The sequence below is a fragment of the Urocitellus parryii genome, chromosome 5, assembly GCF_045843805.1.
Source record: "Urocitellus parryii isolate mUroPar1 chromosome 5, mUroPar1.hap1, whole genome shotgun sequence".
NCBI classification, from domain to species: Eukaryota; Metazoa; Chordata; class Mammalia; order Rodentia; family Sciuridae; genus Urocitellus; species Urocitellus parryii.
Window position 1 is genome coordinate 98,201,025 of NC_135535.1, and position 72,089 is coordinate 98,273,113.

Here is a 72,089-nt window from a genome sequence, read left to right on the forward strand (position 1 = left end):
TTACTACCTATTTTCATATGCACAGATGAAACAGTTCAAGTTTACTAAATATTCACTCTTAATGCTCTGTAAAATATACTAAAAAGCATTTTAAACATTCAGGAATGTAAACACTTTTAGAGATTTTAAGCACTGTTATAGTACTAAGCAAGAGAGAGATTCATAGTAATGTTGATTGAGTAATCTAAGTTACTGAAGTGAAATTGTGATAGTCAAGCCAAAGTGTTAGGATGGCCTTAGTCCTGAGCCTAAGCAACTCCATTTTAAAAACTCCAGTTTGAAACCTGCAGTTTCACCAGGCACAACCACACAGCTCTCCAGTACAACCTCAAACAAGTTACTTCCCCTCACTCAAATAGAGTGAAGCCCCTGGCAGGCTGTCCTCCCCTGATAAGAGGGAAAGGTGAGAAGATCAGGGTGGAGACCATCAGACCAGATGTTTCTGACCCCAGGGTAAATGATATCACTGAGATATCTGGTGGTAGCTGATAAGGATTGAAAGGGGAGTCAAAAAGCCCCCAAATTTAGTATAAATAATAGAGCAAATGAACAGGGATTCAGCCAGCCGAAACAAGGATGCACTCTAGCTGGAGAGCCTGATGAGGACCTGACATCCCGTCACTTGTCATCATTTCCTGAGCCTCTGCATGATCCTCAACGCTCTCAAACTCTACCACCTCATCTGGGCCTTGGTGAGAGCCGCAACTTCTCCCTACGACCCTCAATGGTCATCCACTCCACACCAGGAAAAGCTGCCTTGGTTCTGGACCTGGTCACCAAGGTCTGAGTGAGGGTGCATCTGCTGGACATAAAGCCTAAGGCTTAAGACTTTGGAACTTAGCCTGCAGAGGGAATGTCTGTCATTAGACTGTCATGATTAAGTGTGTTTTTCAGTGTTTAGAATTCATCTAGAATTGTTTGCTGTGAATTAATTATGTCTATTGCAGTGCCTAGCATTAAGGATTGTCATTTTTTTTTTGATTAAGAACCTGTAGAGTGAAACTGTATTGAGTAATTGAGTAATTTGAGTGAATAAAACACTGAAAGGGGCAGAAGCACTGGACATCCTTTATTTCTCCCCTCGACTGCATACATCACAATTTTGCCCCCCCCCCCCCCGTGACACAAAGTGATTCCATTTTGTTTAGTAACTCCATTTTGTAAAAATAAACCATGCCAAGTAGAAAGGTCATGGTCAGGGCAAGATGTCCCTTTCCTTTTGCTATAGAAACCTTTAAGAATATGGAACTACCTAATGGGGCACTGTTTCTGTAACTAGCGTTACAGGACTCTGTTTCTGGAACTGGGGTGACTTGGTTAATTGTGATTGGCTAAGTGTCCCTCCGCCTGACTGCACTCTCCTGCTTTTGTAACTTGGCTTAGTTGCATTGGCTGGACCCCCAAACATCCCTTTTGAATTTTTCAGGCTTATAAGAAGCACCCTTGCAATTGTTTGGGGCTGATCAGGGGAACAACTTTATGTTCTGGTCAGTCACCACTGGTGTGTTTCAATAAAGGCTTGATTCGATTTTACATGAGTGGTCTGGAAGTCAATTTATGAAACCCCGGGATGAAGTTTTAATGATAACAAAATAAAGGAGATTTAGGTCTAAATAAATGTGTGTTTATGCAAGAGTATGTGTGTCTGTGAGTGCACACCTGCCTTGGTAAAAATTAAAATGATAAATATTATTGTCCATACTGAATTTTGGAGAAATAATGTGAGATTAGTAGGTAGTAGAGTTTGTAGGAAGAGTTTTGGACAAGTGTAAATAGCTCACGGTACAGACCTCATTTTAGCATTTAAAGAACTTCAGGGCTTAGTAAGCACCTTATAGAATTTCAGATGCTTGATGCCTTCCATATACAGAGATTAGAATTTTGCAATGTTACTTGTTCAGAACTCAAATAGCCAAATTAAAATATGTAGACAAGGAAAAAAATCAAAACAATGCAAATAATTATCTGTTAGCATACAGGAGTTCAGAGTTTCCTTCATCATGAAACAGAAAAGCCTCTGGGCCACTCTATGTGAAGCACAGTATCTGGATACACTCAGTTGGATTGTAAGAGAAAATGCAAGATTTTCATGAAGAAAATCATGAAAACAGTCATTTCCTGATTTGACATTATCTAGGTGAGTTCTTAACAGGGAGAATATTACTGAGTTTTTGAGAATCAAGTGTACATGACATTTCAGAAGAATTCAATAAGTATTCTTCAGCAGTGATATTAGACATTGGGGGCATTTCAGACAATGAGTAGTGTCACCCAGAACACATTGTCAGTCATCTTAAGTGTGGAATTCATAATTGGGAATTTAGGAAATGGATTCATAGTACTGGTGAACTGTGTGGACTGGGTCAAGAGAAGAAAGATCTCTTTAGCTGATCAAATCCTCACTGCTTTGGCACTCTCCAGAATTGGTGTACTCTGTTTAGCATTCTTAAATTGGTGGGTATCTGTGCTTTACCCAGTTCAATCAAGGACTGGAGAAAGTTTAAAAAGTATTTATTTTACCTGGACAACAATGAATCATTTCAGCATCTGGCTTGCTACAAGCCTTTGCATTTTTTATTTTCTTAAGATAGCCAATTTTTCTAACTCAATTTTTCTCTATCTGAAGTGGAGAATTGAAAAGGTGGTTTCAGTGACACTGCTGATATCTTTGTTCCTCTTGTTTTTAAATATTGTGCTGTTGAACACATACCTTGATGTCTGGATTGACAGATATAAAGGAAATAGGACTTTTCATTATAGTTCACGGAATCCTTCAGTATTTTCCCCACTTTTTTTATTCACCAACACTATGTTCACATTCATACCATTTACTGTGTCTGTGACAACCTTTCTCCTGCTAATTTTCTCTCTCTGGAAACATCTGAAGAAGATGCAGCACAATGCCAGGGAGCTCAGGGACACCAGCACCACGATCCACGTGAAAGCCTTAAAAAATGTGATCGCCTTCTTGCTACTTTATACCACATATTTCCTGTCATTTCTTGTAAAAGTTTGGAGCTCTGAGTTGCTGGACAAAAGTCTGATCATTTCATTTTGCCAAACTGCTGGAATTGCTTTTCCTTCAGGCCACTCATATGTCCTGATTGTGGGAAACAGGAAATTGAAAAAGGCCTGTCTTTCGGTGCTGTGGTGGCTGAGGTGCCGGTTCAAAGATGTGGAGCCACGGGGTCCCTAGACCACGTCAAGGATCATCTTGTATATTCCAGAGAAAAATCAGAGCACAAGAAATTCCTGTATTTATGAACTTATACTTTCAAATATCTTCTGTAATATGTAACCTTGTGAATTTTATGAAAGTATGTTTGGAATAAGTACTGTTCTAACACATTTTAATCTTTGCCATATACATTATATATAGGCATATATTCATACACGTATCTAAATAGACATGTACACAGATATCTATCAATGCAGACAACTTAAAACATGAGATATTTATAGTAACAAAATATGAATATTGTATACTACTAACCTTTTTCTGAGTATAAAAAAGGAAAATAAAAAGATATGTATGTATACATGTGAGACAACACTACTAAAAATTGAACTTTATAATTTGTACACATAGAAATATTTCTAGTGTAAGAGTATGTCTAAAATATCAGAAAAAATATAAAATATGGCCTTTTGTAAATCAGATGCACTAGATCTATCATTTTAAATGTAAGACCCAATTGACAAATTTAAAAAACAATTCCTGAGACATATTAGGCTTCTCTCTTCCTATTTTCTATCTACATTATCAAGTTTGAGAATTTTTGGGATATATTTATCATTATTAGGAATGTACAATTCACATTTGGAAATGTGTTGTATTCTCCAACGTTGGCTATTTAAATTTTAATGCACAAAGATTCTATATCATGGCTCCTGGTAATTGTTTAACCAAATATCACATTGGAAAGTTGATGTTTTTATTATACTTCATGTCATTATGTAGCTGTTTATTTTTTTGGGGGGGGGGTAGAAAACAACCATATTGTCATAGGAATAGAAATTTAGAGTTACTTTAGGGTGGCCAACACAATTATAATTACCATAATTTTTTTGTTATATTTACATGCTATTAGTACTTATTATATGCCAGAAATGAAAGATAAACAAGAAAACTGAAGAAATTTATAAAATATACGAAAAATTTGGGATAAATTAGTTACAAGAGTGGAGATAAAAAGAGGGAAAGGTGGTCATATACACTGTTTCAAGTGTTGTTTAATCTTTAGTAGGATATAATCTTGGTTACAGTTAGGAATGAAGAATTCCTTACTCTGGTTTATTCTCATAAAGAAATCTTTTAACACTCCTGGTTTTGTGTGTGGGATTGTTTTAAATCTTTCTAATATAGTTAATTCATTTATTTATTTGTGGAAAAATTATACCGTGAATATCCTTTTGATGTATCTTTTGGAAACATTCTAATGAGAAACATGCTATGAAATAAAAAGTGGGCTTCTGTAATAGCTAGTAAAAAGAGGATATTGTAATATTTATATAGCCGGTAACATGAATATCTTTTATCTATTAGGACGAACACATATGTAATATTATTTTTCATTTGAGATAACTGAGGTTCCAAGATGTTAAAAGACTAGTCCAGTAGTGTGTGAAGATGGTAGCAGAGTGTTTATAACTCCAGCAGAGGGAGCTCACCCCAAATTTAGATGAAGCATCAATAGCAAGAGATGTTCATAGTCACATATGGAATTTGGTGGAAAAAAAATCTTGTAAAATAATGTGAAATTTTGTGCCCATATTAAATGTTCTTAATTTTTTCTATGATATTTGTTCCCTGTTAACATGTACACCAAATGTAGAGTACTAGTTTTTGTATGTCTGCTAATTAGAACCCAGCTGCCTTTCTGAACTGTCAGATGTGCTTTGTGTTTTAATATCATTCTCCTGGTGTCTGCAAATAGACTATCATATCATCTGCATATAATTACTTATAATGACTATTTTACTTCTTCTCTCCAATATTTTATAATTTTTTTCCTTTGGTGCTGTCTGCATCATGAAATGGCTCAAACATTCAGAATATTAAATAGTTGTGGTGATAACTGACATTTCTATAAATAGAGTTTCCTATTGTTTTACTTAAAAGTGAAAAACTGACTTAAACTTTGAGATAAATGCCTTTTAAAATCATCTTCAGAGAGAAGCTTTCTCTTCTTATATTTTCTGATAAAACCTGTGCTAAAAGCATCAAATGTGTTTTATTTTATTAAGATCATCATTCGTTTCCCTTTCCTCTGACCAAAAAAAGTGGCTTGACTTCTAGTATGTTAATTCTGTATGCAATGGAATCTCATGTAAATAGTTACATTTCTAGGTATCATTAATAAATTTGCAAAGTGAAATTCAGAATATTAGAGACAAAATGAAATTCAGAATATTTACATAGTAATGACAGGTAATGCATAAAGCAGAACATAACTAATGTGAATCACATGATAAATCTTTTTAAAAAAATCACATGCTAGAAGACAAGTGATTCACATTTTCAAAGTGGATAGGAATGTAATTAAAATTATAAATTCTTGGCTTAATGTATGTCCTCAGGCATTATTAACATAATTTCATATTAAAAAGCACCTCCTCAGTGAAAATGCTCTCCTAATGGATGTACATCAGAAGGAGTGTGATGAACTGGTTTGTTAGGTCCCAAATCCACTGTTGAAGCCCTGTTTTTAGACAGGGCATTTATGGGCATCATTAAGGGAAAGGGGGTTATAAAGGTAACCCAAATTCACTAAGTCTGGTGACTTTCTGGGAAAAGAAGAGATATGAGGAACAGAGGGCAATGAACTTACAGAGAACAAGACATGTGAGAAGGTGGCCTGCCAACCAGCCAGCAAGAGAGGCTTCACCAGAACCACTGCTGGCTTGTAAATATTGGAAACCCAGCCTCCAGACTGTGAAGAAATACATTTCTGTTGTTTAAGCCACCCAGTCTTTGGTATTTTGTTGTGGTATTTTGTTTAATTTTATCATTTAAATAATTTTAATTACAAAAATTTAAAAAAGGAGGGAAAAATGAGTCATGTTGTACAAATGCAATGCTAAATATACAGAGAAAACAATTGTTGGATCTTTTAATTTAAAGCAAATATTAAATTATTAAGATTCTATAGGAAATGATTTGCATATGCAATTATATTCAGTTATTTCCTTCATAACTTATTTTTTAGTAAAGTTGTTTTAAAAACAAAGATATCTACATGACATGTCTTGGAAGAGGGGACTAGTGCATGGGAATTTTAATACAAGGAGAGGCCTTTGCCAAGATCGAAAAGGGATAATTATCTAATTCAGACATGATTAGAAAGAAAAGTGTTGTGTATATTAACAAGTATATACTAATTAAAAATATTAAAAATTCTAAGTAAATTGCTAAATAGATAACTATAAAAAAAAGCTTGCCATCAATATAAGACAAAGCAGACAAGGAGAGTTAGAAAAGAAAAGAAAAAGCAAGACAAACAATGATTATTAGATTAGAAATGAGTCCTATATTATCAGAAATCCCTAAATGAATTATGTTAATCATTAAAAAGAAGAAATACTACAATTATTTTGACACATATATTTTATCATAACTATGTGCTCATCATTACATACTTTATATAATACAATTATATTTTATATAATACAATATCTTATTTTTCTACATTTATAAATTTTATGTTTCTATTTCATTAGTGGATCTTGTATGCAAGACTTATACCTAAAATATATAAATAAAAAGTGGTTGAAATTATTTTCTAAACATATAGAAAAATAAATGGTCAGAGTATTATTAGATGCTTTCCAATATCTATTTTTCAATTTTTGGTTATTGACTGAGACCCAGTGTTATGCTGTGAATGTTCGTGTCCAAAACCTAATTTCTGAACAACTTTGTTAATGGAAGATAAACTTTTATCTAATTAAAACACAAAGTTTTTACAATTTATTTAGCTTCATAATATGAGGCTGATTTGTGTACTAACACCCCAAACAAATAAAAGTTGTTGGAGCAATACTTTATCAAATGAAATAGTTATTTTGGTGGAATGTATCAATATTTAAGGAGAGCTCTTTACATAATAAAGGGAAGAATAATTAATAAGATAATAATTAGGGTCATGGGTGCTTTAAATATATACCACCAAGAAAAGTGTATCAAAATTTTAAAAATAGAGAAAACTGAATCTATGTAAACATTTCATAAGCTGATGGGTCAAGCAGAATTAGTAATTATAAAGAGAATGCAGGGTTGTGGCTGTAGCTCAGTGGTAAAGCTCTTGCTTAGCATGTGTGAGGCACTGGTTTGAATCTCAGCATTGCATATAAACAAATAAGTAAATAAATAAATATCCATTGATAACAAAAAGTAAAATAAAAAGAGGATGCAAATAATTCAACTATGATTAATCTAATAAATAAATGCAGAATTCCTTACCTACAAAGAATACACAACATGCCAAAAAATCTTTAACTTTTGCCAACATAGATCTTAATAGAACCAAAAAGAAAAAAAAAAAAACCTCAAAATATTTCAGAGTGACGCTTACACAGAATATATTTTCTTAGTACTACTTTCAATAATAAACAATATTATTATGAACAGTAACACTTATAATAATATTTTAATAAGCAATATTATTATATAAATTGGAAAGGACATTATACTCTAATTCTGTGAACTCAAAAAACAACTCATTAGTATCATTCACAAATTTACATGTGAATGATAAGGACAGCAACACCTAGACTGAAGTTTGAAAGTTTCAGATAAATCTGGAAAATTCATAAATATAAATTTATTTAGTAGAAACAATGTTGAAAAGATGAATGGGTAGAATGATGTAGAAATGTAGAAAGAAATGAGGAGGAAGTAGACTAATATTTACTTAGCTTTATTTTGAACAGACAACTACGCTCAGTGCTCCACACACACGTATTATGGTGTTGAATGCTGAGAATACTGATTGCTCTTTGAAGTATAAGGAAATTTAAGGACAAAGTACGTGGAGGTGTCTGGTGCCTCAACAGGGTGTTCTTCTTCCTGCCAAGCAAGAAGCCATCTAAGAAATAAGTCTAGAATAATTAGTGAAGAACAAAAGACAAAGAGTCAGAAAGAATAGTTTTAAAGAGAACTTGGAGCGCCTGATAGGTCCAGTCCACATAGAAGCTGAAGCTAGACAATTAGAATATGGTTCCCTGGTTTATTTAAGGGGATAAATCAAAGGCAGGGATAAGGTTTCAGGGGTGAGTCTTGCTTCCTGATGTCTTGCAGTCAGCAGGTTGATTGGCATGTTAGCAGGTTATGCCCATCTCAGAGGGGCTGAGCGGCTTCAGCAGGTTACCCCATCTCCCATGCTGTGTGGGACCTTTGTTAGAGCTGAGGGCCATGTTCACCTGCATCAGGTGGTCAATCCCTGTGGGGGTGCCACACGAAGTTTCCAATGCCAAACCTATCCCCTCACTGACTTTGGTGCTAATGTGGTCCACATACAGCCCATGGATGGCTCTCCATAATGAAGAGATTAAAGACTTATCCTAAGGTTGCACAAGTAGTAAATAAAAAATGAAGTGTTGGCACAAGCAATATGATTCCTCAGGCTGCATTTTTAAATATGTCACAATCTACATATACAGGCACCTTTTAGCATCTGCAGGGGATTGGTTCTAGCATGCCTCATGGCCACTGAGATAAGTGGATGCTCACTCCTTTATGAAAGTTGGAATAGTATTTGCATTTAAACTCCACAATCCTCCTACACATAGCCGATTATCTCTAAATTGTTCATAATCCCTAAAACAATGTAAATGCTATGTAAATAGTTGTTATACTGACTCATTTAGGAAATAATGATAAGAAAAATATCTGTACATAATCAGTAGTGATAAGATTGTTTTTAATGATTATTAACAATCCCCAGTTGTTTGAATACACAGATCTGATACAGAAGACTGTAATAGCTAAAGAAGAAATCAATGACACAGAAAACTAAAATAAAATGTACATGTATTATATACCAAAGGACTCTTTTGAAAAACCAATTAATGGACAATAAGTATATACAGTATTAGAAACCCAATTTTAGCCCAGAGAAAAACAAAAATTAGGGATACTTACTTGCCAAAAGTATAATATTCAGAAAAAATGTAAATATTTCTTTCTTGGATTCAAAGCATGGACAGCTTCACCACACTTGTCCCGGGGTGGATGGTGGACCATAGAACCCAACTGTCAGCAGCTTTTCCTAGTAGCCCCTCAAATGTTTTCACAGACAGTAACACTGGCAAGACATCTATCTAAGAGCAGCTTTTCTAGCACCCACAAGGTAGAATGCTGGAAAGGTCTAGAAAGCACATTTCCAACCATTTATGGTGGCTCTGCTGGGTGGACCATGGCTGCGTTGTCCTGATTGGAGTCTTGCTCTTAACCTTGGGATGGTGTGTGTGTGTGCGCGCACGTGTGCACACACACACACCCACACACACATAGGAACACTGTAGGCTCCTTGTGGGTTGCCACATGTTTGCCCTAGGGGTGCTTATTCTTTCAGTCAGAAGTTTTTATATTCTGTGGAGTCATCTTCTTTCTTGTCAATCTCTTGTTACTCTCCATCATGCTGTTGTAGTTAATCATTCTTTATGTTAAACTTTCCTGCTCAAATTTGAATGTGATCTGGCTTCTATTTGCACCTGACCCCTAATAGATTTTGAAATGTTATATAAGCAAAATTTCAATTGAGCCATAAGTGGAAGGAAGTCATAACACAATAAATGAATCATACTACATCTTTACACAAACATTATGCTTAATAGTGAAATGTATAATCTTTTACTGATTCCAGAATTAAGAGTTGTTTTATGCTACAATTATTAGAGAATAAAATGAGAAAATATATAAAAAACCTCATGACAATTTGAATGCAAATGACAAAGCAGATTTATTTCCCAAACAAATACATTGTGTTTTCCTATGAATAATCCAACATAATCCACAAAGAAATAATCAGTAACTTTATTGAGCATAATAAGTAAGCATAGGAAAATGACCAATCATAATATTAAGGTATAACCATGCACCAGTACTACATAAGTAGAATATGATATTTGAAACTGGACTTTTTCATGATAACAACAACAACAACAACAACAACAACAACAAGCAAAAGAAAGAAAGAAAAAGAAAGGTGCCTATAAATAAGTCTCATCCACCATATTTTATTGAGACATTTATTAACTTGAACTAAAAAAAACAACTAAAATAACTGAATAAAAGTAGATAGATAGCATGTACTTGGGGGGATAGAATCAGTTTCCCCAAGGTAGCTATTGTGTCCCAATATTTGTGTGCAAGATAATTCCAAGGAAAGTCAAAGTGGGTATCAGGAATGTCTATAATATACCTTAATATTTTAGTTATGGAACATTAAAATATTAAATAGTGTCAGGAGTAAGCACTTGTATAAAAGGCATAAGTGTGAGAGGCATGCTTGATAAAGATTATGGTCTAAGAAGCCTGACAGTGAGGGAAGAGGATTTAAATCTCTGAGACCTATTTTGAAAATTACAGGATAATGATCCATGTGTTTTATTTTCTTAGAACTTGTTTAGAAACCAAATGAAAGGTGTGGGTGGTGGTGGTCAATGTATGTGGCTATGTTTACGACTTGTGAACACTAATGCTATGTGTCAGTACTAGTTCTTAGTACTTAGTTGGAGGGAGGACTCGCTTTCATTGGGGCTCTGAGTAAAAGCTAGGGAAGTTTTAAACTTTCCTATGTAGATCCAATGTTTTAAAATAAACCCTTAGTGATAATGAACTATTCAAATTATCTCACATGGCTAAGGTTTACTTATCAATTTAGGCATTTCTGGCATATTCTATGTGTTAGGTTTTAAAATTAAAATTCAAAATTTTACTAGCTGACATTCAAATTGGATGAACCCGAATTATGTAAAGATAGACAAGGGAGAAAGCTGCAAAATCATGAAAGAGAATAAGTCTTCATTTGCAAGCTAGCAAATGAGAACTCAGCTTTTCCTCAATGCATGCTATGAAAGATTCCAGCCTGTGTCAAGGAAATAAATTAAATAGATAGGAGTTATTTTGAACTGTTATGGGTCTAACAACATTTTCCATGAAAACACCACTGACTCATCCTTTAGCATCCCATCCTGCTTCAAAACAATAAGTGTATTAGTTGTGACTTTCAGCCACCGCACTTAATACATTTTCTACTGAGCATCATTTCCATCCAATTAATGGAAGAAGTTGTTGGAACTTTTGTCTATATTTTCATAGTACAATTAACTTCAGTTACTGGGTTGGATGACTAAATTTTTCTCAAGGAGCTGAGCTAATTCTCTCTGCTCTTGCCATATTGATATACTCAACCATAAAGAAGATTGAAATTATGTCATTTGCTAGTAAATGTATAAAAACGGAGAACATAATGTTAAGTGACATAAGCCAGACTCAGAAAATCAAGGGTCAAATATTTTCTATAATGTGTAGAGGCTAGAGTGAAATACAGGAAAAAAAGACGTAAGAATCTCATGAAAATAGAAGGGAGATAAGTGGAGTAGAGGACAGGGATTGAGGGGAGAGAGAACGTATGGGTAAAGGGAGTAACTATGGAATGGAATTGACCAAATTATGCTATGTATATATGTCAGTATACCACAGTCAATTCTGCCTTTATGTCTATGTATAAAGGGCCAATTAAAAAAGTAAATAAATAGAAGGAACCAGTGTAGTAGAAGAAATGGAATAGGGGGAGGGAGGAAAGGGGGGAAACAGGAAGTACAAGAGACTGAAAAGGAAAAAAAATATATTCCATGCATTTTTGATTATGTCAAAATTATACATATTATTATGTATAACTATAATGCATTCATAAGAACATTAAAAATAAATAAAATAAAATAAACCTATGACATCAAAAAGCAAAACTTGTGATCAACCTAGGAACATACGATGGACAAGTAAGAATTATTGTTGTGGTTGTCAGTGTGATAATCAGCCATTTTGGCAACTGGCTTACTAATAGCCTCAGCGTATTTCATATTTTATTTAGTTGATATGGCCAGTTTCTCCAACATAATTTTTCTTAACCTAAAAAGAAGAAATAAGAGAGTCATTCCAGAGATTATTTTGAGAATGTTGGCTTAAAAAAAATCTTACATTTGTAAGCATTGAAGAGACCATGTAGATGAATGACTATAAAAGAAATGAGGAACAATGCAACCCTTTCAAATATGACCATATTCACCCTAGAAACTTTACACCCCTTATTACTTAACTGATTTTTTTTTGCTATTAATCTAAACACTGCAAACATCTCAGGAAGATGTAGTTCCAAGCCATATGATACCAAGATCCCAGCACCTAGGTCCACATGGAGGCCTTGCAAACTGTGGTGTTCTTCCTCTTGGCATTTGACATGTGACTTTCTGTAAACATATCATTTTGGAATTCCAACATTGTGGACTAAATCCATTCTCTTGCTCATCCAGGTTACTAGCATCATCTATCCTTCAAACTTTTCTTTCTTCTTCTTTTTTTTTTTCCTTCAAACTTTTCATTCGTTGTTAGTGGTAGAAACAAGAAGTTGAAACAGGGCTTTCTCTTGGTTCTGTGGCAGGCAAGGGGCTTGTTGAAAGCACAGAAACTTTCCAATCCACAGATCAACAATAAGTACATGTGGTGAAATCTAGCAAAAAACAAATTGATGGAGTCTGTAACATTATGCTTGCTACCCTCTTTTACAGCATGTGGGTCTGTAATGGTTTGGATCTGAAATGTCTTCCAAAGTCTCATACATTTAAAGCTTGGTCCCCAGTACAAACATATTCAGAGATGGGGATTTGGGGAGTAATTAGATTTTGAGGGGTTAATTAATTCACTGAGAGCTAGATGGACTACTGGGAGGTGGGACCCAGTTGAACAAAGTAGGGCACTGGGGACTTGCTTTGGAAGGGGTTATCTTCTCTCCAGCCTCTTCCTCTCCCTCTTTTTTTGCTTCCCAGCTGCCCTGATCTAACAGCTTACTTCTGTCAATCCCTTGCACTCTGGTGTGTCCGCCTTGGAGCCAGCTGACTGAAACCTGTGAAACCATGAGACAACAATAACCTTTCTTTCTTTGAGTTGTTTCTGTCAGATATTTTGATCATAATGATGACAAACTAACACAAATAGTTGGTGGCAGGAGTGGGGTCATTTCTGTGGCTATACCTGACCATGTGGTTCAAAATCCTTTGGTATTGGTTTGTGGGAGAAGTTTGGAAATATTTGGTGATGGAGGTAGGAAAGCCCTAGCATGCTATAAGCAGAGGTTAATGGGCAATTCTGGTGTGAACTCAGAAGACTTGAATGCTGACAGGTCTGCAGACCAAAAGGCTGTGCATCTGAGGTTTCAGGTGGGAATGAGGACTGTACTGGGAATTGGATTAGAGGTAAAATGTTACCTTCTGGCTAACAACTTGTTGACATTTTGCCCGTGCCCTTAGATTTGGGGTAACACTGATTAATCTGGTGGAGAAAATTTCAAGGTCATGACATTCAGGCGTTGGCGTGGTGATACTGGTTGATTGTGTGGGCTGTCTCTCATCCAGAGAGGAGGTTTACAGAACAGGGTAGAGGAGTGTGGCTGCGGAGTCACTAATCAAGACCTCTGGAGACCAAGCAAGAAGCAGGTCTGATTTTATTGCGCAGTTACCATGTATATATACTGAGGCAGTAGCTAAGCAGATTACAGGCAGCCACCAATGCAGTTTCTGCTAATTGTCCTTGCAGTGACCAATTGAGGAGTGGGCCATGGTACTGCAACACATGGTCTCATGCCCAGGGCTGTGCCTATGGGGTAAGCAACCTGCTGCTCGGGCACCTAGCATGAGGGGAGTGGCCTGCCACTCAGATGCCCTTAACGTGTGCCATGTATGCATTACTCCATGCACTTGTTCCCCCAGTTCATTTAACCAGATTTACTGTAAGAACTGGAAGTAAAGACAGGGCAGAAAGATTTGAAAATCTTTGGTTAGAAAAGCATATGCAAAATTGGGGCCAAGGAAGATAGGGTTGCTGCAGAGATGAACTCTATTAAAGAGAAGCCAAATACTTTGCATGGAAACAATACAAAAGTTGTCTTGAGGGCCTCTCAGACATCACCAAGACCCTGCCCACCACAGGTTCAATGAGTAAAAATGAAAAACTCCTTTGAAAGACAATCCTTTGCGAAGGAAGGCCTAAGGAGCACTGGTCCTACCGGGCTGTCCAGGATGTTGTTTCTCAGGATTCATTTGACCATGTTCAGCCAAAAAGGCAATCAGAGCCACTGCAGCCATGGTCAAATGGGGACTGAAAACTACAGTCTCAGCAGAACTTGGCACCCTTCACACAGTGCTGGTTTTGCAGGAATAAAGAATACAAGAGTTATGGGGATATGGAAAATTCCACCAGAAGGCCTTGGGGAAAAGGCAATGTATGGCAGGGTCTGTGTTCCTGCAGGCCGCACTCTGTGGAGAGGACAATGTGTACAGTTTTGATGATGAAGCTGAAGCTACAATGGAGATGCCAAGAAGTTAGAGATACTTCCAAGAAGTTAGAGATGCCAAGGAAAGCTACAAGCAGTAAGCAGAACTAGCTCAGGACAGAGGCCATGTGGGCTGAAACCAACAAGATCACAGGGGACAAAACTGACCACTCTTTGGGATGCACATCTTGCTACCATGTGCCCCAGATGCTAGATGTGGAGCCACAGAATTTAATGTTTTTCCTGCTGTGTTTTCATGCTATCTCTTCTTTCTAGACGTCTACTCCTGTTTTTTTGGAATGGGAATGTTTGCTCTGTACCACTACATGTTGTAAGTATCTGACTTTATTTTTTTATTTTTATAGGGACTCAAGCTAAGAGTCTCCTTTGAGTCTCTTGGAAACATTGGGCTCAAACTTTTGAACAATACTGGAAATGATAAGACTCTGGGAACACTTGGAGATGGACTGAAAGCGTTTTGTTTTGTGAGATGTGTATGAGCCTTTGGGTAAAAGGATAGAGTATTATGGTTTGGACCTAGAAAGTTCCCAATGTATCCTGTATTGAAGCTTGGTCCCCAATTAAGTAATGTTCAGAGGCAGGGATTTGGGGAAGTGATTAGATCATGAAAGCTCTGACCTCATCAGTGGATTAATCTGTTGATAATGAAATGGACTACTGGGAGGTGGGACCTTGTGGGAAGAGATCTGTCACTGGGGATGTGCCCTGGAAGAGTTCATCTCCTTGGCTGTTCCTCTTTCTCTGTTTCCCTGCTGCCATGAAATGAGCATCTTTTCTTCAGCACATCCTTCCACAGGATGTTTCTGACTTGGAGCTAGCTGACCATGAACTGAAACTTCTGAAACTATTGACCAAAATATAGCGTTCCTCTTTTAAGTTGTTAATGTCAAGTATTTTGATCATAGCAATAAAAAATTGAACAATACAATGTTTTTGAATAATTTATAAAAACATATGCCCAAAATTTTATCTAAGATTATTAAATAAAAGGATACATGAATGTGTATGTTCTCTGTGTCTATGGCATACAGGAAAGATTCACAATAACATACCTTTAAAATTTTTTAGAAGGTAACATAGTTAGGCAAAAAATGATAGGAGAATTTTTTAGAATCATGAGATTATGTCTGTTTAACATACATGCATTGGGTTATCCTCCACTGGAAGAATTTATGATTTATTTTCTGCATTATGTAATGTCATCACTTGTAGGGCAATCACAGCATTTTTTCTTGCAACATGAACCACACTTATGTATTAGAGTGAGTTTAGATTCCTCTGTTTGAATCTCCTACTTTATTGGATGCAAAAACTATCACATTTAAAGCATATTTTAGCTTTTTTGAGATAGATTTATTTAATCATAAATTCTTATTAAAAATATAAAAGATTATGAATTTATTCTTAGTAGATAGTAAAATCACTGTAAAAATATGAATATAATAAATGAAGAGTGGTGAATATATTCTGAGTCAATTTTTGTTATGTATACCAAATACAGTACTGAAGAATATTAGTTTTAATACAAACACAAGAAAAGCTCAGAAAAAGATTATTTCTATAATGGGAATTAAGAAGAAAAGACCTTGATCATGACCTGGTTTCAAAGCAGTCTCACATTTTCATTTGCCATTAGAAAGGCATTTCTTTCAGTTCCTCAGTAAAGGAAGACCTTCTTGAGACCAAGATTTGATTTTAAATGTCAGTTTTTGTTTAAGGTACTTTTCGGCCACTATAAATTATTTTTTATTGGTGTTATATAATTACATGTAATAGAATTCATTATACCACTATCCTTCATTCTTAAAATGCGTTTCAATTTATTATGAGAATATTATAATCTTTAATATCATAAAAGTACTCATTTAAATAATGGCATAAAGTTATTGTAGTAATAACTCAGTGAATTTTTCTGAAAATATTAAAATATCACCTATGAAATCCATATAATAATTATAGGGGTTTACTTTAAGATCTAGTTTCTTATAAGCTTGTGTAAAATGCAGAAACAAGAATATGTTGACAATTTTATTAATAGCAAGTTCTATTATTAGGAAATGTATAACCTTATTTAACAACTGAGTTCTATGTGACTATGCTAATTTTAAGTGTAATAAAAATTTAACAAAGTGGTTAAACCTTCCGATAGATCATGTCCACATCTGTTTATCTGTTTGCCATGACCTGCACAGCTGAACCCTAGAAACTGGCTAGGGGTGACGGGGGACCAGGAAAGTCACACAAACATTTACAAAGAGAAATCTGGGGTCAGTGGGACACTGACCTCTGATGGAGGAGCAGTGACCCAGAGATAGCACAATATGTTTATTACGTAAGTTTTATCATTGAAAAGTTATTTGTGGGAAATTTTCTTCAAATCAGTCAGGCTTGAAGTTTACAGAGCTTGCAAGTTATTGTTGTTATCTTCTTATGCTCAAGATTCTATCCCCAGTGGTTGGTGTCTGGGCTCAAGGTCAAGACTATTATTGTATGGTATCTTTACATAGAATTTCCTCAGGTAGGACATTACCATAGCTCCTGGGAAATCTCATTATGCACCTTTGCACAGAAAATTCCCAGGCTAAAGCACAGCCAAGGCAGTCAAAGACCATGGTTCATCAAGTCACCATTCTCCATAATCTATTTATTTCGTTATCATTCATTTCCCTGGTGCAATGCAGGTACCATGGGAGCAGAGATGAGATCTATGTTGTTTGCTGTTGATTTCTAGGACCTACAAGTCAGCGCATAGAATAATTCATCAAAAATGGCATTCAGCTGAAGAAATTAATGAATGAATGAATTTTATCAGGATTAAATAACAATGAAAACAAAATCAGGGGTTGCTTGGTTTTTTGATCCTGGCTTTATGTTTTGGTTACAGGATTACCCAAATTGCTTATCTGAGATATGCTGATAGTAAAAACATAACTATTGTACAATTCCCTATTGTATAATAGGGAAAATATTGCAGAATTTGCCCTTGATGAAGCTATGTTAGGTTTGTGAAGATAAGCTTGAAAATCAAGTTAAATGGTTCTTATCACAAAATGGAAGTTTTAAAAAACACATAGAAGTTCACTATAAGTATATATGTATACTTTTATTGTGAAGGATATACTATCATGATGATGTTTTCTAGTAAGCTATTTTTCCACAAAAACAACACTTCAGTTTTAAAGCATATTTAGCATCCTGGTTCTGACCTAAAATAATAATTTAATATACAATATCCTTTCTAAACAAGTGTTTTTTTTTTAAATAAATACTACCATGTTGTAAACTCACCAAGGGAACAAACAAAAATTAAACAACTCAATGAATAGCCTAGCTTGGGGATTCCAAAACCTTAGTGAATGGAATTAAGGCAGTGTCATTTATCTGAGAAGGAAGGCCGGTGCAGCAATGTGGAGGACACGTGGAAACTGAGCCACAAGAAGGAGTGAAGCCATGTGACTTGGTGTGTGACTCTGCTGGTGGCTTCTTCACCAGGAGCTGAGAGGCAGCATGATGGTCAGCACATGTGAGCACTTGGCCCCCAGGACTTTTCCAGGGGAGTTCAAGGGGAACCAGATTTATCCTTATCAAAGGAAAAGAGAGAGGAACAGTTATTGATTTTTCTCAGCTCTCTTCTATTTTCCATAGGCCAGAGTTTATCTTACCAGTATCATCATCTCTGTTTTTTTGCCTTAAATCATCCAGCCCTCTGAGGACCGTTTGTAAACCAAGATCTGATGCTGAGAGTATGGAGATCACTTTCAAATGCATAAGGGGATAATAATCTGGATCACACAGGATGCCAACCAAGATATTAAGTATAATTAGGGAATCTGAGAAACCACACAATTTTGTCTTCAAAACAGTTCACCCCTTGTGCCACTCAGTGAGATCGTGCCCTGCAATAGTGGCTGGCTTTATAAATGTTATGACTTGTATAGTCACAAGAGGGACATACTGAGGGGGACCTATGCTTGTTTTAATGCTCTGCTCTTGCATTTTTGTTCTCAGATGCAGGGTACTCCTGTGCTGAAGAGGGGATGGCCTTGCAGCAATTCAGTAGGAGTGTATCTCCTCTTTCCCTGTGAGTGCTTTAGAGACACACAGTGGCCTTGATCACCACAAATCCCTCCATCAGGTTTGATCTGCTAAATCATCATACTCAATGGGCAGAGCATCTTGGATTGCAGTCTGCACCACTGGTAGAGTCCTCTCTTGCTCTGGGTCCACTTGAAACCATCAGCCTTTAGGGAAATTCTATAAATGGCCCAGTGCAATGTCCACAAAGGTGGCATATGTTGCTTCTTTTCTCAGTGATAGGAAATAAGGATAGGGCAACAATGTTTATTTTAGAAAGGATGTTACAACAGGTGGACTGGACCATTGAAAGTCTCAAGATGTCACTGATGTTGGGGTCTCTGAGTCTTCTCAGTTTTATTTATTTTCTTACAAGAATTTTCTTGTCTTAAAGTACTATGGTATTTTCAGTACTTGAGAACCTAAGTAGAAATGTGTTTGTGTGTGTGTGTAAAATTATGGTTAACTCCTTTCAATGACTTGCATTTGGTACAGTCAGCCTGCAAAACTTGTCACAAATAAAAAATTAAAAAAGACACTTTAACCTTGTTTAAATATACCCCATAAAAATAATAAATATACCCCATACAACATTGATGGGAATGAATGCAGTTGCTGTTTATCTCTCAGGGATGACTTATCATTTTGCTGTATGGATGAGAAGTTTGAGAATTATCCTTGTTTCTAGTGTCACCTTGATTGAAAAAGATTGTCTTTATCTTTCTAACAGCTATTTTTCAGGTGGAAAGTGAAACTGTTCCCATCCAGAACAGTGGGGCCATAGAGAGAACTGCTCAGGGATGAGTGCGGCCCTTGCTGGGACCCAAGTTCTGTCTCTTTTCTGAAAGCCCACAAAGCTCCACTACCAGAACTCCCTTCACATAGCCCAGCCCCTGGGCCTGCTTCCTTTTCTCTTTGTCTGTTTGGAGAGCTCTTCTTTTCTATGTGGAAAGAGATGAACCAGGAGGCCTTCCTGCCTCTACACTGATGGTATGTTTGCACTTCTGTTCTTTGGAGTTTTTCCTTAAAAGTCTCTCATGCTGGGCTAATGTACGTTCTGTCAGTATGTCTCTTTCTTAAATGTTGGGCATTCATGAATATTTCCATCATATTGGTTTCATTTCTTTGCTCAGTATCGTTTCAGGGGCTTGTGTGTGGGTTCAGCCCTACACACTGAAATAGCCTGTCTTCCTCTGCCATCTTTAAGGTTTATGATACATTTTTCTGCTGATTTTGGAAGTCATTGTTGGTCCTTTGTTTACTCTTTAATTTTACTGAACAATTTTGTCATGCTGCCTATTCCCCTCGTCTTTCAGGCAGCATATCATCCTCCATCTATCTTGTTCCCTTGGTGATGATCATGGATGTGAGTGGAGGTTGGATAAAATCTGAAGCCCTGTGGTGCAGTTGAAGAAGTGATCCCTACTAGGCAAGGGGCAGGCAGTGAATGAGGAGGATTCTCCATGAGTGGATGAACTCATTTGCTTCAGTGGCTGCTTACAGCTCAACAGGAGGGTTCTCACTTCTTTTCAGATAGAATAGTCCTAATACTGCATCAATGATACTTGAAAGTATTTTGAAGCCATATCTTTATGACTATCACAGTACTAAGCAAGAGAAAGATTCCTATGAAATGATGAATAAGTAAAAACCTGAATTTTGGGATTAGAAAAAATGAGTTGGTATCTGGATTCAAATAAATGTGTGTTTCTGAGTTTGTGTGTGTGCATGCATGACCTTGTGAAAGGTAAAATGATAGATATGTACATTTTGATGTGCCAAGCATTTGAGATATAAATATATATAATATATATGATTATAGGATAACTATCATGCTTTGAACATCATTGGAAAAATGTCTACATAGGACCTAATTTTGAAGTGTTTAAAACCTCAGTGATAAGGAAGTCCTGCATGCCAGTTTAGAATCTAATTATATCCTATATGTGTTCGTATTTTATAAGGTTACTTGCCCATGACTTAAGTAGTCTGACTAAAATATTTAGTTAAGGGAAAAATAGCAAATCAATGCAAATAAATGAATCTTTATTTGCATTTGAGTACCTGAGATTTCAGCATTTCCTTCAGCGTCAACTACAAAAAGCAACTGTGTGTAAGAGCACAATATCAGGATGATGCTTAGCTGTGCTGTCTGGGAAATCACAAGATTTTCATTAAGAAAGCTGTGAACCAACTCATGAGCAAATCTTGATGTTTGCTGGTTTGACCTTGAAGATGGGAGTTTTATCATGAATTAATTATACACAGTCTTTTAGATGGATGCATTAGCAAATCTTCAGTGATTTTAGTCATTGGAGCTTTTCTAACAGACAATGGTTGTTGTTGAACAGAGCATGTTTTCAATTATCTTATGTGTGGAATTCATAATGGGAAATTTAGGAAATGGATTCATAGTACTGGTGAACTGCATGGACTGGGTCAAAAGAAGAAAGATCTCTTCAATTGATCAAATCCTCACTGCTTTGGCACTCTTCAGAATTGGTACGGTTTGGATTTTTTTCCTAGATTGGTGGGTACCTGTGCTGTATTCAAATTTATGGGCAACTGTAATGATTATCAGAATCATTTATTCTACCTATACAGTAATCAATCATTTCAGCATCTGGTTTGCTACAAGCCTCAGCATCTTTTACTTTCTCAAGATAGCCACATTTTCTAACTCTGTTTTTCAGTACTTAAGGTGGAGAATTAAAATAGTTATTTCAGGGACACTGATGGTGTCTCTAGTCATCTTGTTTTTAAACATTATGGTTATAAATCTACACATTGATTCCTGTGTTGATGAATACAGAGGAAACCTGTCTGACAGCTCCGGTCTGAGTACAGATGTACATTTTTTCATACTTTTATCATTCACCATTTCTGTGTTCACATTCGTACCCTTCACAGTGTCCCTGGTCACTTTTCTCCTACTAATCTTCTCTCTGTGGAAACATCTGAAGAGGATGCAGCACAGTGCCAAAGGGTCCAGAGACACCAGCACCACGGCCCATGTGAAAGCCTTGCAAACTGTGATCGCCTTCCTGCTACTATATGCCATTTACTTTCTGTCCTTTCTTGTTCAGTTTTTGACCTCTGGGTTCCTGAACGGTTATCTGATTGTGTTTTTGACTAAGGCTGCTGGGGCAGCTTTCCCTACAGGCCACTCATTTGTCCTGATTCTAGGGAATGGGAAGCTGAGACAGGCCTCTCAGTCAGTGCTGTGGAGGCTGAGGTGCAAGTCCCAAGATTCTGAGCCATCAGGTCCATAGACCATTTTGGGATCATTTTGCATATTCTAGAAAGAAGTAATTTAACACAAAATTCTTGCAAGTTTGTACTTTCCAAATATTCTTATATGAAATATAGCTTTGTGAATTTTATAAAATTATGTTTGAAAAATATAGTAACTATATATATTGCAACTTTAGCAGTACATATGCAAATTTGTATATTAGCATGTTTTATACATGCAAGGATATCAATGCAAAGTCATTAAAGATAATAAGCCTTATAGTAATAAATAATATGAATTTTCTGTCAGTCATTAACTTTTTAGATTTTAAAATGAGGAATGTAAAATATAGAATATTTATGAATGTATCTTTGCATATGAAACATGATCACTAAAAATAAAACTATAATTATATTCATAAATTAATTATTTAATTTAGAATAAGTGCCTAAAATAGCAGATAAGAAATGAAAAATGAAATATAACTATTAGACATCTATACACTAAATCCATTCTTTCAAATACAAGACCTAATTTACAAATGTTTATAAAAATTTCCTCATAATCATGAGGCTGACTTGTTCTGAGTATCCTCTTTCATCAGTTTCAGATTCTTGGAAGGTATTAATCATTATTAAAAATATACAATTTGCATTGGAAATCCATGGGAGACTACAATGCATTTTGCAATATATTAAATAATGTTCAATGGTTTTCAAATGTGTCTCATAAAACATTTCAATTTTAATGCATAGGACAACTGAATCTTGATTGATAATAGTCTTTTAATGAATATTACTCTGAAAAATTAGTGCTTATGTTAACTTTATTTCATCATGTACTTGTATTTAACAAACAGGAAAAAGATCAGTTTGTCATAGAAACAGAAAATTAGAAATACTTACAACCATATCATTACCAAGAATTTTTGTTATTTGTATGATATTAATATTGATTAGGTAGCAAATCAAAAGGTGAGCTAATAAAACAGGTAAAAGTTTTATAAGAAATTAGGCTGATAGGTAGTTAAAGGACAGGGAAACAATGTTATGTGACCTGTGATCAATGTTGTCAAATCTTTAGTGACAGAATTCTGTATATTTTTTAAGTTGATAAATTCTTTATTCATGATTGGTTTTCCCAAACACATTCCTTCAAATTGTAGGGATCGTATTTGGAAAGGATTTCTCATTTTCCTATTGTCATTCATTCATATATTAATTGAAAAAAAATCTATGCTGAACACCTATGTGTCTTTTGGAGACATTTTAATGGGAAACATATACTATAAAATACAAAGTGGATATCTGCAAAAATAGCCACTAAAAAGAGGACATTGCAACTTTTATGTGGCCAATTAGCAGTATAATTCATAAATTTGAGGTACTATATTTCCTGTGAAGAAACTGAGGTTCTGAGATATTCATACTCATCTAATACTGTGTGAAGGTGTAGCAGAGAGGTAGGATAATAATCCCCTGCAGAACTGCACCCCTGCCCCATGTTGTTATGAAGCATCCACAGGAGGCTGTTCCCCCATGTCATGAATGTGGTGGAAAAAGATGTAAAAGAATATGCAATTTTGGTGCGTATGTGAAATGTTCTTATTTTTTTTCTATGATATTTGCTCCTGGTTAATATGTCCACAAAAGATAGCATATTGTTTTTCCTTGTTTATTTGTTGAATTGGAAGACAGCTATTCCACTAAGGTGTCACAAGTGCTTTGGTTTAATCTGAATATTATCCTTTGCAGTTACAAGTGTATTATTTGCATGTAATTATTTATAATTATTTACTTCATCCTTGTAATAATTTATATATATATATGTATATATATATATATATATATTTGCTACATAATGAAAATTCTTGAATAGTCAAAATGAATGTTTGTGGTGACAACTGGCATCTCTGCTTGTGAATTTAGAACTTGCTAGTGTCGCACCAGTAAATGTTAGTACTGACTTTACCTTTGATAAAATACTTTTTAAAGTCCTCCTACAGAGATCTTTCTCTTCCTTATTGCCTGTGATACATAAATAAAGCCTGTGTTAAAAGTATCAAATGTGTACAGTTGTGTGAGTTTTAATAAATTCATGTATATGCCACTAGAAATGGGACGTTTGCAATACCCCCAACAATCTCGTACACTTCCCTTTTGTGGTCAAATCCTCCCTGAACCCCAATTCCTACAAATACTCATCTGTTTTCTCTCCCTATAGTCTTGCTTTTCTCAGAAGGTGACATAAATAGATCATAAAGGATGTATCCGAGGTTGCCTTCTTTCACTCAGCATAGGTGTTTGAGATTCATCCACATGGATGTCTAGTACATGAGTGGTAATTCATGTATGTATATACAACAGTTTATTTGCATTCACCCCTGGAAGTATGTTTGGTTTGTTTCTAGTATAAATGAACAAAGTTGCTATAAACAAAGGGCCAAGTGTTATTTATTTATTTAAAATTTTTTTTTGTAGTTGTAGATTGTCAGAATGCCTTTATTTTATCTGTTCATTTTTATGTGGTGCTAAGAATTGAACCTAGTGCATCACACATGCTAGGAAAGTGCTCTGCCACTGAGTCACAACCCTAGCCTCAAGTGTTATTTATTAAGGTGATAATAAATTTCCTTTTCCTTGGATCAACTAAAGTACATGTTAATAGTGGTACATGCATCTTTTCTAGTATATGTTCCATAATTATTGAAATATCATATGTGATGTTTTCATACCTGTATATATTATTCTATAATGGCACCATCAGAGGCAAATAGAAATTCAGAAAGTATCTACAAAGTTTGGGGCAGTAATCTCAAAAGAGGAAAAACCAAATTTAATCAGAAAAGTCTGAAAAAACGATATACCAGAAGCTGACTGATATGTATTTTCAAAGTCCTATGAAACATGATGGTAATCCCAAATATTTAGCTAAAAAATATGTCCTAGGAATTAAATTATTTACTATCCTTTCCAAATAAAAACGAGTAGTGCTATTTCCAACATACACTTCTTCACTAAAAATCCTGCTTATGCGTTTTCTTCAAAAAAAAATTATGGACTATATCATTTGCTCCCTGCAAACTCTGTCAATCCATGTATTGAATCTTTAGCCCATTTTCTGACTGAGTTAGATGAAAGGTCTTAGGAAATAAATAAGAAATTAACATCAGATAAATTCATGAGGGGTCCTCAAGCCAGCAAGACTGGTGTCCTTATAAGAGGAGGAGAGATACTAGGAATTTTTATGCACAGAGAAGGCCATGTGAGGACAGGTCCTGTGAGAAGTGACCTGCCTACAAATCAGCAAAATTGGCTGCAGCCTTATTTGAGGCCAACTCTGCTGGTCACTTGATCTACAACTTCCAAACTCCAAAACTGTGAGGAAATAAATCTCTATGTTTAAGCTACTGAACATGTGGTATTTTGTGACTGGCCAGGCACACTAATACAAAGACAGAAGTTTAAGAGTGATGTTAAGCAAATGAAAAATTAAATTTATGGAGAAAAAAGAATTGTGCCTAAGATGTAACTAAATGATATTTCTCAGTTTGAAACATATGATTGTTAAAAGATTCCATATGTTGTAGAATAAACTGCAATTCAAAATTCTTTCATTTTATTTCACATAAATTTTGCTTAAATAGAGTTGATTAATAAACAAAAATATCTGCATAACCTGTTGGAGCAAGTGACATGTAAAAAATCATTTAAAGCTTGGATTGAAATGAGACACTGATATAATTCAGATCTTATGAGAAAGAGAAGTATTATATATACTAACAGTTATGTCATAGAACAATAAAATAATAAATTGCTAAATAGATAGCTGAGAAGTTACAATTCTCATTAGCCCAATACAAAGCAGATGGTGAAAGTTAGAAAATAACAAAATATGATTGACAACAACCATGAAGAAGTCATTCAAAATGAGTCCCAAATTATCAGAAAGCACTAAGTGATTTACATTAGATTCTAGAATATGATTTCTCATCAACAGCATGCTATTGTGATTCTTTTGGTTGATCTCTCCGCTCTGATAATTTTTCCCTCTTTAATTACAAGAATAAGACTAATCATCAATCATGCTACACAGCAGCTGCGGCCATTCAATGCAGCAGATGGCCACCTTTTCCCCTGCATTTTTTCTAAAATACATTCAGTCTCTAGGAACACATTCCTCTCCTCCAATACAAACCCCAGGTCCTAATGGTCTTGCCTGCTCTTCATTCAGTTGGTAGAACATTCCTTACCTACATAACATGGTGAGGACTGTGAGGACCAGAGTGTGTGAAACACAGTAGGCAGGATGACTCACAGTGTAATTTTACATCATGCTCAGTCTCTTCCATATGCTCTTTGGCATAGACATTAAATACTAAGACAGTGTTTTCCTTGTTCAGAAACATGGACTGTGCTGATTCTCATTGCATGAAGTAATGCCTTTTCTCTTATGGTTTCCTTTCTGGACACCACTATGAAAGGCTTGTAAGGAAGATATAAAACTCAAAAAATAGTGAGGTAGACTTTGCAAGAAATCTCAAAAAAGGTTTATAAGTTGAAGATAGTTGGAAATTTTCAAATGTACTAGTACCTTTGATATGTCATGAGTTTTAACATATTTGACCATAGCTTGAATGTAGTATGTAAGACCAAAAGTTAATCTTGGAGAAGTAAAGACTTATTTGTTCTTCATATAAATGCTATAGAGAATAGCATGAGAATTGGTTAAATAATTTTACAAATAGGATTTGCAGTTATTAAATCTGAAATATTTCTCTCCAGGGTATCTTGATTGCTGTGTAGTGAGGTCTGAGTTCACACTAAAATAATTGCAATTCTTGGCATATTTGTAAGATATTTTTTATGTCATGAACCTAGTGGCAAAACCTAATGTCAGAATTTTACCTTAAAGCCTGATCACATACAATATATTGCTAAGATTCTTCTCCATTATGGACTCACTCAAGGTTACTAAGCCTTAAATGAAACCTAAAGGCTCTGCACATTCATTTAAACATAGAAGGTATTTTTTTCAGTATGAATTTTCTGATGATGTAAAACATGTATCTCACATTAGAAAACATATTTTTTATTTTCTACAAATGTCAAAATTACCTTTAAATGTATCACTGCTCAAAATCTAGGGGAAGGAAGGAGATTCAATAATGTTTTTACTTTAATTTCTACTAAATTAGAATGATGATAATCTAGAACTAAATTTATCTAGAATAAATTTAGTTTACTAAATAGCAGAATAGATATTGGTACAAATATAGCCATGGGATTATCATTATAGATAAAATACTCTAAGTAGAAACATAGATAAAATTATAGTTGATTAACACTTGTTTGACTTCTTCCATTTGGTATGGTCAGTATTTAAAACTTGTTGCAAGTGAAAAAATTAAAATGAAATGTACTAACTCCCAAATATACACACATACAATATTGACTCTGAGATGAAGACACTGCTCTACTCTGAGGGACTGACTCGTTATTCTGCTTTGTGGATGAGATGTGTGGGAAATACCTTTGATGTCATTCTCACCCTGTCTAGGAAAGCCTGTCTTCCCTAGGAGCTGTTATTTAAGTGTAAACCTAAATCTTTTCCAAGGTGAAAGGTACAGAGTTGGGGCTTCATGGAGAGCTGCTCAGGGTGAGTGCAGCCCTCACTGGAACCCAAGTTTTGCCCCCTTTTTAAAAGCCCATGAAGTTCCAGTAGCACCACCCACTCTAATGAACCCCACCTGTTGAGTTGACTGCATTGCACTTTTTTTCCTATACGCTTTGCTTCCTGGAAGGAGCCAAGCCAGAGGTGCCTTTCCTGCCATTTATGTTACTAAGTGCTATATTTATGTTTATGTTATATATTTATGTTACTATTCTTAGGAGTTTTTCATAAAAATCGTCCCATGCTGTCCTAGTTTTCCTTCTCCATGTATCTCTTCTCTAAAGGTAGGGCAATTGTGAGAATTTTCCAGATATTGAATTCACTCTTTTTGTTCAGTATTCTTTTCAGGGTGCCAAGAGTGGGGTCAGCCCTGTATACTCCATGTTTTTATGTGCAATCTCAGTAGTACACGAAGCATTTTTTCTTCTGATTTCTAAGTAATTTTTCCTGAATTTGTTACAAAAATCCATTACTTTTTCATTAGCCATTGAAGATGATCAATTTTATCATGCTGCTACTCCCCATTTTGACCAGGCAATGCATTATCCTTTATTATCTACCTGGGTGTCTGTAGTGATGTTCATTGAGCAGATGTTAGTAGAAGGTGAGGGGAAGTGGATAAAATCTGGAGGTCTCTGGTGTTGATGGAGGAATAGACCCTGCTGGGCCAAAGAAAGGCAGAGCATGAACAGGATTCTCTGTGTGTAGATGAATTCATTCACCTCAGTGTCTGCTTCATAGGACAGCAGAAAGATTTCCACTTGTTTTCACATCCACTGGTGAAATAGTTCAAGTTTACTGAACATTTACACTTAATACTCTATGATATATACTCAAAAGCATTTTTTTTTAGAGAGAGGAGAGAGAGAGAGAGAAAGAGAGAGAGAGAGAGAGAGAGAGAGAGAGAGAGAGAGAGAGAGAGAGAAAGAGAGATTGATTTTTAATATTTATTTCTTTTAGTTATCGGCGGACACAACATCTTTGTTGGTATGTGGTGCTGTGGATCCAACCCGGGCCGCACACAGGCCAGGCGAGCGCGCTACCGCTTGAGCCACATCCCCAGCCCTCAAAAGCATTTTTTAAACAATGTGTTAACAACTATCACAGTTCTAAGCATGAGGTAAATGCATAATAAATTTTGATTAAGTGAATAATCAGAATTATTGAGATAGGAAAAAAGGGAATTGTGATCCAAATAAATGTGTGTTTTAGGGTGAGTGTGTTTGTGTCTGTGTATGTAGGTGTGCCTTTGTAAAAAGTAAAGGAGAAGCCTGTAATCCCAGTGGCTTTGGAGGTTGAGATAGGAAGATCCTGGGTGCAAAGCCAGCCTCAGTCAAAGTGAGGTGCTAAGCAACTCAGTGAGACCTGTCTCTAAATAAAATACAAAACAGGGCTAGGGATTAAATAGCAGAATAGGTATTGGTACAAATATAGCCATGGGATTATCATTAATCCCATGGCTCAGTGGCTGAGTGCCCTTGAGTTCAATCCCAGGTACCAAAAAAAAATGTAGATGACAAATAAGTATTATTAGTATTAAATTTTTTTTTTTGGTGCCAGGGATTGAACCCAAGAGTGCTTTACTAAGCAACATCCTCAGCCCTTTTTATTTTTAGACAGAATCACACTAGATTTGTTATAGCCTCGCTGAATTTCTGAATTTGGCTTTAAACCTCAGCCTCAGTCTTCTGAGATGCTGGGATTACAGGTGTGTGCCACCATGCTCAGCCTTAGTACTGAACTTTTAAGAAATAATGCACAATTACGATACAACTCAGAGTCCATAGGAAGAGCTTTGAATAGCATATGTATAGGTCATTATTTAGACCTAATTTTGAAGTGTTTATAAAACCTCAGTGCTTAGGAAATTCCATAAACCAGATTTGATTCTTTCTATTCTGATATATATATATATATATATATATATATATATATATATATATATATATATATATATATTTTGTAATGATTCTTGCCAGAACTCAAATAGCCAGATTAAATTCTTTGGATAAAGCAAAACAATGCAAATAAGTTGTTTATTTGCATGTTAGCAAATGAGAGTTCAGTGTTTTCTTCATCATCTGAAAAATCTTCCATGCTACCTTGTGCAAACTTACACAGTATCTAGATGAAGGTCAGTTGGGCTGACTGGACAAATTCAGGATTTTCATGAAGAAATCTCTGAACTGAACCATCAGTAAATATTGGTGTTTGCTGGTTTGGCATATAGGTGAGTTAACATGGACAATATCATTACTCTTTTGAGAGTCAGATGTATATAACGTTTTTGATGAATGCATGAAGAAGTCTTCAGCAGTAATATTAGAAGTTAGGACATTCTCTTACAATGGGTTTTGTCATACAGAGTATACTTACAGTCATTTTAACTGTGGAATTAATTATTGGAAATTTAGGAAATGGATTCATAGCAGTGGTGAACTGCATGGACTGGGTCAGGAGAAGAAAGATATCTTCAGTTGAGCAAATCCTCATTCCTCTGGCAATTTCGAGAATTGGTGTGCTCTGGTTTATATTGCTAAATTGGTGGATATCTGTGCTTTACCCAGCTTTATCAGTGCCTGGGAAAATATTTAGGATTTTTTATATATTCTTGAGAGTATGCAATCATTTTGGTGCCTGGTTTGCTACATGCCTAGGTATCTTTTATTTTTTGAAGATAGCCAATTTTTCTAACTCTGTTTTTCTTTACCTAAAGCGGAGAGTTAAAAAGGTAGTTTCAGTAACATTGCTGGTGTCCCTGGTCCTCTTGCTTATAAATCTGGCACTGATGAACACATATATTGATGTCTGGATTGATGGATCTAAAAGAAACACGTCTTATAACTCCAGTTCAAGGAATTATGCACCATTTTACAAAGTTGTTTTATTCACCAATTCTATGTTCATGCTTGTACCCTTCTCTGTGTCCCTGGCAACATTTATTCTGCTAATCATCTCCTTGAGGAAACATCTGAAGAAGATGCAGCACAATGCCAAAGGGTCCAGAGATGCCAGCACCACGGCCCACGTGAAAGCCTTGCAATCTGTGATCGCCTTCCTGCTACTGTACGCCACTTTCTTTCTTTCATTTCTTCCACAAATTTGGATTTCCGATTTGAAGGAGAAAAGTCCAATCATCTTGTTTTTCTGGGTGACTAAAATTGCTTTTCCTGCAGGCCACTCCTATGTTCTGATTCTTGGCAATTGTAAGCTGAGACAGGCCTTTCTTTCAGTGCTGTGTTGGCTGAGGTGCAGGTCCAAAGATGTCAGACCTGAATCAAGTCCATAGGCCATTTTGGGATCATCTTGCATATTCCACAGGAAAATCAGCTCACAAGACATTTTTTGTATATTATAAATTGATACTTCATCAATGTTACTTTTTTTTGTTTTCATCTTTGTAAATTTTACAAAATTAAATTTTGAATAAGTACTACCCAAACATTTTACTACATTAGGAGTACATAAACAAGTTTGTATATCAAACAAGAAATGAAGAATAAAATACAGATGGTTGGAAACCAAATAGGCTTAATTCATCCTTTAAAGTATAGGATCCAATTTGTGAATTAAATAAAAAATTCCTCAAAATTTTTGGTCTGCTTTAACCCTCATTTCCTATCTGTTTTATTATTTTTAAGTTTAAGAATTCTTTGTTCATTTTATCATTATTAAGAATGTAAAATTCTCATTTTGAAGTACATCGTATTCTTCCAAATAGTTTTAAAGTATGCCCCACAGTCCATTTTTTTAAAAAAAAATACTTTTAGTTGTAGATGAACACAAAATCTTTGTTTTGTTTATAAAGTTGTTGTTTTTTTTTTTAAATGTTGCCCTGGGGATTGAACCCAGTGCCTCACACATGCTAGGCAATTGCTCACCACTGAGCCACAACCCCAGCCCCATTTTTATTTTAGTGCAATAGAGTAGCAAATCACAACCATGATGGTCTTTTAATGGACATTATTGTTTATATTATACTTTATGCTATTATGTACCTATTATGCTATTATGTTCCACTTAGGTGGAAACCAATAATATTTTCATAGGAACAGAAATTTAGCACCTGGATTATGTGTACACACAAAAGTAGAGTTTTTTTTTTTTTTTGGTTCGTTGGTTTGTTTGCTTATCAAAGTCAGCTGCCTTACTGAGCTGTCATATGTGCTTTGTGTTTTAAACTCATTCTCTTGTCTTTTGCAGATAGAAAAATCACATGATCTGCATATAATTTTTTATAATGATAATTTTAGTTCTTCCTTCTAGTTATTTGTCATCCTTATTTGTATGTGTGTTTGTTATATAATAAAATGGTTTCAACATTTAAAACATCAAGTAATTGTTATGGCTGGCACATTTCTTTGTAAATGGACAATTTTCTACTGTTTTGCCAGTAAGCATAATCCTTTTACTCTGAAATAATATTTTTTTTCCTTGTCTTCAGAAAGAATCATTCTCTTTTTATCTTTTTTGATATACCTGTGTTAAGAGGTGCTAAATTGGCTGTTTTAATTATGAAGATGATTATATTTCTCTTTTCTGTGACCAATTAAAATAATGATGAATGTTAAAAGTTGTGTCAAAACAATGGTTAACTTTATAGTGTGTGTTATGTTTATGAAACGTCACATAAATGTTCACTTTTGCATGCATTGTGATTTTTAACCATCAGAGTTAAATTGAATTTCAGAAATTATCTACAAAGTAATGACAGATAATATCCAAAGGGGGAAGTAACTTATTTGAATTACATGAGAAATCTTTTCAAAAAATCATATGCTAAAAGGCAATTGATTCATATTTCACAGTACTGAGGAGTGCAACTATAATTGCAAATCCTGGCATAAAGTCTATCCTAAGAGATTTAAGTAATTAATATTATTTCATATAAAAAGTCTGGGACTATTTTCTACACATACCTCATTATAAATGCTACAAATGGACATACAAGAAACAGATGTTTATGGACTGATTTGTTAGGCTCTAAAATCCAAATGTTGAAACCCAGATCCCCAATTTGCCTATATTTGGAGATAGGGCATTTATAGATCTCATTAAAGTTAAATGAGGTCATTAATGAGGGCGAGACCCTAATCCAATAAGGCTGGTGCCCTTATGAGAAGAGGGGAGATATCAGGAGTCCCTGTGCACAGAGGAAGACCACTGAGGTCACAGAAGAGGGGTCACAGAATAAAGGTCACTGTGAGAAGGTGGCTTGCCTAAAGCCAGCAAAAGAGGCCTCACCAGAATTTAGCCCTGCTGGCCCCTTGATCTTGGACTTCCAGGCTTCAGACCTATGTGGAAATAAATTTCCATTGTTTAAGCAATCCTCTGCAGTATATTGTCATGGAAATCTAAGCAAAGTAATTCAAGGAAAATAATTTAAGAAGGAAGGTGAGATGTTCAGGAAATGAAATGCTAAGTATGCTGAGAAATAAGCAGTGAGTTCGTATATGTTATGATAAAATTGAAATTTTTTGTTTAAAGCAAGTTATTGTTAAGATTCTGCATGAAATGAACTGCACATTCAAGCCTATTCAATTTTATTCTGCATAAATTCTTCCTTAATAAAGTTCTTTATTAAAGTATTTACATTTATATATTGGAAGGTGTGACTAGCACCAGGGGATTTAAAAGCATGTCAAGTCCTCTACTTGGATTGAAAGGAAGCAGTGATGTAATTCAGACATTATAAGAAAAAGTTTTACCAATATTAACAACTGTGTATTACCTAATAAAAAGTAAAAAAAAAATTGAAAGTAAACTGCTAAATATATAGTTTTGAAAAAAGAATAATAGCAATTCTGTCTAAGACAAAACAGAAAAAATTAGTGAAGAAAAGAGAAACCATGGCTAGTCAGAGTCCAAGTTATCAGGAATTCATTAACGAATTACTTTAGTTACTAAAAAAGTAGAGATACTCAGATTTTAGATCAGCACATATTTATTATACATACTTATATACAATATTATATATCATATATTTTAAGTAACATATTCATATATTCTATAATATAAATTTTATATATATTTTATTTCAGGTATTATGTATTGTATATAAGAATAATCCCTAAAAGAAATAAATAAAAAGTGGTTGAAATATGTGAATAAAGATATGGGAATATAAATATTAAGGGCTGCTAGATGTTTCCAGTATGCTTTCTTCTCTTCTTGGTTATCGATAGAACCCCAATCTTAGGGCATGGATGTTGTTTTCCAAGCTACCAAGATTTAGATACCTTTGTTAGATGAGAGATAAATAAGCTTTATCTAATTAAAGCACAAACTTTTTGCTAATTCATTCAACTTTGTAACATGAAGCTGAAATTTGTACTAAAAGCTGGTGGAGAAATACAAATAGCAAATGAAATACTTATTATGGTGAAAATGTATCAATGGAAAATAATCAAAATGTTAGCACAAGAAATATGACTCTCAAACTTCATATTCTTTATATATGGGCAACCTTTGCTGACTGTGGGATTGGTTCCTGGCCTCTTTGTTCACAACAAAATATATGGGTACATAATTTCCTTATGTAAAATGATGTAGTAATTGGATGAACTATACTTTAAATCACTTCTAAATTACTTATAGTAATTAATATTTTAATGCTACATACGTAACTGTTGTACTTTACTATTTAAGAAAACACGAACAAATTCAGTATGAACAAAATTCTCTTTCCAATTATTTTCAAATCCCTGTTGGTTTAATTTACAGATTTTGGATCTGTGGATGTGGATGACTGAGTATAATAATGAAAGAAGAAATTAATCATATAGAAAACTATAACAAAATGTTGATGAGAGAACACTTACATTTTATCATAGGTAAAAGAAAATATTTCTTGGTAAAAATAAATAAACAGAAAAGATGCAAATGTGGAAAACATTAGAAATGTAACCATAACCAATCGAAGCAAATGTGCATACATTTACATCAAAAAGTGAAAAATCTAATAAATTGGACATTTTTAGTTCTTGGATGGGTAGCACAGGCAAATTCTGCATACCACGCACCCTGTATGTGTGATGGACCAAAGCACCTTGCTATCAGGAATTTTTTTCCAGTAGTACCTCTAATAATTTTATATAGAACACCTCTGCCAAAACCCCTGTCTGTGGGAAACATTCCCTGCACTTAACAGTGGATTTTCAGCAAGTTCCAGAGGCTCCATTCAGTGAACCATGGTTTATTTTCTTCAATCAGGTCTTGCTCTTAATGTTGGATTGGTGTGTGTGTGTGTGTGTGTGTGTGTGTGTGTGTGTGTGTGAATGTGCATTGGGGGTGTCCTTGTTGCTTGCTGTGTGTTAGCTCTAGGGATAATGGCTATTATTTATATCCACAATTTTTATATTCTGTAAAACTATCTTTACTTCTTTCTATTCAATCCCTCATTATCTTCCCACCCCATTATAGTTAAACTATATAAAGCATTTATTGGTCAACTTTTAGTGTGGGTTTCTCTCCTTCTTGAATATGAACAATTAATGTATGTTGAAATATTCTATGATCAATTTTTCACTTAACCAATATATAAAGAAAGAAAGCATAATATCCTAATAAAGGATAATAATCTACTTCTATAAACAAATACAGAAACATGCTTAAAATGAAAAGTGGAGTCTTTTACACTGCTGCCTGGGTTAGTAGATGCTTTGTATAAGAGTTATTAGCCAATGAAATGAGAAAGACAAAAAATAAACTCATGAAAATTTGAATGCAAATTACAAGACAGATTCATTTTTCCAACATGTAGTGTTATATCTATGGATAATTCAATGTAATCTATGAGGAAATAAGTGGTAATCTTATCAGGTAGAATAAGTGAGTTTAGGAAAATTATCAAATATAATACTAAGGTATAACTATTCACCAGTAAAATATAATTAGAATATGACTTGAAACTGTACTGATTCTTGTTAGCAACAAAAACTAGAAGGCGCTTGGAATAAAGCCTCACATGCCATATTTTATTGAGATATTTAGTAAATCATATTAAAGCAGGAAGACTGTTTTTGAGCAGAAAGAATTTCAGAAGATTCTTATTGGGTCTAAATCCTTATACATAATACAATTCCTATGAAAATCAAAGTGGATTTCAGGAATGTCTATATAATTCCCCAATATTTGAATTAAACAGTTAACAATTAAATATTAGATAGAGTCAGGAGGAAGGCTTTGTAAAATATCTCAATATGATAGGCATACTTGAGGCTTATTATGTGTTAAGAAACCTGAGTGTGAAAGAAGGGTATTTAAATCTCTTCAAGTTCTCCAAGATTTATTTTTTATTTTGAAGATAAAGGATAATGAGTCATGTCTTATTGTTCCTTAGAATTTTTTCAGACAAAAAAATGAAATGTATGGATGGTGATGGTGTCATGTGTTTGTCAGTGTTTATGAATTTTGAACAAAGGTTGTATGTGTGTTCTACTTATGAGCAACCAAATGAAGGGAGGGCTAAGCTTTCCAGGGAGTTCCTAGGAACTGGAAGGAATTTCGAAGAAGAACATGGCAAATGTAGAGATTGTTTTCTTCAAATCCTTTTACATGGATCCAGTGTTTTGTTAAAATGAATCCTAGTGATAATGAACTACTCAGGTCATATCCATGTAATAACTTCATTTATCAATTTAGGCATTTCTGGCATATTCTATGTATTAGCTTTTAAATTTTTGCTGGCTGACAGTCGAACTGGATGGACCTATGTTATGTAGAGGTTAGACAAGGCCAAAATCTGCAAAAGCATGAAAGAGAATATGTCTTAATTTACATGCTAGCAAATGAGAACTCAATTTTCATTCAACATCAGCTATGAAAGATTGCAGGCTATGGCAAGAACATAAATTAAATGGATAGGAGTTATTTTGAGCTGTTTTGGGAATAACATTGTTTTCCATATGATACTATTGCATTCATTCTTTATCAGACTATGATCATTTTCTGCTTGGTCACAGAATGTTAAAAATAATAAGAACTTCATTGTGCATTCCATAAAATAGCTGCTGATGGAACTTCAGGTCAAGAAATTATAAATCACAACCAAATATTAGGAATGGCTTCCTCCTGTCATACCCCAGATTTGATAAATTTACAACTGAGCATAATTTCCATCCAAGTAAAGGCAGAATTTGTTTTGGAAATTTTGCCCTTCCTCCATAGTTTGGAGAACTGCAGAGACTGGACAAGAGATGAAATATCTCCTGGACTGATTGAGTGGTTTCTGCTTTGGTCATCTCTAGAGTTGCTAGATTTGGGAAAGTTAATATCAACATAAAGTTGTGATTCACCCAGCTTCACACAGGGGAAAATAAGAATAATTGTTCTTATTTCCTGGGCAGTAACCAACCATTTTATCCTCTCATTTGCTACTAGCCTCAGCACATTCTATTTGTTCAATATGCTCAATTTCTTCAGCCTTATTTTTCTTCACCTAAAGAGGAGTGTCATTCTAGTGATATGGTTTGAATGTTGTTGGGCTTTTGATCATTTGGTGGTAAACATAGAAAAGACCACATAGTGAATAAATATAAAGGAAACATGATTTTGAAGATTAAATTGAGGGCACTACAAACCTTTCAAATATGATTATATTCCTTCTAGCGAACTTCACACCCTTTATTACACACCTGATATGTTTTCTGCTGTTAGTCTGTTCCTTGTGTAAACAAGTGAGGAGGATGCAACTCTATGGAAAAGAATACCATGGTCTTAGCACCAAGGTTCACTTGAAGGCCTTGTAAACTTTGGTCTCCTTTCTCTTGTTATTTGCTGTGTATTGTCTCTTTGTAAGCATGACAAGTTGTAATTTTAATAGGACCATTCAATCAATGAACTGGTCCTCTTGCTTTGGCAACTGGCATCATCTATCCTTCAGGCCATTCATAATTTGAGGAAATAAGAAGCAGGAGAAACCCTTTTTTTGTGTGAGTTTTGTGGCAAGCAAGGTGCTGGCTGAAAAAATGGAAACCTGCAAGTCCATAGATCAAAAACAGGGCCATGGCATGACTTCTAGCAGAAATCATGGCTGATGGAGTCTGCAATATTTTATGTGTTCTAATACTTTTTTCAGAGTGTATGTATTGAGTAATTTCTAATATATGCCCAGAAAATTGCTGACCTATTTATTAAACCAAAGGATATATGAAAGAAAATGTTTGTGTGTGTGTGCGCACGCATATGTAACATTACAAAGACGACAATAATGTAGTTATGTAAAATGTGGCAGGAAAATTTTAAGAATTATAAAACATGCCTGTTTTACAGACATTCTTGGTTATCCTCAACTTGAAGAATTCATGATTGACATTGATTCATGCAGCTTATTTTTGGAAATCCTCATTATTTTTTATTGTAATTAGTACCACACATACAGTGTCCCACATGTGTTTAGATATTATTATTTGAACCTCCAGTTTTTTGAATGGCAAGGATATTCAATTTCAAAGTACAGTTTTGAGACTGGGGTTGTGGCTCAGCGGCAGAGTGCTTGCCTAGCATGTGTAAAGCCCTGGGTTCGATCCTCAGTACCATAAAAAAATAAATAAAATAAAGATATTGTGTCCAACTACAACTATTTTTTTAAATTACAGTTTTGTATTATAGCTATTCATGAGATTTTTGTGGAATGCAGTTAAATTATTTGGAAATAGTTTGATTTGTTAGGCAGGCACAGAATGATGTTAACTCCCAACCAGTAAGGCAAAACCTTTTTGTGTATTCTGACCAGTCTCCTGTGAAAAACATGGCTTTTTTAGTGTTACTGTTGTTAGACAACATCTTTTACCCTCCTCTAATGTTTGTTGAATATTCCTTCCTCCAATCCTCTTGTTGGTTCTTTCCCAGCCTTAGGGATTTTCCTCATAGGCCTGTGTCTAGTTATTTATTGAACAGTTTTTGGGGAACTTCTACTTACCTCTGCAGTTCTCTCTCCTTTATGGTATTGGTTGCTGCGGATTCTAGCAGGCTTGGTCTCCTTGATTCTCAACTTTGCTCATCTTAGGGAATCTACTGGGCTATGCTCTCTGCATTATGGCCTAGAAACATTCTCTAGGCCATAAAATGGAGCCATTATAGAGCTCACATAATTTATTTTCCATTGCTCAGAAATCACTGTCCTGATTCCTCTATCAAGTGGCTGATTGCAGACACCATCTTGGCTCTGTTCCAGGACAGTGAGTTCAGTACAATGTGAGTTTTCTACATGTTTCCAAGAACTAAGAAAATAAATATATCTCTGTTTAAACATCAGGAATTTATTTTCTCACAGTTATGGAGGCTAAAAGTCTGAGAACAAGATATTAGTGTGGGATTCAAGATGAGAGATTAGAGAAAGACCACATTTCCTGCCTCTTTATTGCTAGGGATTCAAGATGTGAGTACTCCTTCTCAGTAAGATGGATAAAACCCAACAAGGAATACAAGAAATATTAGACAACAAGGTAATATAATACCTCCTAAAGTTCATAATTCACTGGCTACGGACTCCAAAGATACTGAAGTGTTTGAGATAACAATAAATGATTATAAAAATGATCGATGAGCCCCCACAGCGGACACTCCACCGAGGCAGTCAGCGGACACCATCTGGGAAAGCTGAAGAATACACCGCCACTCTCTGACAGATTGCAAGATCAAAACAGCCAACAGCAGGACCCTGGAGATCCAGGCCAACTGATTCGCGCGGCCTGCCCCGCGGCTACAGAAGGCGTGGAGCCACAGAGAATCGATTAATTAGCAAGCAGGGAGATTAGTGACTGCCATTAGGTGGAATCCCGCCAGCCAAGCCCACACTGACCCTTGGGCTGAGTACGGGATTTCAGAAGGGGAAGGAAGCCGTACAGTCCTATCCCCCACAGTGGACACTCCACCGAGGCAGTCAGCGGCCACCATCTGGGAAAGCTGAAGTATACACCGCTAATCTCCGACAGATTGCAACATCAAAACAGATTACAACATCAAAACAGCGGACACTCCACCGAGGCAATCAGCGGCCACCATCTTGGAAAGCTGAAGTATCCACCACCACTCTCCGACAGATTGCAACAACAAAACAGGAGAAACCAAGACTAGCAGGAGAAACCAGGAGACTAGAGGCAAGACCCTGGCGAGTGGGCGGCTGGAAACCGCAGGCCCGCAGGCCACAGATCACCCGCCAATGGCCTGTGATACTGGGCGGCTGGAGACCGCCCGCCTACCGCGACTGGGAACTGAAACCAAACAGAGATAGTCCAGTCACACCCCCCATTAGGGCACCCCGGCAAGGAGCCTGGGGCCCGCCATAGCAGAGTAGTGTCGTCACTGGAGCTCGGACATCAGAATTCCTTCCCAGCGGAATCCAAGTTAGCAGGCATAGTTTAACAACACAAAGGAGAGACATCAGAGTAATACAGAACCAAAACAAAGCTATAGAAGAGAGCAGAAACACGACAATCAAAAAGAGTTGGGAAGTAACGTGGACAACATGAGAAAACAAGGGAAAAAAGGAGTACAAACAATGCAAGACAACTTAATTATACAGGAGGACATAGAAACATCAGAAGCAGGGATAGGGAAAGAACTCAAGGCATACCTAACTCAAATGGAAAGGAACATTAGAGAAGACGTGAGACAGCAAGTCCAAGAAATAAAAGTATATTTTGAAAATGAATTAAACAAACAAATTCAAATGGCAAAGAACGAGCTCTACCAGGAGATAGAGATCTTAAAAAAATGAAACAATAATCCTAGAATTGCAGGAAACTATAAACCAAATTAAAAATTCAAACGAGAATATTACAAATAGACTTGATCAAGTAGAAGTCAGAACATCAGATAATGAAGACAAGGTTTATCAACTTGAAAAGAGTATAGTCAACACAGAAAAGATGCTTAAAACCCACGAGCAATCTATTCAAGAGATATGGGACGTCATAAAAAAACCAAATTTGAGAGTCATCGGGATAGAAGAAGGCACAGAGATTCAAACCAAAGGAATGGACAGCATATTAAATGAAATAATTGTAGAAAACTTCCAAGAGATGAAAGATAGAATGGATTGCCAAATCCTGGAAGCCTGCAGGACCCCAAACATTCAAAACCATAATAGACCAACTCTAAGACACATAATAATGAAGATAGCCAACATACAGAACAAGGAGAGAATATTAAAAGCTACGAGAGAAAAGAGGCAGATTACATTCAGGGGTAAACCAATTAGGTTAATGACTGATTTCTCATCACAGACTTTGAAAGTGAGAAGATCCTGGAACAATGTATTTCAAACACTGAAAAATAATGGATTCCAACCAAGAATACTGTATCCAGCAAAATTGAGCTTCAGATTTGACAACGAAATTAAAATCTTTCATGATAAACAAAAGCTAAAAGAATTCGCAGCAAGAAAACCAGCACTGCAAAACATTTTGAGCAAAGTACTACAAGAAGAGGAATTGAAAAATAGTGCCCAAAACCAATAGCAGGAAGTATCTCAGTAAAGGGGGAGGAAAATAACCAAAAAATAAAATTAGCCAAACTAAAATAAATAAATAAAGAAACATGACTGGAAGTACAAATCATATCTCAATTGTAACCTTAAATGTTAATGGCCTAAACTCACCAATCAAGAGACATAGGCTAGTAACCTGGATCAAAAAAATAAATCCAACAATATGCTGCCTTCAGGAGACTCATATGATAGGAAAAGACATACACAGGCTGAAGGTAAAAGGTTGGGAAAAATCATACCACTCACATGGCCCTCAGAAGCAAGCAGGAGTGGCCATACTCATATCGAATAAAATCAACTTCAAACCTAAGTTAATCAAGAAGGATAAAGAAGGGCACTATATACTGTTAAAAGGAACAGTCCACCAACAAGACATAACAATTATCAATGTGTATGCACCAAACAATGGAGCTGCAACGTTCATAAAACAAACCCTCCTCAAGTTCAAGAGTCAAATAGACCACAACACAATAATTATGGGTGACTTCAACACACCGCTCTCGCCATTAGACAGATCCTCTAGACAAAAACTGAATAAAGAAACTATAGAACTCATAGCACAATCAACAACATAGACTTAACGGACATATATAGAATATATCAACCATCATCAAGTGGATACATGTTCTTCTCAGCAGCACATGGATCCTACTCAAAGATAGATCATATATTATGCCATAAGGCAACTCTCAGTAAATATAAAGGTGTGGAGATAATACCATGCACCATATCTGACCATAATGGAATGAAATTGGAAATCAATGATAAAAGAAGGAAGGAAAAACCCTACACCACATGGAAAATGAACAATATGTTATTGAATGATCAATGGGTTACAGAAAACATAAAGGAGGAGATGAAAAAATTCTTAGAGTCAAATGATAATACAGACACAACATACCGGAATCTATGGGACACAATGAAAGCAGTTTTCAGAGGGAAATTCATTTCTTGGAGTTCTTTCCTCAAAAAAAAGAAAAAACGAACAAATAAATGAACTCACACTACGCCTCAAAAATCTAGAAAAGGAAGAGCAAAACAACAGCAAATGTAGTAGAAGAAAAGAAATAATTAAAATTAGAGCAGAAATCAATGAAATTGAAACAAAAACAACCATTGAAAAAATAGATAAAACTAAAAGTTGGTTCTTTGAAAAAATAAATAAGATAGACAAGCCCTTAGCCATACTAACGAAAAGAAGAAGAGAGGGAACTCAAATTACTAACATACGGGATGAAAAAGGCAATATCACAACAGACACTACAGAAATACAGAAGATAATTAGAAAGTATTTTGAAACCCTATATTCCAATAAAATAGAAGATAGTGAAGATATCGATAAATTTCTTAAGGCATATGATTTGCCCAGATTGAGACAGGAAGACACACAAAATTTAAACAGACCAATAACAAAGGAAGAAATTGAAGAAGCCATCAAAAGACTACCAACCAAGAAAAGCCCTGGACCGGATGGGTATACAGCGGAGTTCTACAAAGCCTTCAAAGAAGAATTAATACCAATACTTTTCAAGCTATTTCAAGAAATAGAAAAAGAAGGAGCTCTTCCAAATTCATTCTATGAGGCCAACATCACTCTGATCCCAAAACCAGACAAAGATACTTCAAAGAAAGAAAACTACAGACCAATATCTCTAATGAACTTGGATGCAAAAATTCTCAATAAAATTCTGGCGAATCGAATACAAAAACATATCAGAAAACTTGTGCACCATGACCAAGTAGGATTCATCCCTGGGATGCAAGGCTGGTTCAATATACGGAAATCAATAAATGCTATTCACCACATCAATAGACTTAAAGACAAGAACCATATGATCATCTCGATAGATGCAGAAAAAGCATTCGACAAAGTACAGCATTCCTTTATGTTCAAAACACTAGAAAAACTAGGGATAACAGGAATTTACCTCAACATTGTAAAAGCTATATATGCTAAACCTCAGGCTAGCATCATCCTAAATGGAGAAAAACTGAAGGCATTCCCTCTAAAATCTGGTACAAGACAGGGGTGCCCTCTATCACCACTTCTATTCAATTTAGTTCTCGAAGTACTAGCCAGAGCAATTAGACAGACAAAAGAAATTAAAGGCATAAAAATAGGAATAGAAGAAGTTAAATTATCGCTATTTGTGGATGACATGATAATATACTTAACAGACCCAAAAGGGTCTACAAAGAAGCTGCTAGAGTTAATAAATGAATTCAGCAAAGTGGCAGGTTATAAAATCAACACGCATAAATCAAAGGCATTCCTGTATATCAGCAACAAAATCTCTGAAATGGAAATAAGGAAAACCACTCCATTCACAATATCCTCAAAGAAAATAAGATACTTGGGAATCAACCTAACAAAAGAGGTGAAAGATTTATACAATGAAAACTACAGAACCCTAAAGAGAGAGATAGAAGAATATCTCAGAAGATGGAAAAATGTACCCTGTTCATGGATAGGCAGAACTAACATCATCAAAATGGTGATATTACCCAAAGTTCTCTACAGGTTTAATGCAGTGCCAATCAAAATCCCAAGGGCATTTCTTGTAGAAATAGATAAAGCAATCATGAAATTCATATGGAAAAACAAAAGACCCAGAATAGCAAAAGAAATTCTAAGCAGGAATGTGAATCTGGAGGTATAGTGATACCAGAGTTCAAACTGTACTACAAAGCAATAGTAACAAAAACAGCGTGGAACTGGTACCAAAACAGGCAGGTGGACCAATGGTACAGAATAGAGGACACAGAAACCAATCCACAAAATTACAACTATCTTATATTTGATAAAGGGGCTAAAAACATGCAATTGAGGAAGGATAGCATCTTCAACAAATGGTGCTGGGAAAATTGGAAATCCATATGCAACAAAATGAAATTGAATCCCTTTCTCTCGCCATGCACAAAAGTTAACTCAAAATGGATCAAGGAGCTAGATATCAAACCAGAGACACTGCGTCTGATAGAAGAAAAAGTTGGCTACGATCTACATATTGTGGGGTCGGGCTCCAAATTCCTTAATAGGACTCCCATAGCCCAAGAGTTAACAACAAGAATAAACAAATGGGAATTACTTAAACTAAATGTTTTTTCTCAGCAAGAGAAACAATAAAAGAGGTAAATAGAGAACCTACATCCTGGGAACAAATTTTTACCCCCCACACATCAGATAGAGCCCTAATATCCAGAATATATAAAGAACTCAGAAAATTAAACAATAAGATAACAAATAATCCAATAAACAAATGGGCCAAGGACCTGAACAGACATTTCTCAGAGGAGGACATACAATCAATCAACAAGTACATGAAAAAATGCTCACCATCATTAGCAATCAGAGAAATGCAAATCAAAACCACCCTAAGATACCGTCTCACTCCAGTAAGATTGGCAGTCATTATGAAGTCAAACAACAATAAGTGTTGGCGAGGATGTGGGGAAAAGGGTACACTTGTACATTGCTGGTGGGACTGCAAAATGGTGAGGCCAATGTGGAAAGCAGTATGGAGATTCCTGGGAAAGCTGGGAATGGATCCACCATTTGACCCAGCTATTGCCCTTCTCGGACTATTCCCTGAGGCCCTTAAAAGAGCGCACTATAGGGATACGGCCACATCAATGATTATAGTGGCACAATTCACAATAGCTAGACTGTGGAACCAACCTAGATGCCCTTCAATAGATGAATGGATAAAAAAATGTGGCATCTATATACAATGGAGTGTTATGCAGCACTAAGAAATGACAAAATCATAAAATTTGCAGGGAAATGGATGGCATTAGAGCAGATTATGCTAAGTGAAGCTAGCCAAGCCCTAAAAAACAAATGCCAAATGTCTTCTTTGATATAAAGTGAGCAACTAAGAACAGAACAGGAAGGAAGAGCATGAGGAAAAGACTAACAGTAAACAAAGACAAATGGGGGGAGAGAAAGGGAGAGAGAAGGGAAAGCATATGGAAATGGTAGGAGACCTTCAATGATACACAAAAGTATAAGAGGATATGATGGGCAAGGGGGAGGGGGGAAAAAGGGAGAGAATTGAACAACAGCAGAGGAGGCAGAGAGGGAAGGTGGGAGGGGAGGGGAGGGGGGATAGTAGGGGATAGGAAAGGTAGCAGATTACAACAGTCACTAATATGCCATTAGGTAAAAATGTGAGTGTGTATCAGATGTGATTCTGCTATCTGTATTTGGGGTAGAAATGGGAGTTCAAAACCCAATGGAGTCAAATGTATGAAAGATGATTTATCAAGAGCTCTGTAATGTTTGGAACAATCAATAAAAAAAATAAAAATGATCGATGAATTCCAAGAGAACACTATTTTTCTAACAGTTGAATGAATTAAAAATGTCTGTAAAAGTCTGAATGAGAAGTTCAACAAAGAGGTAGACATATTAAAAACAACCCCCCCCCCCCTGCAAAAAGCAAAACCCCAAATCTTGGAAATTAAAGACACAATAAATCAAATAAAACATTCAGTGGAAATTCTCTTTAACACAAAAAATCAGACAGAATAAGAATCTCAGAGATGGAAGACGAAGTGGCCAGCTGTGAACATTCAGAGAATATTAAAGAAAAGAAAATAAGTAAACATAACCATAATATAAGTGAATTCTGGGACAACATTAAAAATGTAAGTTTAAGAATCCATGAAATATGAGAGGGTTGTCAGATATGGAATAATGGTATGGATAACCTCTTCAGAGCAATATTAATGGAAACATCTCAAATCTTGGGAATGTAATGGACATCCAGATATAAGACACCTTGAGAACTCCAAGTAGACAAGATAAAAAAGAACCTCTCCATGACACATAAGTACAATGACTAATATATTGCATGGGCTCTCTGTTGTCCAGTGAGAAGGTCCATGGAACAGGGTAGAGGAGAGTGTGGCTGTGGAGTTGCTAATCAAGACCTCCGGAGACCAACAGGAAGCAGGTCTGATTTTACTGCACAGTTACCATGTATATACACCCAGGCAGTAGCTAGGCAGATTACAGGCAGCCACCAATGCAATTTCTGGCCAACTGTCCTTGCAGCCACCAATTGAGGAGCAGGCTGTGGAGCAAGCACAGGGACTGCAACACGTGGCCTCACACCCAGGGCCATGCCTACGGGGTAAGCATGCCTAGCATGGTAGAGTGGTTTGCCACTCAAGACACCCTTAATGTATGCCATGTATACAGTACACCATGCACTTTTCCCCACAACATATAAAGCACATATAAAATTTTAAAAGCCTAAAGAAAAAAAAAAACAGGTCACACTTAGAGGCAAACCAATTGAAATTACTTCTGATTTCTCAGCAAGCACAAACTCTAAAATTCAGGAAGGCTTGAAATGATATGTTCCAAATCCTAAAGTAAAATAACATTCAACCAAGATTAATCTAGAAACTATAAAAATACTTTACATCAAATTCAAAGGAAAAATAAGAACCTTCTAAGGAGAGCAGAAGTTAAAATCATCCATGACTACTAAACTGTCACTAAAGACAATACTCAAAGAAATACTATATCCAGAAGACATCAAAAGCAAACTCTGGAGCTCACTAATGGGCAAATCTCATTTGAAGACTAGCTAAGCAAATGTGAAACAGGACCAAATTAAATGTTAGAAATATATCAAAATGTCAGGAATTAATAGACATCTTCCTCCAGCCACACCCCATCTACCTATGCTTGCCACCCATTTAATCCCTATTAGCAAATCAATGCACTGATTATATTAAAGCTCTCATAACCTCTAAATTTTAACCTCTAAATTTTCTTGCATTATCGCACATATGAGCTTTTGAGAAACATCTCATATCTAAAACAACATCAACTTTTAGCAAATAAAAAAGATCGATAAAATTCTTTGCAATTTATCTGATCATAAAGGAATGAAATTAGAAATTAATGCAAAAAAGCACTACAAAACTGTATTAACACATGGATTGAGCAATACACTTTTGAATGATGAATGGGTAATAGAATGAATGGGTAATATCAGGGAGAAATTTAAAATTTGTTGAATAATATGAGAATAGTAACACAGTGTCCTTCTAAGACACTGTGAAGGCAGTTGTAAGAGAAAAATTCATAGCTGTGATTGCCTAAAGAAGAAAACCAGAAAGATCACCAATAAACTACCAATTGATGCATCTTAAAGCCTTAGAAAAACCAGAACAAACCTGTTCAAAAATTAATAGTGGAAAGGAAATAATTAAGATCAGAGCCAAAATCAATGAAATAGAGAATCAATAAACAATACAAAGGACCAATGAAACAGAAAGTTGGCCTTTAAAAAAATAAACAAGGTAGATAAATCCTTAGCCAAATTAATCAAAATAAACAGAGTAGAGTCAAATTAATAAAATTATAGATGAAAAAGGAGAAATCAACACAGACTTTATGGAAATCCAGAGTGTCATTAGGGACTATTTTAAAAAGTTATACTCTAAACAATTGGAAAACCTAGAAGAAATGGACTCAGGTCTAGACAAAATGAACTGCCAAAATTGAATTAAGAAGATGTAGAAAATTTAAATAACCAATAACTTGTAATGGGATAGAAGAAGAATAACCAATAACTTGTAATGAGATAGAAACCCCACAGATCTAGAGTCATCTGATACTTGACAAAGGTGCCCAAAACATATGTAGGAAAAACCCAGACTATTTAACAAACAGTGCTGGGAAAATTGGTTGTCAGTATATAGAAGAATAAGATTAAATCTTTATATCTCATCCTGCATAAAAGTAAACTCAACATGAATTGAAAGCCTAACAATTAGATCAGAAACTAGGCATCTCCTAGAAGAAAATCTAGGGTTCATACTCCAACAAATAGGCACAGGTAAAAACTTTTAAAATAGAACTTCTCAAGCTCAGAGAATAATTCCAAGATTAATAAGTAAAATGACATTGGCTGGGGTTGTAGCTCAGTGTTAGAATGCTTTCCTAGCATGTGTGAAACATTGGGTTTGATTCTCAGAATCGCATGTAAATGAATAAAATAAAAGTCCCTTGACATCTAAAAAATATTTAAAAAATAAATGGAATGACATCAAATTACAAGACTTCTGCACTTGTGTTTTCCTTATAAATGAGCCTCCCCAACAATTAAGGATGTGAAAAGAGAATCTAGAATATGTGAGAAAAATCTTTGCTATCTACTCTTCTAACAGATGATTAACATTCAGAATATGTAAAAGATTCAATGAATTCACCACCAAAACCCCCCAAATAATCCAATTAATAAGTGGGAAAATGAACTAAACAATCACTTCTCAAAAGAAAAAATACAAATGGCCAGCACACATGAAAAAATCTTCGAAGCCTTTAGCAATTAGAAACATGCAAACTAAAAATACACAGAGATTTTATCTCACTCCAATTAGAATAGCAACCATCCAAAATACAAACAATAATAAATGCTAGAGATAATGTAGGGGAAAAGGAACACATTTACACTGTTGGTTGGACTGTAAATTAGTACAACCACTACGGAAATCAGTCTGGAAGTTCTTTAAAGATGAAGAATAGAAACCCCATATGACCCAGCTATACCACTCCTCAGTATTTATCCTAAAGAATTAAAGTCAACATACTACAATGATACATGCATACCCATGTTTATAGCAGCACAACTGACAACAGCCAAACTATGGGACTATGTCAGGTGTGTGTCAATGTATGAACTGAAAAAGAAAATGTGGTATACATACAAAATGGAGATTTTTTTTCAGTCATAGAGAAGAATGAAATTATGCCATTTGCAGAAAAGTAGATGGAACTTGAGAACATTATATTAAGAAAAATAAGACAAACTCATGAAGTTAAAAGTCATGTGTTTTCTCTCATATGTGGTGGCTAGAGAGGATAAAGGGATAGAAAGGTGGAGCAGAGATCCTATGAAAAATGAAGAGATCTAGTAAAATTAAGAAAAGAGATGAGGGCGAGGGCAGATAAGTGGGAGAGGGGAAATACTGGAGAACAATATTGACCAAATTATATTGTTATATTGTGTGTTTGTATGAATATGTGACAGCAAATCTCACTATTTTGTATGGTTTTAATGTGCCAATTAAAACTGAAAAAGATCTTACTGTCTTCATTGCCTAGTGTCTTGAAATCTGGATGTTTTGAAATCTTTTTTTTTTTTCAAATATTGTATCTGAGTTTTAAATTTCAAAAGGGGAAGTTCCTAAGCAAACTTCTTTGGCTCATTTTTAGTTTGTTTATTCATTTTTTATTTTTTAAGAAAAAATCATTTAAAGCTAAATGAACTTCACTTTTATCCATTATTTAGTAGTCATTTTATCATACAATACTTCCTTATGGCCAAAATTTTTATGATTTTTCTTTCCATTAAAATTCAGTGATGTTAAAATTAAAGCTACTGTGAATGTGCATTCTATGTTTTTGCCTGGGAGTAGACTTTAATTTATTTTGGAAAATCAAGGTACATAATGTTTAGATCATATGTAAGATGTGTTTAACTTTTTGTTCATTTGTTTTTGGTATGGTGGATTAACCTAGAAGTGCTTACCCACTGATATTCCCTGACCTTTTTATTTTTTGAGACAGTGTCTCACTAAATTCCTGTGGCTGGCCTTGAATTTGCAACCCTCTTACTTCAGCCTCCTGAGTTGCTGGTATTGCAGGCATGCTTTCTAAGAAATTATGCATCTGTTACAAAATAGTTGTGACATTTTATATCCCTGCCAATCTACATATTCATCAATAAGTTACTGGATAAAAAATATGGTGTTTTCCATATAGTGGGGTACTATTATAAAAAGAATGTATATATTAATATACAGCAACATAGATGAATCTTTTCTGTAATCATGCTAAGTGAAAGAAGCCAGACAAGAAAGAATATATGATGTATGATTTCAATTACATAATATTCTTGAATATGGAAACTAATCTGTAGAAACAAAGCATATCAGTAGTTGATTGAGAATTGAGAATATAATGAAAAATGGAGAGGTATAGAATGGAGAAGTTATGTAGGGACAATAAAGGACATTTTTCAGGGTATACATATTTTTAACTTAGATTAAAGTTATGGTTTCACTGACACATAAAAATGTGATACTCATCAAATAATGTATTTTAAATACGTACAACTTAGTGTATGTCAATTATACCTCCAATAGGGTCGTGTGCTATATAATGATATTTCATCAATAACAGAAGACGTATGCTTGTGGTCCCTTAAGATTATGATGGACCTGAAAAATTCCCATCATCTTGGGTTGTTATAGCTGTCATAATGTCACAGTGCCATGTACTACTCACATGTGTGTGATGATGCTGGTATCAACAAACCTATACTAATGTTTTTTTGCTAATGTCTGGGTTTTAATAAAAATGTTTACAAAGTAAAAAAAATAAAAAAATTGTAGAATAAGTGTATAAAGAAACGAAATAATTTTGTACAACTCTACAGTGTGTATGTGTTCTAATTTAAGGTTATTACAAAAGATTCAAAGTTCTAATTTAAGGTTATTACAAAAGATTCAAAGTTTAGGGGACTTGCCAATAGTGGTCATGGCAGCAACATGTCTGTGGCGTTTGCAGCCCGCGTCAGCGAGGCAAGGGGGAGATCACACCTGTCATGATCCAGAAGTTGTTGGATGAAAATAACCATCTTATTCAGTGTATAATTGACTATCAGAATAAAGGAAAGACTTTAGAGTGTTCTCAGTATCAGCAGATGCTGCATACAAACTTGGTATACCTTGCTACAATAGCAGATTCTAATCAAAATATGCAGTCTCTTTTACCAGCACCACCCATACAGAATATGCTTATGGGTCCTGGAGTGATGAATCAGAGAGACCCTCCCCCACCTCCATGCTCTCACAACATGCCTTCAGATGGAATGGTAGGTGCGGGTCCTCCTGCACCACACATGCAGAACCAGATGAACAGCCAGTTGCCTGGGCCTAACCATATGCCTATGCAGGGACCTTGACCCAATCAACTCAATATGACAAAGTTCCATGAATATGCCTTCAAGTAGCCATGGATCCATGGGAGGTTACAACTATTCTGTGCCATCATCACAGAGCATGCCAGTACAGAATCAGATGACAATGAGTCAAGGGCAGCCAATGGGAAACTATGGCCATGACCAAATATGAATATGCAACCAAACCAAGGTCCAATGATGCATCAGCAGCCCCCTTCACAGCAATACAATATGCCACAAGGAGGTGGGCATCATTACCAAGGACAGCAGCCACCCATGGGAATGATGGGTCACGTTAACCAAGGCAATCATATGATGGGTCAGAGACAGATTCCTCCCTATAGACCACCTCAACAGGGAAACTCACAATATGGCCAACAACAGGATGCTTACCAGGGACCCCCTCCACAACAAGGATATCCACCCCAGCAGCAGCAGTACTCAGGGCAGCAGGGCTATCCAGGATAGCAGCAGGGCTATGGTCCTTCACAGGGTGGTCCAGGTCCTCAGTATCCTAACTATCCCACAAGGACAAGGTCAGAAGTATGGGGGATATAGACCAACACAACCTGTACCACCCCAGCCATCCCAGCAGAGGCCTTATAGATATGACCAGGGACAGTATGGAAATTACCTTAATTGAAAAAGTACCTACATTCCAATAGCCAGTATCTATTAGCAGCCATATTGTCACCTCAGCACTGTGGACACCTTCCTGTGAAGAGTTCCTTCCATTCCATCTAGTTTTTGGAGAAAGCTTATGGATAAGTGGCTGTTTCATCATTAAGCAGCCTTTGTGGTTTAGTTGTAAAAGGCTTTAGTAGCTCAAAAATATTCAGTTTCACATTTCTACTCTAGATGGCAGCATTGGACAGAAAATGCAATGACAGCCAATTTGCAGTGATTTCCAAACTGTGTTTCAAATGGACTGTTACAGACTGAAAGGTGTGAACAGCTTTGTATGTTTATGAAGGTTAAGGGGATTTAGTACTTTTCCACAGATTCTTTTGTAAGGGGAAGAGGGAAATATATACTTTTTACAGCAGCAATATTTGTATATTATGTTTATTTCATGTAGTGAATATGCAAGGTGGTACACTACGCACTGGACAAAATCAGAAATCCTCTGTTCATGTGGACTAGAGTGTGGTAGATGCTTGACTGTGTTGGTCTCAAAATGGTATAGTGTGAAGATATAGGTGAGAGAAAAGACAAAGCACACCATATGTCTACTGTTAATGTTCTTATAGAGGAAATTCAAATCCCTTTTATCTGTCCGATAATCAAGGGCACTGTGATACAGTTTTGAGTAAAGAGACATATTTTTAAAAGCCAAAAAAAAACTTAAAAAGTTTACAAAACAAAAAAGTTACAGTAAGCTAAATTTGTTTTATTATTGAGGAAAGAAAAATACTTTTTAAAAATGTAATTTAGCCTAAGTGCACAGTGTTTATAAAGTCATGTATAGCAATGTCCTAAGTCTTCAGGTTCACACCCCAGTGACTCACTGCATCCAGAGCAACTTCCATCCTGCAAGCGCTGATTGTGGTAAGTGCGCTATACAAGTATACCCTTTTAGCAAATATTTTACACTTTATTTTTACTGTACTTTTCTATGTTTAAATATGTTGGGGTATATAAATACCTTTGTGTTAGAATCATTTATGTTACTCAGTATAGCAACATGTTGTACAGGTTTGTAGCCTAGGAACAATAGGCTGCATATACCATATAGTCTGGGTATGTAGTAGGTGTTTGTAAGTACACTCTTTGGTATTTGCACAATGATGAAATTGGCAATTCATTTCTCAGAACATATACCATCACTAAGCAATGCATGGGTTTAGTATAAATGTCAAAAACAGCTCAGAAGAACGTTGCACACAAACATGCATTTAGAAACCTTTTGCAATTTTAGAAGAATCCAATATCTTTATTTGCAATTCTTATTCATTTTTGTTTTTAGTTCAGAAATGTTATAGGATATATTGTGTGGGAATTCTCCTTGTTCCTTATATGCCTTCTGTGAGACTGGTTTCCCTTTCTTTAAGGGCCATTGTTTGAATGCAGAATGCTAATGGTGTGTGTGTGTGTGTGTGTGTGTGTGTGTGTGTGTGTGTGTGTGTGTGTGGTGGAGGGATAGGAGAGTAAGAACACAGAACTCTTATGCGATGAATTCAGTTTCTTGAAATGCAGGTCCCGGTTCGTCTTCTGAAGCTCAGTGCAAGGTCAGTTTCAGAGCCCACTAGATGATGCCATCTTTTTTGCACTCCTGTAAGAACTGGTAGCGTCCTCAAATTCATCTTCCTATCTTAGAAGGTGCCAGGGCTATGATGCCCACCCTTCCTCTGCCTGGCTGGTGTGTTGGGCCTTATACCCTTGAGAGCTTTCCTTAAAATTCTCTGTTTTTGCTTGTTAGTTCCTCAATCTTGATCCTTTCAAATTGGTGGTTAATATTAACAATTTTATAGGACTTTTTAAATTTTAATTTCCTTCCTTAAAATGTTCCTGAAGAAATAAAAATGTATTGTGATTTTGTTCCAAAATGTTGTTTAGGAAACCTATAAATACTTACGTTGGAGTCCGATTTAACAGAGTGGATGTTTCTGGGGACTATTAAGGGAAGCTGAGTAAAATCCAAAGGACTTTGATGATTACAGGTGTGGATGGGTCTGACTGAGTGGTAGACAGGCCCACATGAGGACAAGACACGTCCAGCCGATGAGCTTCTTCTCACTCTCAATATCATATTGGCTTTTGCTAAGACATTTTGTGGGATAAAGATAGGGTTCCATCACCTCACACAAACTCTGTAAATGATTCCATGTTTTCTGAATATTTTCACTTAAGTATTAAATAATATCAAGAATAATCATGTTTTGAAATATTTTAATATCTAATATGATTTTTTAATATCAGAAGAAGTTAATAAACACTAATGAGGGCAGACAATCTGAATTATTTGAGAGAAAAGAAAAGGATTTTTCATCCAGATAATTTTTCTGAGCCTCATTTTCCTACTGCCTAAAAGAAACCTGTCATTTTTGAACAATAATCCATAAGGTGGTTCTCCAAGCTGCATGTTTATTTGTGGATTGTTTGCAAGTGCACAAACTATAAATAAAAGGAAAGTATCAGCACCCAGATTGTGGAGTTAGGCCTTCTTTGGGTTCACTCAGGGAACTTGGATGCTTTGGACAGAAAAAGTTTTGAATCAATTATGGAAATATCCCTTCAGCATTCTTTTTTTTTTTTAGAGGATAAAATGTATACATTTATTCTTTTTTATTTTTCAATTCTCATACCTAAATCAATCTAGTCAATGACTATTTACTGAAATTTGCTTAAAATGCAGCATTTTTAATTTCTCTTCATTTATAAGGCTCAATTTTATAAGATCGTGTTATGTAAAGTTTCACAAACACTATCCAATATCTAAATACTTTATGCCAAAGTATGTAATTGAAAATGCTTACATTTTCCTCAATACTTAGTAATCTAGATTACTTCATTTAAAACTGTACGTCTTGATCAATATAAAGGTATCATTATTTTAATTACATTTTACTTGATAAAAGACATTAAGAGTAATTGGGAAAACCCTTCTAGATTTAAAAACTGATTCCACTGCTTCTTAGATTAGAGAAATTGCATTCTTTTGTAGCTTCTCAGTGGAAATGATTTTAATGCTTACCAAACTCCATCTACCAATGCGCTGAGTTTTGAAATGCTATTTATAACAACTCAAATCATGAGCAAATTGTACAGATGCACAGCATACATTGCATAATACTGAAAGATAACATGTCAATTTGCATGCTAGCAAATGAGAGTTCAGTTTTTTTTCTTTTATAGTCAAGTATGAGAAATTTCAGTTTATGTTGAGAGCCCACAGTGTCTGGATCAGAATGCAACTGTCTGGAGGAAAATGATATTTTAATGAAGAGAGCTACATACCTATCCATTAGTACACATTAATGCTTCCTACTTTGATATTGAGCTTGTAATATTTTTTTTTAAAAGAAGACATCCAGGAAAGAAATACACATACCATTTACATGTGATAAATCAAGAAATCGTCAATCTTTCAATTATATATTGCCCTCTTTCTTTGAAGACATGGTAAGTGCCTTGCATATCATCTTCACCGTTATAATAAGTACAGAATTCATGACTGGGATTTTAGGGAATGGATTCATAATACTGGTGAACTTCATTGACTGGGTCAAGATACGAAAGATCTGCTTAGCTGATCAAATCCTCACTGCTTTAGCGATCTCCAGAATTTGGCTGATTTGGGCATTAATAATGTATTGTTTACCAAGGGCATTTTATCCATCTTCATTTTTGAGTTCAAACAAATGTATACTTATTGGTATTGCTGGGATCTTGGCCAACCATTATAGCACATGGCTCACAACAAGCCTCAGCCTGTTTTACTTTCTCAAGATAGCTAATTTTTCAAATCCTGTTTTTCTTCACCTAAAGCACAGAGTTGAAATGGTTGTTCTTGTGATGTTGCTGGGAACATTAGTCTTCTTGCCTTTTACTCTTGCTGTGATAAGATGGAAGAAATATGAAATGTATCCATGTGAAATAAACATGACTTTGATTTCCAAAAGGAGTGATTTTGAAGACTTTTCAAAAATAATTATATTTATTATAGGAGGCTTCATACCATTTTTGGCATCCTTGAGTTTTTTTTTCCTGTTAATCTTCTCTCTAAGGAAGCATCTCAAGAACATGAAGCTCAATGCAACAGGATTTAGGGATCCTAGTGTCAAGGCTCACATAAGAGCCATAAAATCTGTGGTATCATTCCTCTTACTATTTGCTATATATTTCCTTGCTGTCATTATGGCAACTTTCTATTCTGCAGAGATACAGAACAAACTGATACTTTTTCTTGCTCAGACCATAGGATGTGTTTATCCTGCAGTCCACTCGTTTATCTTGATTTGGGGAAATGGTAAGCTAAGAAAGGCTTCTATTTTGTTGCTCTGGAAGTTGAGATGCCCTTGAAAGCTGGGAAGCTCTAGCATTCAGAGATCATTCTATTCTGGTGAGCATTTTAAATAACTTACAAGAAAAATGTTAAGGAATTCTTTTATGATATTTCATCCTTCTTTGAGGTTCTTCTGTAATGTATGACACCATTTTTCAAATGTCTCTTTGAAATAGACACTTATCTGTGCTTTAAATGTTATGTGTGTATAATATTAAAGACAAATGAAAAATTTAAACACATTACCTAATTATAAGAGTTTGCCAGCATCAAATAATACAAATAGTGTTTAAGTTTTTAGCTGTTTGGAACATTATAATAAAAAAGTCAAAAATATACACAGCAAACATACATTTACTAAAATATGAAGGTTATAATTTTTATGCATATCAGTTTTTATTTACAAATATTTTAGACATTTCTCTGAATCAAAAAGCAACTTTCTTACATTTCTCTCTTTTTATTTGTTATCTTTTCACTCAATAATATTTATACATTACCATGAAATTTAAAATGTCCTTGGAAATTTATCAATATTTCCCATTATAATAGATATTTTGTATATATATATATATATATATATATATATACATACACACACACACACAATTTAGATTTCAGTGCATAAATCTCCAACCTTGCAAGAAGTTTGCAATGACTGTTGAATTTGAACTCTTACTTTACATGTGTATGGTTCTTTTTATTTTGGGGGGGTTATTTTTAAAATGTATATTTTATTGGATCATGCATCCTGAATCACTGGTGGATGGAAAACAGAATGATCATTAAGAAAAAAACTAAAGAGGATATTTATGAGAAAAACATGCATGTCAGATACACGTGACTCTTAAATTATTAATTCTATAGTAAAAAGAAGAATAAACTTAATCCAAGTATCTCAAAGTTTATTTACACTTAAGTTCAAGTGAGAGATAATCTTGCTCAGGGGTCAATATTATTAAATTTTGAATTCAGTGAAATGCTGTCTTTTATTCTCTGTCTCTGGAGTAGAATGCATGATCCATAAGAATGGCAACCTTGTTAGTCTTGTTCATTATTTGTAGCCTGATGATGAACAAAGACCCTGGTGCACAGAGTAGCTCAATAAATATTTGGTCAATTAATAATTGAGGCTTGAAGGGATATTCTGGTGTAAAAGTGATATAGAGGAAAAATACACTACCTTCATACACAGATCCTGGAGGTTCTCAATGGTGGATCTCCTTTCAAAGATGTTATCACCTTTGGGAGGAGAGCTGCAGTTGGGTGGAAAGTTTAAAGTGATGTCTACCAGTTCTTTCTGAATCTTTTTGGCGCTGGTAGAGAGGAGCTTGAAATTTTTGCTCATCCTGACTTTACTCTCCTTCTGCTTGGGGGTGTTTGTTTCTTTCTCGGTTTGCTGGTTCGACGAAGGTGAGGAGGAGCTGGTGCTGGCCCTTGAATCATCATCTGACATAGTGAATCACCCACCACACCCTGAAAACGTCCCCTCTCTTTGTGTCTGGCTTTACCAGAATATCCCCTCAAGCCTCCAAAGTTTACATTTGGAACAATAAATCTATCACTGTAATATTAATTATCAAGGAGTTATTTGCTTGGACATACTGAAAGATAACTGGAGTCCAGCACTAACCATTTCTAAAGTTCTCCTTTCTATCTGCCCACTTCTTACAGACTATAATCCTGCCAACATTTTAGTGGGAAGTATTGCCACTCAGTATATGACCAACAGAGCAGAACATGACAGAATGATCAGACAGTGGACCAAGAGATATGCTACATAAATTGGGTTTTCACAATTTTTACATAATTTGTCTATCACAGAAGAGAGCTGTTTATGATTTTGAAGGGGTCTGAGAGGGGCGCTGGAAAAGACTAGGATGTTTTTATAACAGATATTATTCATTCTTATTTTCTAAGATTTTGTTGTAACTTAAGGTATCTTGCTACAGTAGACAAAATTGGTAATGTCAACTTTTAAAACTTCAGTAGTTCTGAAATATTAGCTGAAATGTACTACAAAAAAGAATGTGCATTTAGACATTTGGGTTCAATTGCTTACAGTCTAATTTTAAAACAGCTTAATTTTGTACAAGTTACACATATGGCCATTTAAGTAAACGTCCTAAGACTACATACTTTTTGTTTTAAAAAAGCTTGGAATGTTTTTTTCCTTCTTGAAAGGGAACATTGCTATTTAGCAGTTTTTAGACAGTCAATATATATATCACCCTGGAGGAAATCTGTAGTTAGTGTATTTTATTTTACATGCAAATCTACTTTAAAAGTTTAAATCAGGACTTGTGAAAACCTGTAGTGAAATACCTTAAGCTGTTAAGGTGTGGAATAGGAGTCACTCAGTGGATTGGCTATATGTTGCAGACTTCTTATGTCTGCATTTGTTACTGTGCTAATAAACAATATCAAAAACAAAAAAAAATAATTGATCGAATGACTGTATGAAGTACATGTACCAGGAATGGAAGTGTAAGCTTAGTCCTCTCAAACACGAAGCCTCTATATTGTAGATCTCTAGCCAAATTTGTATTTATAGTACACAATTTCAAGCATTTCCAGCATAAATTTGTATTTATAGTACACAATTTCAAGTATTTACAGCAGCCAAAAATCTAGAATCATGTGGGGCAGACTATGTCACCCCAGGAACATATCACCAAGAAAGAAGCCTGTCTTATAACAGGATGAAGAAAGAAATGACAATAAAAAAAATTAAAATGTTTGTTATCACAATAGCATGGAAAATCAAATGGAAGAATGTATCTTTTGGATACTTTATGAATGGTTATTTTCTTATAGTATTTATTAGCTGCTTATTGTATGACCACAAAGATTTTAAAAAATTGAATTAATAATCAGCTACTGTATTAATTTTTTATGTTATGATGTTTTTTCTTTCTTTTGTTTTTCATTTTGATTCTTCTTTTCTGGATAGAAAAACATGTCTTCATGCAGTGATAATTTTACTTCTTTCATTTGAGTACCTGTATCTTTTCCATGTGCTTATTTGTCTAAGACTAAATAAGAACATCCACTTTGCATTAAGAATTCATGACATTGGTAAGTTTCTTATCTTGTTCTTTTTGTATTGGAAAATTTTCCAGTGTGATTGGTATATATGGCAGTGATTTTAAGGTACATAATTTTTATCATGATCAGAAGGTTCTCATACCTATTTTACAAGAATTATTTTTATTTATTAATTTTTGCAGGTCTGAGGATTGAACACAGAACCTTGTGTATGCTAAGCAAGAACTCTCCACTGAGCTATACCTCCAGCTTCAACAATCATTTAAAAAGTATACATTAAATATTATCAAAGACAACATTGGTGTCCTTAGTAATGATCTATACTTTTTCCTCTTCTGACTTATTAAAACAACTAATGAACATTCCTTTGTCTTCTTGGAATTCATGTAGTCCTCTTGGCCATCGTCTTATATATTGCTTCAATTTGTTTGAAAATATTTGATTTAGTTTTATAATTGACACTTACTAGTTATTACCTGTATCAAAGCAGTCAGAGCAAGATTACTTCTTTTTATTAAAAAACTTGGGATATTTCTCTTCAATGTTTTATCTAAATATTGTATTAAAGCACTGCCTATTCCTTGAGAAAAATCTCTCATGGTACTACTCATACCCAGCAATTTGGAGGAGGAACCAACTCAGTTGAAATTTATGTCATATTTAGTTATCAAGTATTTTAGCATGTTTAATGTATTTTTCATGTTACTTTGTGCATTGAAAGTCATTTTACATTTTGTATCTGTAGAAACTCTTCTTTCTTTACAAAGTTTAATTTTCAGAATGTAGAATGAAATGTCTTATTTTTTTAAACTTTCCTTAGTCTTTACTTATCTCACCAAAGATGGCTTCCTTGTTGTCTCAATAGTTTAAATATTTCTTTTATTTTTATTGCATTTTCAAGAAATTAGTGCTGCTAGTGGTGATTTTATGAATATTCGTTTCATCTATTAAATATTGCTTTTAAATTTTTTTTATTAATTCTCATTTCTTCTCTCTTAGCTATATTTCATCTCCTTTATAAGTATTTGAATTATTGTTTGCTTAATTTACTTTTAGTGCTCCTTGTTACTTTATGAAATCAGTCAATTTCTAAAATTTTCTCTGATTATTTTGTCAAATCATTATTTTTCACTGTTTATAATTTCTATTTTCAAAATTGTTAGCAAATTTAAGTTTTCTGTTCAGATATTTACATAATATAAGTATTTAAAGAATTTAAGTGGGTTGATTTATGTTTATTTCTATATTCTAATTATTTTCTAGGGTTCTGATAATTGGATTGATAAAAGTATACTGCATAATTGTATTTTATTTTCTTTGCTGCTTTAAATAAATTATATTAGGAAAGCATATGCTTCTTGTTTTGTTTTAATTTTGACATAGTATATTTATAATTTTAAGAATATTTACTGTATATTATTCCAACCATTAGTTTTCATCTTTCATTTGTCAAGGAAAAATGTCTTTGAACTATTGATACAAATGTGGTCTATTCGTGATCTTCTATAATTTTCAATAGTTTTTGTTAAATATTTTTTCCAGACTTATTTTACTTGACATGTAGTTCTACAGGAACAAGCTTTATAAATATTGGAACATTGTAGAATCTATTATGTTAGTAGAATATTTAAAATTATGTCGGAATTATCAATTACAAATGGATATGAAGAAATAAGTCATGACTGGAAGAAAAGAGAAGGAAGACATGTAAATTTTGCTCTTTTAAACAGTATTGTATCAGGTCTGATTACTAAAGTGTAATTCTGAACATTAGAGATTGTATGGTGAGTTAAAAATGGCCACACTTTCTTTGATACTTCTATCATAAAGGGAGTTTACTTCCCTTCTCTTTGAGTCTGGGAAGGTGTTATATTTACTTTGATCAACAGAAGATGGAATAAGGGGCACTCTGACAGTTTCCAGGCCCACTTAAGGACACCAGCAAGCATTCATTTCCTGTCTTTTGTAAACTCACTCCTGGGACCCAGCCACCACATTGGGAGAAGCACAAGTCCCAGGGAAAGGCCACTGAAGGCACTCTGATTGATAGGTTCTGTTGAGCTCCTCACTGAAAACATGATCAACTGCCAGACATTCCATTGAGCACTTCAGATGTCCAGCCCTTTGAACCTTCTAAGAACTCTGGTGCCAGCCATTATCTGACAACAACTACATGAAAACCCACAATTAAGAACTGCCTAATCAGGCCCAAGCAATTAGCAGAAGAATGAGAAAAAAAAAAAAAACTGTTGTTTTAAGTAACAAATTTTTAGAGTGGAATGAAATACAGAAATAAAAAAATTTAGACTAGATGGAGAAAGGAACAAAAAGAATTCCATCAATTCAATCCCAAAGTAAGAGAAGAGGACAAAAGGAAAATAAGTGATAACTAGGAAAACTTTTACATCATTATAGAAACAAATCCAAATGTTATCAGAAATCACTGTGAATTTTAATAAATTTACTCCTCTATAATAAAAAGATGCAGAATATGTAAGAAAACAAAAATAACAGTATTCAACTGAACAAAAGGCATAACTGAAGCAGATAACCACAATGATAAAAAATAAATGGATAGAAATGTACCACATACTAATGATCACATTGTCTGTTACTTGCTTCCCAATGTCTATTATCCTGTACTTTGTTAGTGACAGACTCACACTCTTCTTTTGCACAGATTTGTGCCAAAAATATTTATTTAGGTATGTTTCAATTACATGATAGATGTTCTTCCACATGGTTAATTTGCTAGCATTTAATTGTTTATTTGTTTATATTTGCTGTATTTAGCTGAATTACAACTAATATGCTACTTAAACAAAAATATCAGAGAAGCTAATTTGAATATAGAAAGTTATTATAGAACAGTAGTTCAAGGAAAAGATATAATTATGAATTTCAGCCCACCCAATAATGCTTTACCTGACTAGATAAAGTAAAACAAAGGCTATCACAAAAAGAAACTAATGATTCCACAAATAGTAGGAGCTTAAGAGATAGATGTGTCATATCAAGCAGAGTTAATGATATGGAAGATATGAAGAAAATTAGAAAAATCTCAGGTAGAAATCTGTAGTTGACAAAAATCTATACACAAGCGTTTCACATCTATAAGAAACATTTACAATATCCAGACAATGCACATTCTAGGAAATAAAAATGTGTCAATAGTTTTTATAGAGCAGCTATTATACACAATATAAAATAATATAATGTTAAATCAATTTAAAAATGATTGTTATTAAACCACTAATAGTTTCTAATTAAAAGACAAACATTCAGAATTCAACACCAAAAAAGCTCTTCATAATAAAACTTGAGAAAATCATTTAAAGCTAAAAATCCATATCAATTATTACATGTACTAGAAAATATGTTGCACATGCCTATCTGCTGAAAAATAATTTTTTAATGCTTTCCCCACAAAAAAGAAAGAAAATATGCTTCATGTATTCAACTTGAGAAAGAAGAAAATGAGCAACAGGCAAAGCCAAAGGAAGAATATGGGAGCTAAGAAGGAACTTATGTTTTCTTTGTGCTTATTTTGTACTGTCCTAGGTTCTGTGCACAAGTTGTTATATTTAATCATACTTTCTTTGGTTAGTGAAGAATCTGAGGCAAAGAAAGGTTAACTTCCCCATGTCACACAGAAAATGGAAAAGCTAGAAACTTAGACCTAATCAGACTGAAGCAACACTAATTATGCTTTTGGATATCAACAAAATGAAAGCAGAACTTAAATCCAAAGCTCAAATACTATAGACTGGTAGCATATTCAAAATCTTTTAAAGATCAATTAACTCAAAGTCAGATAATACTAATCAAGATATAAAGGAGGCAGGAAAAAAAGTTGAAAATATCAGAGAATACAATTTTATGCAATCAATGTTGTGAATGTTTTTATTACAAAAATGAAAAACTCAGCCACATTTTAAAGAAGCATAGGCCATCAAATTTATAGTAATAGTAGAAAACACTAATAGACCAATATTTTTAAAGATTTTGGATATACTATTAAAATACATATATGTAAGAAATCAAACTCATAGGGATACATGAAAAAGATTTACTAAGTTTAAAAATAGGTCCTTATCCTTATCTTCTCATACTACTGTAGTGAACCTACAAGTTCTACACCTGTTTTTTTTAAGAGGAGAAATTATACTCCCCATAAGCAAAAACAGTACAGGAGAGCAAATTTATAAAGTATCATAAGTGTAGGTGCAAAAGGCTTAAAAAGTATAAATGAAACTATAAATAAAAAGATTCATTTAAAACTAGAAAATAGAAAAAAATCTACAAAATGGGTAATTTTAATTTAAATAATTTCTTTAGATGCTGCAAAATTTACCTGGTTCAACTTCTAATCAACATAAATACCTAAATCAAGTTATACAGAAGTAGATTTCAATAACTTCAGAAGGTTCCTGATAAATAAATATGGAAGTATTACAGTTAATAGTGTAACATATAAATATTTTCATTCAGTTAAAATTAAGACAAAGATACTTGCTTGATGACTATGTCGCTGGAGAACTTAACCAATGCACTGTGACCAAAAAATATTACTGTTACATAAAAATTTTGGTGGAAATAAATCTTTGTTTTATATACTGATGGCAGAAATGTCTACCTATATAGTTCAAAGGAATCAATAAGAAAACTTAAAATAAAAAATCAGACAGATTTATGGAATATAATATCAATGTATATAAATCCAAAGCAGTGTTATTTGCCAGTATTAGTCCATTAAAATGAGTAATTTAAATATAATTGCTCTCACATTAGTAACAAGAACCATAAATCATAGAGTCGTATAAAAGCATTATGAGATATTATATAAGTATACAATTTTAGTGAAGGACTTAAAAGATCTAAACAGCTTTGCACTGATTAATTTCTTAAAAATATAGATTATGCTCAAACTAGTTCACATATTTAATGTAATCATATCCAGAATCTCAAAGGTATTGCTTATCAGATTTTACAGCATAATTGTTAATTACATATAAAAAATTAAAGATTCAAAAATAGCCTAGACAATTCTTGAAAAAAGTGAAGATGCTAGTGGATGTCCTAGAACATGTCAAGATTTATTAATTGTTTATTTGAATAATTAAAATAATGACAGTTTGAGCACAGAAATAGAAGGAAATGGAAATGAAATTCATCTATGTAACAAATAGCTCAGGGTATCAAAATAAAGACATGAGGCCAGGCTTTTACCTCTAAGAACTCTCCTATGTGATAGAGCAGGCACTGGAAATGAGTGGGGGAAAAGACTATTCAAGTAATGATTTTGAGACTGGCATTTACTATAGGGACTAAAATATATTTCTAACTTACAACATAATAAAAATGCATAAGTGTATTATTATGTGTGCAAACAATTCTTTACAACTCTTATAAGAAAATAAAAACAATACGTTTACATCTTCAATTTAGGGAAGAACAATCCATAAAGAAAAGGGTTGCTGAAAGAATGTTTGCCAACAAAAATAATGTGTTTGGTCCATCCTAAGCCAACTGTCCAAAAAAATCATCTGATAACTATGTCTAAACTCTCACATCTCCTGGCTAGTAAAACTCCTCTTTAGGCAACAGCATAACATGCCATCATAAAAGAATGTGTGAGGCCACATCAGTGGAATAGGAAATAAAAGTTCAGAAAAGTTTTCTTGCTTTTGTACAAATGTATTAATATGCTGCCTTAAGCAAGTGAAGAAAAAAATATTCAATCATACTATCATTGACACTGATATGGTAATTGGAATCTGCAGTACACGTCTTTCTCCAAAACCCATAGTAAGTAGATCAAATATCCAATGTAAGAAGTACATACATAATCAAAGACAGAGGAAATGTCATAAATAGCTCGATCATCTTGAAATTTTTTAAGTTTTGATATTGAAGGCAGAGTCCATTAAAAATCAATGTACTTAATAATATAATTATAGTAGCTTCTGAATATCTAAGGCAATAAATATAATAAAAGGTAAATACTAGACTTTGCAAAAATATTTGCAATGTATATGCTACTAGAATATTTAATACCATTATCATTTTATTAAAAAAAGAAAGGCACTTCAGGAAACCAGTATGAAATATTATTGTGATATTTCATTACTTATAAACAATGACAATGATATTTCATTACTGGTTTCCTGAAGTGCCTTTCTTTTTTTAATATATATATATTATGAGATATTATATTAACCAATGCACTGTGTCTTGGATATACTATTAAAATACATATATACATATATGTGTTTGTATACACAAACACAATTTCTGAAATAACAAAAAAACCTGATTATTGCACATATGAAATTTATCCTCATATTTGAACAAAATGTTTGTCAATTTTAATAGAGATCTTAAATATTTATGTTGATTTGGACCCTAGGACTTGATCCACTTTTGGAGCTTCATTCCACAAGTGAAGATTTCATTATAAAGTTTATTACATAAAATATTGTGAAGCAACCAAAACATTTTTTAAGAAGAATATTTCAACATAAATGGGCATCTGCCATTCCATACAAACGTTAAGAGGAGGTTGAAAAGCAGTACCGAGTAAGGATCACTATGTCAGCATGATGTCAATGAATGTTTCGTGGAGATGATTCTTTCCAAAGGAGGGTAAGCAAGTGAAACAACGTTCTCTACTGCAGAACCTCTGCAATAAGCTCAGGTATTTTGTTAACATTCAGGAGAAGAGTGATGTTATTATGTGGTGTTTTCAAACTTTTTTGAGCACATAAAATTTCCCCTGTCCATAAAGCAACTTGAATGGCTAAAGTTTATGATTTGTTGATAAGTAATTAAAGTTTTATAGCATATTTGTGGGTGCACAATATGTCTTCAAGTTTTGTTTAGGTGGAATAATTGAAATAAATAACAATAGATAAATGTTCATAATTTTTACTTTCATCTTTTGGCTTATCAAAATAAATAATTTCCTTTAGTTAAATACAGTCCCTCTATGGTAGTTAAAAATTAAATTTAATCTAAATCTAATAAATAATGTAGCTGATAGTGATAGAACTGATAGCTTGCCATCTCTAAATCCAGAATTTTTTGCCAGTTCCATTCTTCAATTTTCTGTTAGTTTTCTACCTGATGACTTTTAATGTGTTCATAAACTGCATTTTAGCATGAGCCAGAAAGAGAAAACAGTGAAAGGAAATCTGCCCTTATTTGCATCTGAGAACACTACACTTCATTCACTTTGAATATGGAAAATTATCACCCCTATCTCTTATAAAGGAAATAAAACATTGCTATAATGGAAATTGCTGGCTGAGTCATTTGAAAAATGATAGTTATGACTTCACAAAGACTGGTCTGGCCTTATTCTACAATAAAGTTGATTTTTTAAAAATAGTATTTTGATGAAATAATAACAGATAAATGCTGAAACAATAAATACTAAACATCATGTGCTCCCTTTGGACCAGAGACAGTTGAAGATGTCCCAAGAGGGAAGAAGAATAAATCTCACATAAATTGAGATAGATCTTTAGAAATGAAGTATAATCTTTAAGAGATTCTCCATCTCTTGTGGTCTTCAGTTGGTCTTTATAGTACTTTATGTCTCTGGAATAGGGTTTCAGCTCAACTGTTCTTTGAAAAGGTAAACTGAGAGGCACAATAACATTTTATAAATTTATTTGAGCAAAGAAAGCTTCATAAATTGGGAAGCTGAAAACCGGAAGTGGTTCAGGAGCTCCCCTGAAGGAACACAAGAGGGGACTTAGGTAAGACAGGTGGGAGAACAGGAAGGAAAATATCTGGTAAGAGTTCGACAGTTGCCTCCTGTGGTCTATCCTGCTGGAAAGCCAAGCTTGTTGGCTGCTTCTGGTTAGCTGAGCTTAAGTTCAATTTTTCTTTAACGTAGGCATTTACAGGAAATAGCTCAAGTGAAGTTTCATTTATGTTTGAGAATCAAACACAGTGGAGGTCACTCCTGAGGCCTCCCTGGCTGAGCCTGCTCAGGGACTCTTCAGACCTGCTCTCCATTTTAATTCAACACAGACAACTAGTCTCCACCAGTATGAGAACGCACTGTGTTATCTATTTTTCCACAAGTATAAGAATGCACTGTGTAATCTATTTGGTTTTGTTCACTTTCATGTGCCAGAGACAATCATAGTTCTTTTCAAACACCCTCCTGTCTTTGCTGAATTTCTTTGCTCTTGCACTGTGTGCCTTTATTTCTGTACTTAACGGCAGATACGTTGAATACATGAGGCTTTACCAGGAAAACCACATATTTATCCTGCCTGCCTTGGGTAAACTGAAAGGATTTATTGGGTGCAATAGCTATCAATTGGACCTGTGTCTGTAAATATACTCCATTCAGAAATTTTAACATGGCTCTGGACAGCCATACCCTTGAGATGAGCTTAGCCTGAGGGCTGAGCTTCAATTAGACTTCAAAACTCAAATACTGTTTGGTTCTGAGAAGCAATTACATCTTCCAAAACTGGAAGACTCTAAGTTTCTTGAGATACATGGCAATTTTTATTCATACTCACAGATATTTTCCTAGCTCAATTAAAAAAAATAATATAGTCAACTGCACCACAATATTCAATTATAATCTCTCCCAGGAATGAGAAAATCCTCAGATATGTGATTGACTTTCCTTGTAATCATAGGTAGCCATTTACCAAATGTTTTGCCAATTCTTAATTTGCTTGCCAGCAACCAATAACATATCTTTTCTGCTCATTGACAATAAATTGATAAGAAACTGATGATGTATGTTAGATATTTTGTTTCAGCATAACTTTACTTCAAAAGACCCATCCCATAATAACCAGGCTTCACTAAGAAGTCCCTCAAATCTCGGGGACTTCACAGAGGAAAAGTATGTGTTTGTCTCTGTTTTTAGTTTCTATTATGTGTCCAGTACACACAGTGGTCGCACAGGGATTCAGGCTGACACATGCTCTTTCTTAACCCTCGTTTGAGTGTCAAGGCAAGAAGATAACTGCAACACAACATTTCCACAATTTTTATTGACTAAAAAGTTCATATGACAATGTATAACTTCAAGGGGGAAAAAGGTACCCTACAAAAATGCATTTCTTATAATTTTACAGTCATAGTTCCTTTTTCACTAACTCTATGCTGTTTGCAAGATATGCAACTAAATCCTGACGGCAAAGAAATGTTGAAGAACACATACATATGAGTTTCCATTTGCACTCTTGACACAAGCTTGAAGAAATTCCTTATACTTTTTTTTTTAAATTTTAAAAGCAAATAAGAGAGTCTTCCTGTCTATGAGAGAAAAGCCTTTGGGAATGTTGTTATTTCATTGATTTTTTATAATGTAGAATATCTGAATGTTCTGTAGATCCACCCAGCAAAGTTTGTGTGATTAATAAAATACAGACATACGTAACTCACAAGTTATATATTTATTAAATAAAAATAACTTTTTCTTTATTGAGCGAAATAGCTATTTATTATATTATAGCCAAGATAAAAAGTGTTTTATTTACTCAAATATCAAAGTAGATCATCTTTCTTGAGTCCCTACATTTCAGAATTGTGCTGATTCACTTTCTTTCCTCAGGCAGGCTGAGGAAATACAACTCTTGGTAATGAGTAACTCTTTCTTTGCTTTGATGTTGGTTTTGAAATTGATGGTATATCATAGTTCTATGCTTTTCGGCAATTGTTGCTTTTTTTAAAAAATTATTTTTTTGTTCCCTTTTATGTTTCAAAAAGAAACATGAAAGGAAAAGTGGATAATATCTGAAGCTTGGCACCTCGGCACAGGGGTGAGTACTACTGAATTTCGAAGAAGCAGGGAATGAGGAAGACTCAGGCCTGGTGAATGGGCTTCTCTACATTCCTGACATTAACCAGATGAGGCCTCAGCTCCACAGGAAACTGAGGATTCTTGAAATAACATCAACTTCTCTTTGTATGTTTTTTAAGTCCTCGGTGGCCATGCTGTGAGACACAGAAAACTTCATTTATCTACATATTTGATGAAAGAGATATTTATAATCTTTGTACCTAAGAACTCAAGCTGGTGGAACCAAATTTTCTGCAGCTGAGAGTAGGCAAAAAGTACAAAACAGTGAAAGAGAATATGTCTTTATTTGCATGTTGGCAAATGTGAGTTTTACTTTGCTTCATAAACATCTATGAAACATATTGTAACCTCTGGTGAGGACATAAATATCTTAGCTAGGGCTCAGCAGAGAAACTGAAGAAAAATAAAGATTTCACAGAAACATATGCAGATTAATTAGCAAACCTTAGATATTTTTGACTTTCTACTGGATTAATGGTTAAAGAAGAAGCAGGAGGAGGAGAAAGAGGAAGAGCTTAGCTGTACATTCAAGGATATGTGTGGCATTTTACATCAGTGATATTAGACCTTAAATTTTCTGTTTGAACATGGAAAATGGCTTGCAGAACATCCTCATCCTCATAATGATTGTACAGTTCATATTTGGGAATTTGAGCAACGGAATGATAGTGCTGATAAACTACATAGAGGGGGTCAATAAAAGAAAACTCTCTTTACTTGATCAAATCCTCATTGTCTTGGCAATTTCTAGAATTTTTCTGCTTTGGAAAGTATTAGTAAGTTGGTTTAGTTCTCTGTGTCATCCACTTTTACTCATACCTGAAATAGAAGTAAGAATTGCTATTTCTTCCTGGATATTTGCCAATCACTTCAATCTCTGGTTTGCCACAATCCTCACCATGTTTTATTTGCTCAAAATAAAACAGCTTCTCAAGGCCTATTTTTCTCTATCTGAAGTGGAGAGTAAAAAAAGTGATTCTGATGATACTGCTAGGAAACCTGATCCTCTTGATTTTAAATCAGATACTAATAAACATATATATTGAAGACTGGATTTATGGAAGTGAAAGAAACACAACGTGGAATTCCAGAATGAGTGACTTTGCAACATTTTTAGCCCTGATCATATTCAATATGACTATGTTCTCCATAACTCCATTTACTGTAGTTTGATCACTTTTCTCCTGCTAATCTTCTCCTTGTGGCGACATCTCCAGAATATGCAGCACAATTTCAAAGGACCCAGAGACCCCAGGACCAATGCCCACATAACTGCCTTGAAAATTATGATCTCCTTTCTTCTGCTCTATGCCACTTACTTTCTGTCTTTTTTTTCATATCATTGCTTTTGAAGATGCATCAAAGCAAGTTGGTTCAGATTCTTTTCCTGAATTTTGGACTCATCTATCCTTCAAGCCACTCATTTATTTTGATTTTGGGAAACTCCAAGTTAAGGGAGGCATTTCTTTTGGTGCTGAAGCAGCCACTGTGTGGGCTAAAAGATGAGAAACTCACTACTCTGTGAGTTGTTTAACCATGAAGTATGAGGCTGGGGATGTGGTTTAGTGGTAGAGCACTTGCCTGGCATGTACAAGACACCGGGTTAATCCTCAGCACTGGAAAACAACAATAGCAGCAACAACAAAACAAACAAAAACTAGATGCTATTGCATGTCCTAGGTAATAAAAGGAATCTATGAAGAGATCAAAGATATTTATTTCTTCCTCTCAGGCTTTCCAATGTAAAGGTCAATGTAAATTTTTTCAAATGAAGGTCTATAATAACATTGTACCTAAGAACATTACATATTTATGATGTGTATTTCTGCAATATTGATAATTTGAAATGATTTTAAGAAATTGTAGATTCCCTTAAAATTTAAAAATATGTACCAGGATGGCAGATTAGAGGAAAGAAGCATCTAAGGTCACTTAGATATTAATTATGAACCTGTGAACCTTCATTATTTTGGCTGGTAATGACCCTTAAATTCTAAATTATTCATTGGAGCTGGGTATAATTATCTCATGTACACCTATTATTTGGTGACTCAAGGACAACTTGAAGTTATTTAACTTAGAAACATGAAAAATTTTTATTTTTTTACTAGTACTGATAGGAACATTGGGAGGATTAAAAGATTTACTGTCATATATAGATAATTAGAACAAATTCTTTTTTTTTCTGTTGTGTTTTTATTTTTTTATTATTATTTTTTTAAATGTTGGTTGTTCAAAACATTACATAGTTCTTGATATATCATATTTCACATTTTCATTCAAGCGGGTTATGAGCTCCCATTTTACCCCGTATACAGCTTGCAGAATCACATCAGTTACACTTCATTGCTTTACATATTGATAAACTCATGTCTGTTGTATTCTGCTGCCTTTCCTATCCTCTACTATCCCCCCTCCCCTCCCCTCTTCTCTCTCTACCCCCACTACTGTAATTCATTCCTCCCCCTTGTACTGTTTTTCCCTTTCCCCTCACTTCCTCTTGTATGTAATTTTGTATAACCCTGAGGGTCTCCTTCCATTTCCATGCAATTTCCCTTCTCTCTCCCTTTCCCTCCACCTCTCATCCTTGTTTAATGTTGGTCTTCTTCTCGTGCTCTTCTTCCCTAGTCTGTTCTTAGTTACTCTCCTTATATCAAAGGAGACATTTGGCATTTGTTTTTTAGGGCTTGGCTAGCTTCGCTTAGCATAATCTACTCTAATGCCATCCATTTCCCACCAAATTCTATGATTTTGTCATTTTTTACTGCAGAGTAATACTCCATTGTGTATAAATGCCACATTTTTTTTATCCATTCGTCAATTGAAGGGCATCTAGGTTGATTCCACAGTCTTGCTATTGTGAATTGTGCTGCTATGAACATCGATGTAGCAGTGTCCCTGTAGCATGCTCTTTTTAGGTCTTTAGGGAATAGACCGAGAAGGGGAATGGCTGGGTCAAATGGTGGTTCCATTCCCAGCTTTCCAAGAAATCTCCATACCGCTTTCCAAATTGGCTGCACCAATTTGCAGTCCCACCAACAATGTACAAGTGTACCCTTTTCCCCACAACCTCGCCAGCACTTATTGTTGTTCGACTTCATAATGGCTGCCAATCTTACTGGAGTGAGATGGTATCTTAGGGTGGTTTTGATTTGCATT

General features: G+C 34.7%; 2 protein-coding genes and 2 pseudogenes across 2 annotated transcripts; all 4 read left to right on the top strand.

Moving 5' to 3' along the window:
* The first annotated feature begins 2,257 nt into the window (after nucleotides 1–2,257).
* LOC113199220 (taste receptor type 2 member 14-like) lies at nucleotides 2,258–3,196 on the top strand. Its single transcript, XM_026412095.2, has one exon. The coding sequence runs from the start codon at nucleotides 2,258–2,260 to the stop codon at nucleotides 3,194–3,196; it is 939 nt and encodes a 312-aa protein (XP_026267880.2).
* A 17,784-nt stretch (nucleotides 3,197–20,980) lies between these two features.
* On the top strand, nucleotides 20,981–21,919 carry LOC113199223 (taste receptor type 2 member 14-like). The gene has a single exon (XM_026412097.1). It carries the CDS (start codon nucleotides 20,981–20,983, stop codon nucleotides 21,917–21,919), a length of 939 nt encoding a protein of 312 aa, XP_026267882.1.
* Nucleotides 21,920–50,623: 28,704 nt separating this feature from the next.
* On the top strand, nucleotides 50,624–51,679 carry LOC113199221 (protein SSXT-like; annotated as a pseudogene).
* Nucleotides 51,680–69,517: 17,838 nt separating this feature from the next.
* LOC113199239 (taste receptor type 2 member 13-like) lies at nucleotides 69,518–70,436 on the top strand (annotated as a pseudogene).
* Nucleotides 70,437–72,089: the final 1,653 nt, after the last annotated feature.

Coding starts and splice junctions, on each gene's coding strand:
- LOC113199220 (XM_026412095.2), top strand. CDS start 2,258: ATGAGTAGTGTCACCCAGAACACATTGTCAGTCATCTTAAGTGTGGAA.
- LOC113199223 (XM_026412097.1), top strand. CDS start 20,981: ATGGTTGTTGTTGAACAGAGCATGTTTTCAATTATCTTATGTGTGGAA.